The 69,838-nt window shown below is 38.9% G+C and overlaps 1 protein-coding gene across 1 annotated transcript; it reads left to right on the top strand.

Moving 5' to 3' along the window:
• The first annotated feature begins 16,953 nt into the window (after positions 1-16,953).
• LOC126188331 (uncharacterized) lies at positions 16,954-45,380 on the top strand. The gene is made up of 3 exons (XM_049929925.1): positions 16,954-17,097; positions 17,718-17,891; positions 43,812-45,380. Exons 1-3 carry the CDS (start codon positions 16,954-16,956, stop codon positions 43,884-43,886), a joined length of 393 nt encoding a protein of 130 aa, XP_049785882.1. The 3' UTR covers positions 43,887-45,380.
• Positions 45,381-69,838: the final 24,458 nt, after the last annotated feature.

Raw genomic sequence — 69,838 nt, 5'->3', positions numbered from 1 at the left:
CGGTGTAACACTGTGCCAAGATGTGCTGGCCGTGCACCAAGGCATGTTTAGCCACAGGGTGATCCTCATTACCAACAAACACTGTCTGCCTGTGTCCATTCATGCGAATGGACAGTTTGTTGCTGGTCATTCCCACATAGAACGCTTCACAGTGTAGGCAGGTCAGTTGGTAAATCACTTGGGTGCTTTCACACGTGGCTCAGAACGCATCTCTGCCTACGTAGATCAACACCTTCAACCCATTACATGCAGTCTCCCATCCTTCATCAAAGACGCCAACCACTTTCTCGAACGCCTGGAATCCCTACCCAGTCTGTTACCCCTGGAAACCATCCTTGTAACCATCGATGCCACTTCCTTGTACACAAATATTCTGCATGCCCAGGGCCTCGCTGTGTTGGAGCACTTCCTTTCACGCCGATCACCTGCCACCCTACCTAAAACCTCTATCCTCATTACCTTAGCCAGCTTCATCCTCACCCACAACTTCTTCACTTTCGAAGGCCAGACATACCAACAATTAAAGGGAACAGCCATGGGCACCAGGATGGCCCCCTCGTACACCAACCTATTCATGGGTCGCTTAGAGGAAGCCTTCTTGGTTACCCAGGCCTGCCAACCCAAAGTTTGGTACAGATTTATTGATGACATTTTCATGATCTGGACTCACAGTGAAGAAGAACTCCAGAATTTCCTCTCCAACCTCAACTCCTTTGGTTCCATCAGATTCACCTGTCCTACTCTAAATCCCATGCCACTTTCCTTGACGTTGACCTCCACCTCTCCAATGGCCAGCTTCACACGTCCGTCCACATCAAACCCACCAACAAGCAACGGTACCTCCATTATGACAGCTGCCACCCATTCCACATCAAACGGTCCCTTCCCTACAGCCTAGGTCTTCGTGGCAAACGAATCTGCTCCAGTCCGGAATCCTTGAACCATTACACCAACAACCTGAAAACAGCTTTTGCATCCCATAACTACCCTCCCGACCCGTATAGAAGCAAATAACCAGAGCCACTTCCTCATCTCTTCAAACCCGGAACCTTCCACAGAAGAACCCCAAAAGTGCCCCACTTGTGACAGGATACTTTCTGGGACTGGATCAGATTCTGAATGTGGCTCTCCAACAGGGATACGACTTCCTCAAATCCTGCCCTGAAATGAGATCCATCCTTCATGAAATCCTCCCCACTCCACCAAGAGTGTCTTTCCGCCGTCCACCTAACCTTCGTAACCTCTTAGTTCATCCCTATGAAATCCCCAAACCACCTTCCCTACCCTCTGGCTCCTACCCTTGTAACCGCCCCCGGTGTAAAACCTGTCCCATGCACCCTCCCACCACCACCTACTCCAGTACTGTAACTCGGAAGGTGTACACGATCAAAGGCAGAGCCATGTGTGAAAGCACCCACGTGCTTTTAACTTAGAGGGAAAAAAGGACAGGTAAACACTCGCACACACACACACATCCATCTGCATATACACAGACACAAGCAGACATTTGTAAAGGCAAAGAGTTTGGGCAGAGATGTCAGTCAAGGCGGAAGTACAGAGGCAAAGATGATGTTGAAAGACAGGTGAGGTATGAGCGGCGGCAAATTGAAATTAGCGGAGATTTAGGGCTGGCGGATAGTGAAAAGAGAGGATATGCTGAAGGGCAAGTTCCCATCACCAGAGTTCTGACAGGTTGGTGTTAGTGGGAAGTATCCAGATAACCCGGGCGGTGTAACACTGTGCCAAGATGTGCTGGCCGTGCACCAAGGCATGTTTAGCCACAGGGTGATCCTCATTACCAACAAACACTGTCTGCCTGTGTCCATTCATGCGAATGGACAGTTTGTTGCTGGTCATTCCCACATAGAACGCTTCACAGTGTAGGCAGGTCAGTTGGTAAATGGATATGGTATATGCGGATGGATATGTGTGTGTGTGTGCGAGTGTATACCTGTCCTTTTTCCCCCTAAGGTAAGTCTTTCCGCTCCCGGGATTGGAATGACTCCTTACCCTCTCCCTTAAAACCCAAATCCTTTCGTCTTTCCCTCTCCTTCCCTCTTTCCTGATGAGGCAACCGTTGGTTGCGAAAGCTTGAATTTTGTGTGTATGTTTGTGTTTGTTTGTGTGTCTATCGACCTGCCAGCGCTTTTGTTTGGTAAGTCTCATCATCTTTCTTTTTAGATATATTTTTCCCACATGGAATGTTTCCCTCTATATATAGACTCTTTGCCTCTGTATATGTCTGCTTGTGTCTGTATATGTATGGATGGATATGTGTGTGTGTGTGCGAGTGTATACCCGTCCTTTTTTCCCCCTAAGGTAAGTCTTTCCCCCCCGGGATTGGGATGACTCCTTACCCTCTCCCTTAAAACCCAAATCCTTTCGTCTTTCCCTCTCCTTCCCTCTTTCCTGATGAGGCAACCGTTGGTTGCGAAAGCTAGAATTTTGTGTGTATGTTTGTGTTTGTTTGTGTGTCTATCGACGTGCCAGCGCTTACGTTTGGTAAGCCAAATCATCTTTGTTTTTAGATATATTTTTTCCCACGTGGAATGTTTCCTTCTTATATATATATATATATATATAAACAAAGATGATGTGACTTACCAAATGAAAGCGCTGGCACGTCGATAGATACACAAACATACACACAAAATTCTAGCTTTCGCAACCAGCGGTTGCTTCGTCAGGAAAGAGGGAAGGAGAGGGAAAGATGAAAGGATGTGGGTTTTAAGGGAGAGGGTAAGGAGTCATTCCAATCCCGGGAGCGGAAAGACTTACCTTAGGGGGAAAAAAGGACTCGTATACACTCGCGCACACACACACATATCCATCCACACATATACAGACACAAGCAGACATATACAGAGGCAAAGAGTTTGGGCAGAGATGTCAGTCTATATATAGAAGTTCTGCACAATTTCAGTGCAGTAATGTGTTCATTGTAAATAAGTGTGTGTGTGTGTGTGTGTGTGTGTGTGTGTGTGTGTGTGTGTGTGTAAGTACAATCTAACTTCTGTACCAGTTCAATGCAGTAATGTGTTCATTGTAAATAAGTTTTTAGTAGTTGTATTACATGTTTATTACCTTATAAATAAATAAAAAACTTTTTTTATTTTAAATTCGGTGCATTAGTATTTGTAAAATGATTCTTTCATATAGCGTTCATTAAAAAATGATGACCATGCCACTTGGGACCTGTGGAATGGTACATTAGCTTATTCATTTGAGTTGTAAATATTTGTCATGTATTGTTGTTTTTCTGAAATGTTCTACATCTTGGAGGACCTCCTCACTATGGATCAATTGGAATGAAAGTAAATCTAATCTAATCTAAACTACCCTTTCTCTGGCTGGTACTCTAGATAAGGCATCAACCACAATATTTTCTTTCCCTTTTACATGCCTCACTTCTAAATCAAATTACTGGAGATATAAAGTCCACCTAGTAAATCTGGCATGTTTTATTCTGCACTTCTAAAGGTAACTCAGACATTTATGATCAGTGTATACTACTGTTTTGTGTTCCCATAAATAATGTTCAAACTCATCAAATCAAAAAATGATCACTAAAGCTCCCAGTTCTGATATGTAATAAGTCTTTTCTTGTGAATGCAGTGTTCAACTAGCATAAACAATTGTTCTGCATTCAGTTCCTATCTCAGTAGGTACCAACTGAAAAATTTCTGCCCCCAGACCACATAGACTTGCTCCATAGTCATACAAAATGTCAGTGAAAAAGTAGTGTGTTATAGCAATTTACTGTTAACCAATTCTCTTTTCAAACTTAGAAACACCTCTTCACATTACTCCATCCAGTTACAATACTACATTCTTTTTCAATAAATTGCCAAGACATGGATGATTAAATGATAATAAACTGAATATAGCCTTAAGATCTTTTTTGTTTCCAGGAGGTGGAAAACCAGCAATAGCAGCCAACTTTTCTGCATCAGATTGTATGCCTTCCTCATTGATTTTGTGATCCAAAAGTGAAATTTCCTTCTTTATATATTCAGATTCACTTAACTTCAGTTTCACACCTCCTCTATAAATAGCCTTCAGTACTCCATTCAAAATTTTACAATGCTTAAACCACTCTGAACTAGCAACTAAAACATTGTGTACATATTTGGTCACTTCATTTATCAATATTTCACCTACCACCATGTCAGTTGCTCTGATAAAAACACACAGAGATAAATTCAGCCCAAATGGCAATGCGCAGTACTGGTAACACTTACCTTCATGTAGAATAGCTGTACATAGCCTAGATACCTTGGGCAAGCTTTTATTCTGGGTCTATCACTTTCTTCTGCTTCCTTTTTGGAGAATGAGACAACATATCATATCTTAAAAAAATAGTTCATGATCTTTAAACTTTAATTTACATTCAGAATCTTTACTAAGCCTGGTCCATCTGCCAAGCGTACCTTCTCTTCTTCAGTAACTTGACCAGTGGATAAAACTCTCACTGGAAAATCTAATTTATTTACCTCACAGTTGTCTATGTTTTCCAAAAAGACACTTCATACCAACTCCCTCACACTTAAAGCTAAACTTACCACTAGAAAAGTCAATATTTACACACCGTTTACTTAAGAAATTAGTCCCGGATATGACATCAGTGCTGAAATTTTCTATCACTAAGAAATTGCATTCTAACTTGTAACCTACCCCCTTCTTCCTAATTCCATCTATTGTCCAGATTAGTTTTCTATGAAGGTTTGAGAGGAGCAAAAATTACAATAAACTTTCTAGTTTACTTAGCTTGTCATGTAGAGTTGGCTTCAGTTCATCTTGTCTAGGGGTCTGATTCTTGAAGCTGAAGATGTCACATTTTAGGTCCTCATGGTTGGGCTGACCTAAATAAATTTCAAGATTGTTTTTGCAAAATTTGTGTTTTTACATTAATGTATTTTTTCAGATTTCGGTATGTCATACAGTCTTCTGATTTTTCACATTAGCAAAGCTGAAATTACATTGTTCACACAAAATACAAAAATACGTCCTATCACATCAGAGGCATGTTTACAGCTCTTACACTTTGCGGACATAACTATATTTCAGAGGGTTTACAATTTTTCTTATCAGATGAATTTCTACTAGTTTCTGTTACATTATTACTTTCGATTATTATTCTATAAATGAATCCAGAAATAAACATACTTAACAGTACCGAATTGTGTGATTAATGATGGAAATTTTAAGTGTGCCAAATAATTCGTAATTTCAACTGTTTTTAAATAATAATAATAATAATAACTTTAATTGTACATTCAGAAATAATACTTATCGAATATAACATCCAAAATAAAGTAATTCATTTTCATAAATTTTTGCTTGAAATATAACATACCATGTATAAAACTATATGAATTTTTTTCAGAAAAGTGACTGAGATAATGATGACCTGTCCAAAATGACCCACCTTAATCAGTTCCAGTGCAGATTGCTGAGATATCACTCCATCAGTGGTAATCTGTCCTTGTTTGAAGGCAGTTATGCAGCAGGTTTTCCTATACAGACATCTCGTAATACACATCTTTTTCAATCTAAAAAACGCCTGCAGAACCATTGAAAGAACTGTATGGTGTGAACTGAATGCAAGAGGTCTCACTGCCTCATGCATGCATGCTGCACATGTTTGTGACACTTGCAGCAGAATACTACAACAAACCCACTTTGTTATGTATTAATATTGTGTACGCCAACAAGTCACCAAACAAAATATTTAAGTGTGGCACAGAACACAGTTCATATTTACATTAAATGTCACAGCCCACATGCAGTACAGTCTTGCAGTAATCCATCAGGTAAAAGTACACCCCAATAATTTCCTTAGCTCAGCCACTAATGAAATTTATCACACCAAACAAGCTTGATCATATACACAGACAGTCCAAGCCTCCTATCAACCACAACACAGTCAAAATATTCATTAACTTGAGTTTCAGAAAGCACTATCAGTGTTTAAATATCAAAATTACCGAGTTTTTGTGGATACTGACACATGTATTTTTTCAAACAACATAGCTATTGAGTGTGCAATTACCAGAAACATTCTTGACATAGTGTTACATGCTTGTTAGTTTAAGTGCAACTGGGTAGAGACTGCTGATTTTGAGCAATGTCTGACTATTTAGAGACTTGTCAATACACAAGTAGCTGTTTCAGAAATGCCACAATCTTGTGAAAAATGGCTAGGTTAATTTTTTTTATTCAGAATGAGGCGTAACTGTTGATAAAATTTTGGTCTACAAAAGATATGGTAGTGTAGGAATTTAGAAAAGTTTGCAGAATCACTTTATGCATTCACACTGGGAATACCATATTTTTGAGTACAAGCACCATACTGAAACTTATTGAAAATTACACTAAAGTCTTAGATAATGAATGAGTCAATTAATGAAGTGAGCATAATCTCCTGTAAACACAGCTAGGAGATATATAAAGGTTAGGTCTGACCCTGATCCACTCTCCTCCACCAGAGGACACAGTCCCACACTCATCACAGACTCTTAATATTGTTGGACAACCCAATTAAAGGGGCTTCTAGGGATATCCTCCCAACATTTTTGTAGTTCTTCCTGTCTTGTTGCTCTTTCATTTATAGATCTGGTGAAGTCCTCTTGGATGGGTTTGAGCAGAGGATAATGTGTCCAGGGGAACATCCGCTGAGCTATCACAATTGTTACTGCTATTAGTAGCTTATTTTGGCATGGTTAGGATATGTGTGTAGGCATCTGTATACAGTTTTGTAAATTTTGATCATCTCCTGATGCTGTAATAGCTACACAATAATTTCAGATGACCAATAAGTAGTGGGAATAGCAGATATTGTGTACACAACTATCCACACCACACTCCAAACCATAAAGGATTCAACACAAAGACAAATGAATTAAGATGCTCAGTGTGGTGTATTTTGCGCTTTGAAGTATCTCTTATTATGTTGACTGGAAGGCTAAGTTCATGATAGGGCCTACATATGGCATACTGTTTAGTCTGTTACCTTACATAATTATTTTTTGAGGTGGAGCATTGTAAGTACATAAAGTATTCATAATATTGTTACATTCTGTCCTGGATTTTCCCTTGTTGGATAGTTATAATACTGTACAAGAGATCAAAACTGTTTGATGACTTTTCCTTAATGGAATAAAGCTTCCTTTTGTCTTCTCTCTCTTGTCTATGCAGATTGTTTAATAAAAGTGTATTGAACTTTAGGTTTAGAGTCTATTCTCTGTCATCACTTTTGCATCAATTCTTAAAACATCAAGTAAAACACTGGTACTTCCTTTACATGTACTTTCTTTACAAGTATGTAGAAATATTTCCCCTTTGTACAGTATTCACCAACACTTCTGGCTTATTAAGTTATTTTTCCATGAGGTATATATATGGCAGAGAAATGCTCATCTTTAGTCTGAAATAACAATTACCAACTTTTATTAAAATAACATATGAGGCTAAACATTAACAACAACTGAAACTATTGCACACTTAATGGTCATTTTCAGGGACTCCATCATGGTTCATGGACATTGGCCTGTGGACACATTATTGCTGTTCAGATGCTAGTTTTGCACAATACACTGTCATGCTGCATCACTGGGGAAACTCAAGAAAATTACAAATTTACCAGTTTCTGCTTGTAAAGTTAAAGTTGCGTAGGACCTCATTTCATTTCATATAATTTATTATCATCCGTTTCATCATTTACATTATACAGTAATTGTCATAGTTCTGTCTGGAATATGCACAGCAGAATATTACAGGTTTATATCAAACACATAAAATTAACATTATATAATATGTTGATAATTAAAACTTTTAATTAATGGGTTGTTCTTTTACATGCTCTTTTAACATGTACCATATGTGATGAATTTATATATATTTAGTACAATTTGGTAAACACATACTACAGATAATTTAGAGTTAAAAGAGTATAAACCAGACATAGAACTGAAAATGAGAACAACATGATATTGATCAGTTAGTGATTTAGGGATTCTACATCTACATCTACATCTACATCCATACTCTGTAAGCCACCTGACGGTGTGTGGCGGAGGGTACCCTGAGTACCTCTATCGGTTCTCCCTTCTGTTCCAGTCTCGTATTGTTCGTGGAAAGAAGGATTGTCTGTATGCTTCTGTGTGGGCTCTAATCTCTCTGATTTTATCCTCATGGTCTCTTCGCGAGATAGACGTAGGAGGGAGCAATATACTGCTGGACTCTTCGGTGAAGGTATGTTCTCGAAACTTCAATAAAAGCCCGTACCGAGCTACTGAGCGTCTCTCCTGCAGAGTCTTCCACTGGAGTTTATCTATCATCTCCGTAACGCTTTTGCGATTACTAAATGATCCTGTAACGAAGCGCGCTGTTCTCCATTGGATCTTCTCTATCTCTTCTATCAACCCTATCTGCTACGGATCCTACACCACTGAGCAGTATTCAAGCAATGGGCGAACGAGTGTACCTACTTCCTTTGTTTTCGGGTTGCATTTCCTTAGGATTCTTCCAATGAATCTCAGTCTGGCATCTGCTTTACTGACGATCAATTTTATATGATCATTCCATTTTAAATCACTCCTAATGCATACTCCCAGATAATTTATGGAATTAACTGCTTCCAGTTGCTGACCTGCTATTTTGTAGCGAAATGATAAGGGATCTATCTTTCTATGTATTCGCAGCACATTACACTTCAAAATATTCCTATATGCTATAAAAACATTTATTTATCAGATACTTATTAATTCTGCCTTAAATTTTCCTTCATCTTCTGTTCCCCTGATGCAGATGGGCAGAGCATTATAAAGCTTTATCTCATAGTGGCTGACTTGTTTTAGAGTTTCTGTTTTCCTGTTCTTTCTACATGCAGATTCTCACAGATGCATGTATTGTAGTCATGAAGATCTGAATTTACAAGTAAACTACTCAAGTGTGTTCTTGTATGCAGTGTGCTTTTTAATATGTACAAAGATGGTACTGTAAGTATGTTTAGCTGCATTAACAAAGGCTTGCAGTGTGTCTGTGGAGAGCTGTGTCTAATAATTCTAATGCCAATTTTCTTTCATTTAAAAACTTCTCTGAAGCGACATTTAGTTGCACCCCAGAATGTTATTCCATAGGATATAATAGAATCGAAAATGCCATATACATTAATCTTGTACACTCTGCACTGCAAACTCTAGAAATTATTCTCAGTGCAAAACATGCTGAATTGAGTTTTTGGATATGTACGTGACATAGTCTTTCCAGCTCAAGTGCTGATCAATGTATATGCCCAAAAATTTTGTAGACCAGACTTTCTCCATTTCGTGGTCACTGAATGATAAATGGTGATCATCCTTCTCATTTACTTTATCGTACTGTATATAATTTGTTTTATTTAAATTAAGTGTTAACTTATTAGCATAAAACCACTGTAGCACACTCTTCAGAACTTTTTCAGCTGTAGTGAATAAGGATTTGCTGTCATCACTTAAAATTATGCTTCTTTCATCTGAAAATAACAATTTTTGATGATCTGTTGGGCCTTTCAAAGGAATAATAGGGGGCCAAGAACACTACCCTGAGGGACACTTACCTCTACTTTCTTAGCATCAGATACCCACTTTATCTTTTGGTTATTCTAAGATGATGCGAGTTCCACAACCTGGATTTTATCTTGGAGATAGGATACAAACCATTTCCTTCCAGTTCCTCTGATGCCTATTGCCTCCAGTTTGTCAAGGAGAATTTTATTTTTATTTATTGTATTTATTTGGCATCCGTGTCATCATACAAATGATATTAGACTTGCCCTACATAGAAACTAACAATATAGAATATACAAAATGAAAATGTCTATAACAAATGACAGCAAACTTAGAGTTTCTTTTCACATAAATGGTTTATAGTTATTTGTTTCCCAGTAACAATATATAACTAGTACTGTAGATGGTAAAGTATAATAAATGCTGAAATAAACGAAGACAGAAAATTGTGGAGGTTAGTTTGTAAAGTCACTTTCTTGGTCTTCAAGATACTCATTTATTGAGTAGCAACATTTATCAATTAAAAATTTTCTAAGTTCCAATTTAAAATTTGTATTGTCCTTTAAATCTTTAATGCACTGAGGCAGTGCATTATAGAGCTTAAAGCCCATGTGGCTCACATGCTTCTGAGTTCGTGTTCTTCATACTTGTTCTATGTGGAGATCATTCTTGCTCCTTGTGTTATAGTTGTGACAGTCTGCATTTGTGTGGACATTGCTTAGGTTAGCTTTGGTTAACAATAGACATTTAAAAATATAGACTTGCAGTGGTTATTGACTGCAAGAGTTGACCGCCTCATCTTTGAGAATGAACTTCTTTGAAAACTGTTGATCTCAGTGTGTTCCGAACTCTGTATTTGAGTGGATGTGTCTGTACTGACATGATCAAAATAAAGTTAATTCATTATAAATGAGTGAATACTTAATGTTGGGTTTGATATTACCATACGTAACACCTCGATCCCCATACTGGTGACCCCAACACTCACAAACGCCACTTATGATGCCATATATGTGTACTGGAACATTGCCATGAACAACCAATGCAGCAACCCTTTGTCCAATTTCTACATCCATCGACTTCGCATTGTGCCGCATCTGGATTCAGTGTACAGGAAGTGTTATTAGTGTGTAAATTCCCGACTCTTGTGTGAATTGTGCTTTTTGGTAACTTTCACCACCTTCTCACACATCGACAATGCGACCGAGGCGCACATGTCGTCCGTCGAAACCCGCTCAATGCATCGGTAATTTCACTTACGGAGAGTTCAGTGCTCCTTCGCCAATTAATTAAGACAATTTTGACTTGCTTTTGTGTAATGCATTAACTTTGTGCAGTGCTTCGATACGAGACAATCGTGCCAAACAATGGACTGCAACGAACGGGGACTATGTTGCAATTCCCAGTTCGCACGAGCTCCGAACTACAGCTAAACCACATGCCTGGTCGAATTTTCAGGAATGATTTCATCAAGGACATCCTACCGATAAATGACAATGCACCAATTACACTGACGACAATGCCGGCTGTTTCTCAGTGCAACACTGGATGTGCCACACCTCCCTCTACACAGCACCTGAGACGCACCGACTCTGCTCGACCGCTACCAACAGTGACATCACGGCCGCCGCCTGCTGGCTCACTGACCTCGACCCAGTCAAAACAAACAGCTGCACAACATATGACCCCGCCATGGCTACAGCACCCGCATCTTGTCAACAACTCACTGACACTCTGCACGCTTACTGCCTGGCCGTTCACTACTGGATCGTGCAAGCAACTTCTTCACCCACGATTTCAGCCATATCAATGCTTCATATGGCAGTGAATGTGTTCTCACTCCGCCTCTGCAGAGTACTGAGTTTCACATTTGCGATCGCACACACGATCCCTCCTACTCGAGCTGGTACGTCAATACTGTGCCGTAGATCTTGCTTGTATGCCAGGTTACCCTTTGATAGAGACAGAGTCTGATTTTGGCCCCATCTTACCCAGTGATACAAAGCAGACTGCTTCATGACATACATTTTTGCCTGAACAACTGCAACAACTACGTGAGCAAATTGTGATATACAACTTGTTGGTACAAGATCAGTTACACATACTGCAGCTGACACCGACCGAGCACGACATGCAACGAGATGCTCCTGTCATTGTTCTGCCTCCAATTGCTGATGATCCTTTGCTGTTACTACCAGCTACAACTAATACCCTGATGATCACGCTACATGGATCTATGTCTGAGATGTTACAACTGTCATCATCACGCCACCTCAAGTGGAAATTCTACATTACTGATGTGATACAAGCAACTTATTTACGCTGCTGCCACGTTTCCTCATTAGTTCCAGACACTTCATTTCTGTACCACAACATAACCAGCCACATTTCAGTGCCTCTTGCATTACCGCCCTCTACACTACCTCCACAATGTACGACTAACACATCTGCTGTTTCTGCTTCGACGAGTGAGCATCTTTCCGCTCCGACACATGACTAAGCAGCAGTTTCGTGCGAGCAGCTTGCAGGCTTACGACTCGACCGCAGCACACAGCACACACACAGCTCCAGTTCCGTCGAACTGTGTCACCTCTCCACCACGGACCAGTTGTTCCTCCGCCGATTCGACTTCTTCATGTTCACATTACGTCTCATCGCCTTCCTGCTCCGACCACAGATTCGACGACCACGTCCGCCTTCCACCACCTCTTGCTGTTGCCATGCCTCATGGAGAGGGCTCACAGCCACGCCCCCCCACCTTTGATCATGACTGTTTCGCACATCAAAACACTGACACTGTCAACTCCACTTGGAACATCCTGCCATCTACCGCTGTAACACACTCACTGCCCACAGACTCTGAGGTGATGCTTCCATCTACACCGAAGTCATCCGCCGCCAAGGTCAGTCATGTGCAGCTTGCTGTTTTTTCCCCTGCTGTGACATCAAGTGCCTCTATAACTCCGTCATTACCGCGAGTGTTGCTCATCAGGCATCTCTTACACAACTTGTTAAGCCACAGCATGCTTGCTCCTTTATGTCATATGGCCAATAACAAACTGTTACTGGACACGTTGCACTTACCATGGCACTTGCTGGCAAATACTTTGGCAATACATCGCATTGCATCTTCGACGCACTCCGCGCCTTTAATCGGATCAAAACCCCGCAGCGCCGCATGGACTCAGCATGACGATGTTCTCTCCACTGCCTTCTGCTCCCACTGTGCCATCAGCAGCATGGCACGGTCAACCTGTGGATGCCTTCCGCGCCTCCTTACCTCCACTGGTCGTGCCAACCAAGTCCGATTGTGCCTCGCACTAGCACCTGCCACAGCACGATCGGTCACGCGCACCTGTGCCATCAGCCGGCCGGGTGCACACACACCTCTCATCATCCTTATCATGCTCTGCACTACTGGTGGGGGCCCTGTGGTGGTTATTGACTGCAAGAGTCAACCGACTCATCTTTGAGAATGAACTTCTTTGAAAACTGTTGATATCAGTGTGTTCAGGACTCTGTATTCGAGCAGATGTGTTTGTACCGATATGATCAAAATAAAGTTAATTCATTATAAATGAGTATATACTTAATTTTGGGTTCGATATTACCATATGTAACATCCTGATCCCCATAGACTGATGGCAGAGTAAGTATCTGCTGTGAACTTGTGTCGTACTGTGGGTAATTATTCGAACAGCCCATTTTTGTAAAATAAAAATGTCTTTCAAATTAGATTTTGAGCTGGCCCAGAACACTATTCCAAATTAGGAAACAGAATCAAAGTTTCCAAAGTATGCCATTCTGATTCCTTCTGTAGGGCAAATATTTGCAATAACTCTCAGTGCAAAGCAGGCTGAGTTAAGTCTGTGTGTAAGAAGTTTTACATGGTGTTTCCAATTCATAGCTTCATCTATATGCATTCCTAACACTTTTGCAAAATGCACTCTCATCCAGTTCTAGATTAATGTCTTCATCCTGAAGCATTTTACTGAACTCTATGTAATTTGTTTTCTTTGCATTGAGTGTAAGTTTATTTGCACTGAACCAAATCTCAATACTTTTTAGTGTTTTGAAGATCCACTGTATCAAAGGCCTTGAAAATATCTAGGTTGATTCCTACCACACATTTGTTATTGTCCAAATTTCTAATAATTTCTTCCATATAGGCCTGTATAGCTGTTTATGTGCAGTGACCTGTATGAAAACCATGTTGATTACAATTTAGAAGGTTGAATGTTTCAAGGTAGCTTATGAGTCTAATTTTCATCAGTTTTTCAAAAATTTTTGATAACGATGGAAGGAGGGATATAGGTCTATAGTTTTCTATCTTATGTGTACCCCCATTTTTGAATAATGGTTTAACCATAGAAATTTTCAGCCTTAGAGGGAACACACCTTCATTGAATGATAAATTGGCAATATTTACCAGTGGTTCCAAGATTTATGAGGAAATTTTTTTTATTATTGTCACTGGCACTTCATCCAGTCCTGCAGACATTTTGGGTTTCACACTGTTAATTACTTTCAATGTTTCATATTTATTAGTGGGACTTACTATCATGCTACTGACTACTATTGGTGCTGTTGTTTTCTCTTCTTTGGTAAAGCTCTTGCTTAATTTATTAGGTACACTCAGAAAGTAGTTGTTAATGTAATTGGGCAAGACTTCATTCATTATTTCAATGTTATCACTAGATTTAAGTACAATATCCTGGTCTTTAGAGCTTTTTCCTATTTCTCTTTTATCAATTTCCGATGTGGTCCTTGATTTATTGTCTGACTTCCTTATTAGTCTATCGTTATTTATTACTTTTTCTGGATTAATTACCCTTCTATACACCTTTTTGTAATTACTAAGATATTTTTTTTAATTAAGCTCATTATTAGTTTCCATTTCAGAGTTTAGTCTTTTCCTAGTCTTGGAAGAGTTTTTAATGCCAGATGTGATCAAAGAATTTGTGTGTCTATGGCTAGATGAGTTGATTGTAACTAATCTTTTTGGGAAGCACATTTCAAAATTTGTCATGAAAAGAAAGGAGAAAACATTGTATGCAGCATCTGTATGGGTTTGTGGCAATACTTGTGCCGAAGATTGGTTAATCAGTGAGATACCAAATTGGTTGCAGTTTTCGGGAGAGAAAATTCTCTTATACATATGATGTACTGTTTTTGTATGTATTGGAACTGTGAGCATTTTAATAATAAGTGCATTATGATCAGATATTCCTATCTCAATATTCAAAACTTCTGCATCTGGGCTTTCTATATTTGAAAATATATTATCTATATGACTTTTTGAAGTGTTTGTTACCCTTGTAGGACTGTTTATATGAGAATATAGGTTGAAACTGTGTAGAATATTGAGGAATTTAATTTTGAATGAACTATATACCAACATATTGACATTAAAGTCCCTACATACAATTATTGATGACTTCTCATCATGTAAGATGCTCAGCAGTTCTGCAACCTTATTAAAAAAAATCTGGTTCACCACATGGTGATCTATACACTGACATGACTGTTATTTTCCTATTTTTACATTCATTTGTACTTACGTTGCCTCAAAATGTTTTTCTATGCTCATGTGTTCAGCTTCAGGCCTGTTTTTCACTTTCATATCTGATTTTACATAAATGCAGACAACGCTATTCTTGGCTTCCTTCCTAGAAAAATGACCAACCAAGGTATATGTGGAAATATTAATGTTTTCTAATTCATAATTCTTCCACCAATGCTCTTGAATACAAATACAATCAACACAATATTCACTGTCCTCAATCTTGAGATCTAGAATTTTATTTTTGAGACATTGTATATTAGGGCTAAGTAATTTTAAGCTGTTGCAACTCGGTTGAGAGGAACTCTTACTTGCATTGTCTGGTATTAACAGTTTCTTTGTGTTGAGGCTGGGTACTGGGTGCCAAAGATCCCTTAGGGACACAGGTTTCCAGCATCTTGTCTTTCTTTCTTCTGGATGTGCTGCAACTTTTGTGCTGGAATTCCTGTTGTATCTGATTACTCGCTGGCCATAAGCACATTTCTTGCTAATGATGCTACTGTATAGTCTTTAGTTGCTTCTGATACTGTTGAAGCTGTTGTGGAGGCTTCATTTTCTTCAGCTACTTTTGTGGCAAGTGAAGATCCTACTGCTGGATGTGTTGCCGGTGAATCAGTTTCATTTTTATGTTGGAGAATTTCAGTGGTATGGCATGGCAATTCTTGTCTTCAACTCCTAACACTGCATTAAGTATTTCTCAACTAATGAATGCTTTTCTAAGTTGAAATAAACTTAGCCCATGCCTGCTAAAACGATTTCTTTCTTAAAATGTTACATTCACATATGTGGCAATCAGGAAACTATGGCATATTTTTTCATATTCTCTATTAGTAACAGCGATTTCCTTGTTGACACAAGATTTTTCCATCAGATTATGTCTTTGTGGTGTACTTGAAATATAGAAGTTCACATCTGTAATTTTCTGTAGTGTGCTTCTTAGCGCTCATGTGGCAAGTTTACCCTCATTTCTATAAATGTCATTAACACCCCCGATTATTAAATAGTTTCTTCCAGGCCCCTAACATGTTCACAGTTAATTAGAATTTCACTCAAGTGAGCCCCTGGTTTCTTTATTTCAATAATCTTGAACATAATTTGCATTTTACACATGATACAAGTTAAGCCCTTTCCATGACAGTCTGAGAGCATGTAAATATCTTCTTTGTTTTTCTTACTAGTGGTTGTCATGTTCTCATGATATGTAGGTTCCCAGCAGATTATAGTATCGGTATTTCCTTGCTTGTTGTTACAAGACTTCGTACTTGACTGGTTTTTATTCTCTGTGTTTGGTAAAAGTACGTTGTTTCTTTCACTATTTTCACATCTATTAGACTCATCACAGGTTAAAAGTTCAAAATTATTTGCTACTGGGAGACTGAAGTTGTTCTCATTACAGTTAACACGACGGAACTTTTTAGGCCATATGAAGTTATGGTTTTGCCCATTTACAACAATTTCATGACACTCTGAACTGACTTCTATGCAACCGGTCGGAAGAGCTTTTACATCTTTTTCAAATTTGTGTACACGGTTGCTGCAAACGTCAGCCATGTTCCAAGTTGTGACTTCTATCACTTTTTCAAGCTTCTGTAAATATAGTTTGGCTAACATAAGATCATATTGTAGTGGAAGCAGTCACACAGTCTTATCGATACTCCTTTTGTAAACACTTTAAAACAATATATCATGATAACTACAGTGCACAAGTCCTCAGGCACAAGTCATGTTTCTTTTTTCTAAAGTTTGTAAACATTGTCAATGGATCCATTTTTGTGACCATGGGTATAATTTAACACCATTTCTCTCCTTCTCTTGTAATTTTCTGCAGATACGTTGGTAAGTATGTCTGTATGCGGTACCGCCATCTTTGATCCACACTTGCAACAACAGCTGGTTTCTATCACTTATAAAACTAATGCAAAGGATTTGCACCTTTATGAGTCTGTGAAGAAGACAACAACATTTCTTGCAGAGGCCTGTTTAAATGTTTTTGAATTCTTACAGACATTTTCCATTACGTTACCTTTTTAATGGTGTTCTTCACTTATTTATAAAATGCTCCATGTTAGTTTCACAGCCAGAACACAAGTCAGAAAAATCATTTCTACGTATACATAGATTCATTATCTAGAATTGAAAGTGACATCTGTGTTCTTCTGTGAAGTTCTTCAACGATCTCTCATCTAACACAAACCAAGAAACTGAAAATTCTCTTAAATTAAAATAGAGCCATGTTTTATTAGCCATTCTTTATATAACTTATCTAATATCTACCTTTAAGAACTGAAGATTTTTGTTGGTTTTTGCAATCATTGTCAACTGTTAACAGATCTCTGTTCTTGAGTTTTACAGTAAATATTAATGTGAACATACGGGTGTCGAGTTAGCTTTAGCATTTTGATAAATATGGGAAAGCAGGAGGACTTTTAAAATATTTGCTTCCCTCTCAATTTTTCTGTGTCAAAGCTAACTAGAGTAAGAGAAATTGTCCAGTAGGATCATTATTTTTGATGAGATATATATATAAGAACCTGAACGAAGGAATCTCATACTGTTAACAAATGTGATTCACAACTAGTTTGTAATTTCTCTTACGTCTTTTACAGATTTTTTTCCCCCCTGTGCCACTTGGTATACAGTTATCAGCTATTGTGGAACTGAAATTACTTCACCATATTGGAGTACCATACATAATAGCAAAAATCGCACCAGTTCTGGATGATAATGGCTGGAACATGGCAGAGACCATTACTGTCGATTTTGGAGATAAAGGGAATGAGGTATGTTTACATTATGGCTACATATGAAAAATAATACCACCATATTGGATATACATGAAATGTATACACAGTTATGAAGAAGTTCAACCAACAGCTGCTGATGATGATGAAAATCTATGTTAGACAGGGACACAAATCCAGATTTCCCACTTATTGTGAGCAGTTGCCTTACCATTAAGCTATTTGAGCATGACTCGTCAGACGCAAACTTCAATATATCATCAACCAAGTGTCTACAACATGTCCCCACACATCAATTATGTGTATTCCCATACAGGCTAGACTTTTTTTTACTTGAAAATCACTTGCTCATTGTTGACAGATAAGTATGATATTAGAGTGCCTGTGTTATTCCGAATTATGATGCATCATTCATTTGGATGCACATTCATGTAGAAAGGAATAGGTACTGGAGCAACTACAGCCATTATGATATACATGAAATGTATTTGCAGTTGCAAATATGAAAAACCATTGGCTGTATAATGGAATAACAACAATGAAAATCTTTGCTGGACCGTGACTTGAACGCAGATTTCCCACCAATAACAAGCGGTCACCTTATCGTTAGGCTATCTGAGCACAACCCATGGTCAGACTCAGACTTCTGTATGTGATCAACCTGTAATCATACATCCATTACATACAGTTCCATGCAGGTGAGACACTTTTAACTTGAAATTTACCTGCTAAGTGTCAGTAGATAACTACAGTATTGCAGTGCCTGTGTCATTCTGAATTACTACGCAATGTTCCTTTGGACATGCATGCATATAATCACATTATTCAGTAAATGAATATTGTACACACATGTTAAGATCATCACGAAAGGAAAGAGACTCATGTAAAGAAAAATGTACAACAGATGTGCCAAGATATCGATTTCAGAATTCTCTTTGTGGTTGGTTGTCACTCTACAGGCAATCCATGAAACAGCTAAGAAAGTAATATAATTTATACATTTACACATATGACAGTCCCCCCATGAACCATGGACCTTGCCGCTGGTGGGGAGGCTTGCGTGTCTCAGCGATACAGATGGCCGTACCGTAGGTGCAACCACAACGGAGGGGTATCTGTTGAGAGGCCAGACAAACATGTGGTTCCTGAAGAGGGGCAGCAGCCTTTTCAGTAGTTGCAGGGGCAACAGTCTGGATGATTGACTGATCTGGCCTTGTAACATTAACCAAAACGGCCTTGCTGTGCTGGTACTGCGAACGGCTGAAAGCAAGGGGAAACTACAGCCGTAATTTTTCCCGAGGACGTGCAGCTCTACTGTATGATTAAATGATGATGGCGTCCTCTTGGGTAAAATATTCCGGAGGTAAAATAGTCCCCCATTTGGATCTCCGGGCGGGGACTACTCAGGAGGACGTCGTTATCAGGAGAAAGAAAACTGGCGTTCTACGGATCGGAGCGTGGAATGTCAGATCCCTTAATCGGGCAGGTAGGTTAGAAAATTTAAAAAGGGAAATGGATAGGTTAAAGTTAGATATAGTGGGAATTAGTGAAGTTCGGTGGCAGGAGGAACAAGACTTTTGGTCGGGTGATTACAGGGTTATAAATACAAAATCAAATAGGGGTAATGCAGGAGTAGGTTTAATAATGAATAAAAAAATAGGAGTGCGGGTTAGCTACTACAAACAGCATAGTGAATGCATTATTGTGGCCAAGATAGACACAAAGCCCATGCCTACTACAGTAGTACAAGTTTATATGCCAACTACCTCTGCAGATGATGAAGAAATAGATGAAATGTATGACGAGATAAAAGAAATTATTCAGGTAGTGAAAGGAGACGAAAATTTAATAGTCATGGGTGACTGGAATTCGTCAGTAGGAAAAGGGAGAGAAGGAAACATAGTAGGTGAATATGGATTGGGGGGAAGGAATGAAAGAGGAAGCCGCCTTGTAGAATTTTGCACAGAGCATAACTTAATCATAGCCAACACTTGGTTCAAGAATCATAAAAGAAGGTTGTATACCTGGAAGAATCCTGGAGATACTAGTAGGTATCAGATAGATTATATAATGGTAAGACAGAAATTTAGGAACCAGGTTTTAAATTGTAAGACATTTCCTGGGGCAGATGTGGATTCTGACCACAATCTATTGGTTATGAACTGCAGATTGAAACTGAAGAAACTGCAAAAAGGTGGGAATTTAAGGAGATGGGACCTGGATAAACTGACTAAACCAGAGGTTGTACAGAGTTTCAGGGAGAGCATAAGGGAACAACTGACAGGAATGGGGGAAAGAAATACAGTAGAAGAAGAATGGGTAGCTCTGTGGGATGAAGTAGTGAAGGCAGCAGAGGATCAAGTAGGTAAAAAGACGAGGGCTAATAGAAATCCTTGGGTAACAGAAGAAATATTGAATTTAATAGATGAAAGGAGAAAATACAAAAATGCAGTAAATGAAGCAGGCAAAAAGGAATACAGACGTCTCAAAAATGATATCGACAGGAAGTGCAAAATGGCTAAGCAGGGATGGCTAGAGGACAAATGTAAGGATGTAGAGGCTTGTCTCACTAGGGGTAAGATAGATACTGCCTACAGGAAAATTAAAGAGACCTTTGGAGAGAAGAGAACCACTTGTATGAATATCAAGAGCTCAGATGGCAACCCAGTTCTAAGCAAAGAAGGGAAGGCAGAATGGTGGAAGGAGCATATAGAGGGTTTTTACAAGGGCGATGTACTTGAGGACAATATTATGGAAATGGAAGAGGATGTAGATGAAGACGAAATGGGAGATAAGATACTGCGTGAAGAGTTTGACAGAGCACTGAAAGACCTGAGTCGAAACAAGGCCCCTGGAGTAGACAACATTCCATTTGAACTACTGATGGCCTCGGGAGAGCCAGTCATGACAAAACTCTACCATCTGGTGAGCACGATGTATGAGACAGGCGAAATACCCTCAGACTTCAAGAAGAATATAATAATTCCAATCCCAAAGAAAGCAGGTGTTGACAGATGTGAAAATTACCGAACTATCAGTTTAATAAGTCACAGCTGCAAAATAATAACGCGAATTCTTTACAGACGAATGGAAAAACTGGTAGAAGCCGACCTCGGGGAAGATCAGTTTGGATTCCGTAGAAATGTTAGAACACGTGAGGCAATACTGACCTTACGACTTATCTTAGAAGAAAGATTAAGGAAAGGCAAACCTACGTTTCTAGCATTTGTAGACTTAGAGAAAGCTTTTGACAATGTTGATTGGAATACTCTCTTTCAAATTCTGAAGGTGGCAGGGGTAAAATATAGGGAACGAAAGGCTATTTACAGTTTGTACGGAAACCAGATGGCAGTTATAAGAGTCGAGGGGCATGAAAGGGAAGCAGTGGTTAGGAAAGGAGTAAGACAGGGTTGTAGCCTCTCCCCAATGTTATTCAATCTGTATATTGAGCAAGCAGTAAAGGAAACAAAAGAAAAATTCGGAGTAGGTATTAAAATTCATGGAGAAGAAGTAAAAACTTTGAGGTTCGCCGATGACATTGTAATTCTGTCAGAGACAGCAAAGGACTTGGAAGAGCAGTTGAACGGAATGGACATTGTCTTGAAAGGAGGATATAAGATGAACATCAACAAAAGCAAAATGAGGATAATGGAATGTAGTCAAATTAAGTCAGGTGATGCTGAGGGAATTAGATTAGGAAATGTGACACTTAAAGTAGTAAAGGAGTTATGCTATTTAGGGAGTAAAATAACCGATGATGGTCGAAGTAGAGAGGATATAAAATGTAGACTGGCAATGGCAAGGAAAGTGTTGCTGAAGAAGAGAAATTTGTTAACATCGAGTATAGATTTAAGTGTGAGGAAGTCGTTTCTGAAAGTATTTGTATGGAGTGTAGCCATGTATGGAAGTGAAACATGGACGATAACTAGTTTGGACAAGAAGAGAATAGAAGCTTTCGAAATGTGGTGCTACAGAAGAATGCTGAAGATAAGGTGGGTAGATCACGTAACTAATGAGGAGGTATTGAATAGGATTGGGGAGAAGAGAAGTTTGTGGCACAACTTGACTAGAAGAAGGGATCGGTTGGTAGGACATGTTTTGAGGCATCAAGGGATCACAAATTTAGCATTGGAGGGCAGTGTGGAGGGTAAAAATCGTAGAGGGAGACCAAGAGATGAATACACTAAGCAGATTCAGAAGGATGTAAGTTGCAGTAGATACTGGGAGAGGAAGAAGCTTGCACAGGATAGAGTAGCATGGAGAGCTGCATCCAACCAGTCTCAGGACTGATGACCACAACAACAACACATCAACAACAACATATGACAGTAATTACAATACAAATTATACAGCTTCCTGAAGTGATCAGTTATGTGGAACAGTAATACCATGTATAGAAGAAAACTTTTTGAACTTCCCCTTACACAACACAGACTCAGTCTTTTTTCTTAAAATAACTTATTTTCAACTGCATTTTAAGGCAGGCAACCATAAATCAAATCTCAGTCTTTCACTGCAAACATAACATATAGGTACTGATAGTATCATGGATGTTCTTATGCAAGTTTTCATGATCAATTAACTGGTGTATCATTTCTCTGTGTTTACTCAAATACAAATCAACCAACTGTCAGTGCCTTCCCATAGCTAAAGTCACGTGCAATAAGCTATCAATATTTTCCCAACTTAGATCATTTATATTTAAATGTATCTTTTCTTTCCAAACAGTTCATATCTGTATAAGTTCTCATCCTTCCTACGACAGGACGTTTCAAGCAAAACATAATTTCTCTCTGCCCAATATGTAGCAAAGCAGTAGAGCATATCTCACCAAGAATGATCTCAGTGTATCATACAACAATCATGCAGTACGTGTATGTGTCAAATAACAGTTGCCTCAGTGTATATACTGAGATAAGAAGTCAAATATCAATTTCATTTATAAGTTAAGTAATTTAAATCAGTAGTGTTGATACCAGTTGAGCTAGCACACATTTTGAATATGGTATAATTGATAATTCTGAATTCAATAAATGATATACCTACACTTAAGTAAAACTTCTATGTATTCACACTGTAATGTTGACTTATACTTCATTTGTCAAGTAATGAAAAATCATTTCATAAACCTCCAGTTCAAGGTTGGAGTAGAATTACACCTTATGCAAGACACCTTTATAATTTTGTTCTTACCCAGGCATGTTTCAGCATTTTTTGTGCTATCTTCAGTGATATTATAGGTTTATTTTCCTTCTGCAAAATTGTTACCTTAAAAAAAGCTGTCCATACATATTATTTAAATTGCTAATATCAACAATCACTGCCCAATATGTAGCAAAGCAGTAGTGCATATCTCACCAAGAATGATCTCAATGTATCATACGGAGATCAAGCAGGATGTGTAAGTATATATGTGTCAAATAAAATTGTCCTCAGTGTATATACCCAGATAAGAAGTCAAATATCAATTTTACTTATAAGTTAAGTAATTAAAATCAGCAGTGTTGAATTTATAGCAGGAAATATATTGAATACTTACAGTACCTAATCAGCGAACAATCTTGGAGAGAAGTATATGATACCTCTATTACCAACGAAAAGATGGAAAATTTTTTGAACATTTTCAAGCATAACTTTGACATAGCTTTACCACAATGGAAAGTGATTTCCAAAAGCACAGATATATTCAAAAACTGGATTACATCAGGCGTTAGAGTATCTTGTAAAAAGGAAGCGGGAACCTTTTCTGCAGTAAAACACTCACAGCAGCCTAGAATTTAATAATTATTTCAAAAATACAAGTTAGTTTTGAAATAGGTCATTAAAGAGGCAAAAATTAAGGAAAATGACAAATGATTATGAAGTCATCCAATAAAACTAAGTCCATGTGGAAAGCTGTGCAGGATCTTATGGGGAAGAAGACATCTCACAAAAATATTATGATATCACATGGTGGCAAGAATGTCACTGACCCTATGGCAGTTACAAACAGTTTCAGTTCTTACTATGCAACTGTTGTTGGAAAATTAGTGAAGGAAAAATTTGGAAATCCACCTAATACAACATGGAAAGAACTTTCATCTATCAAAATAAATAATATATCCATGTTCCTCAGTCCAGAAAGCCGAACAGAGCTCCTAAATACCATTAATTCACTGGAGAGCAAGTATTCAACTGGTATTGATGATATTCCAGATTATATTATAAAGATAAAAGCAAGACAAATACTTTTGCCTTTATTGGACATATGCAATTCATCCTTATCACGTGGTGTCTTCCCTCAGCAACTGAAAATGGCAAAAGTAATACCCCTATATAAAAAAGGTGATCATCAAAGTATGGGTAACTATAGGCCTGTATCTCCTGTGTCTCTATTGTCAGGGTTTTCAAAAATCATTGAAACAGTGTTCCTTTCAAAACTAATTACATTCTTCAGCAAGAATAATATTATTTCTGGATGTCAACATGGCTTCAGACCACAGTGATCAATTGAAACAGCCACTTTCAATCTGATAAACCATATCTTAAATGCAGTGGACAACCACAGAAATTTCTCAGGTTTATTCTTGGACCTAACAAAAGCTTTTGATGTGATTGATCATTCTGTACTCCTGAGGAAGCTTGAATGGTATAGGGTATAGTATAAGAGGTGTGCCAAATCAGTGGATTAAATCACGTTTGGAATATCACTCTCAGGTAATTGAAATTAAGTACATGGAAGGAAATGAACTCCAAGTACACCTTTCACAACCATGTGGACTAAGTCATGGTGTTCTACAGGGCTATACTGAAGTACGGTATCATTTCCTGGGGAAATGTACACCAGGCCATAACAGTTTTCAGGAAACAAAAGGCAATTATAAGAATAATGAAATGAGTGAGCAGCAGAAAACCATGCAAACCTTTATTTAAAGATCTAAAGATTCTACCCCTTTCTTGCATTTATATACTGGAAGTAGTCATGCATGTCAAAAAAAGCATACTGAGAAAAGAAAACCTTTTTCCTCAAAACAAAAGTGTCCATGATTACAGTACCAGGTCAGACAGTGACATACATGTTAATCATTGTAACACCACATTATGCCAAAAAAATGTGTGTATCATGCAGGAACAAAACTTTACAACAGATTACCAAGATATATAAAATCTCTTCATGAACTACAGAGCTTTAAAATGCCTGTGACAACCTACCTTCTGAAAAACTGCTACTATTCAATCTTACAGTATCTTATGCAAGAAAAAATGTAATTTGTATCTTTAATTGTAGAAATAAGTTTATACAGTATTTCAAAAATTTGTAATTATTAACTGTATAGATCCAGTTTGTCATAAAAATTTTAATAATCTGTGTTTGATCTTTGAAAAACCAATAGCCAAAAAGGTTTTCTGTCCAATATCCTGTGTACAATATATGCACTGAAAAAGAGATTTATATGGACAAATAAATAAATAAATAAATATCAGTTGTGCTAGCACACATTTCAAACATGGTATAAATGATAATCCTGAATTAAATAAATGATATACCTAAACCTAAGTAAAACTTCTATGTATTCACACTGTAATCTTGAATTATACTTCATTTGTCAAGTAGTGAAAACTCATTTCATAAACCTCCAGTTCAAGGTTGGAGAGGAATTACACCTTATGCAAGACACATTTATAATTTTGTTCTTACCCAGGCATGTTTCAGCACTTTTTGTGCTATCCTCAGTGATATTATAGGTTTATTTTCCTTCTGCAAAATTGTTACAAGTTTACCTTAAAAAAGTTTTCCATACATATTATTGAAATTGCTAACATGAACAATTACAGTCAAATATTTTTTTGCTTTGGTTTTGCACAGCACAGAACTGAGAGATGTACCATTGAGTGGATGCTTTCTATGTTGCTTCTTTATTATATGTCTAAAGTCACTAACTGCATGGTAAAATAGAAAATAAAGTGGATGTATCCATTTATTTACATACCTCACAGGAAGTCATAGGATATTTATGCTAGTAGCTTTAGTTCTACTCTGCAATCTACAGCTTGTCATCTGCAAACAGGAAAATGTTATTTCATTTTTCTGTTTATTATGCATTTTCAACCAAGTATCACTATGTTGTTTAGAGTGTTTTTGATGTTGCAGCATTTTTACTTTTTTGTGTCAAGATAACTTTCTTATTTCTTTTAATTTTGTCATTACACATTCATTTCATATGATTTCCTTGCCAAGCATAGATTTTCTACTGCCATTATATCTTGTTGTGGCTGCATAGTGGTCATCTGTTTTATAGCATGTTTTTTGGGATGTGACACATGGATTTGAAGTGATGTTGATGGATTTTAAGAGTCGTTGATGTTTGTGGTGTTTAATTTATGTGTGTGTTTATAAAATAGGTGTTGTGTGTGTGGGGGTGGGGGGGGGGGGGGGTTGATGGTCAGGCACAGAAAGAGAAAAAGAGAGAGAGAGGAGGAGGGAGAAAGGGCATCAGGGAGCTGCAGATTGTGAATGGTGTGCAGTATGGAGTGAAAGGAACTTAATTTTAGAGAGGCTGATCATGTGCAGTTTTGGAATGGCTGTTCGGGGTGGGTATTTGGGTTGGATGTTATTCATATAGTTCTTCTGTTGCAGCAAAGAAGGTTTTATTGCACAGTAATGTGTATTCATTTAGTACTTTCTTTCCTTGGGCTATAAATTTTTGGATGTGATAGTTTTTTTCTATTGTTAATTTTTGATGTAGGCTGTTACTAGTTGTGGCTTCTTTATGGGTTATGGGGTAATTGGATTGGTTATGAATGATGGTGCTGGTGATCGCACGTTTCCTATAACTTGTGAAATCATGTTTGTTGTTTCTCTTATTATGGTGAGAGCTAAGAAATTGTTTTTATGTGTTTGTGTTTCTGTAGTGATCCGTGTTTCTGGGTAGATGATGTTTATGTCCTCATGAAGTTCTTTTATGCAAGATTGTGGTTCCTGCTCTAAGCAGATTATGTCACATGCATATCTGTACCAATATTTTATTTTGGCATGCTTTGGTTTTACTATTTTGTGAAAGATTTTCATTTTCTCTCTTCTTAATGAAAATATCAGCTAGAAGGCCACTGATTGAGGATCCCTTCTTGTTAAGAGTAAAGTTTGTTCTTGAATAGTGGCATATAGGGATGAGGCAGGCAAAACAATGTAATGGAATGGAAAGTGATTAGGAATTGCTGCTTGAATAATTGGAAAAAACTTAATTGGAAAGAAAAACTGAAAGAAATTGGAAGGTACACATATCCTGGATGAACTTCAACTGGCACTAATATCTACAGATCTTCAATGTCAGTACACTTTAGATCAACATTTATTATTTAAATTCATGTACTTCTTATCTCCATTGTGACTAGAGTTGATTATGAGAATGCTGTTACCAGATTGCCCCTCCGCTGTCACACAACTTCCTTTTGTCTGTTTTGATCCTCTTGATGCTGGATTCTTGTCATGGGTGAAATGATGAACAGATCAGGTATATATATTTATGTGTGTGTTTATAAAATAGGTGTTGTGTGTGTGTGTGGGGGGGGGGGGAGGGGGGGGGTCATACGTCCGCCCGCTATCACTTATAGAGACAAACACATGAAGATACAGAAATTGAGCAATTGAAGAACGTATCTCTACTCTTTGAACACACTATGTTTGCCATAAAATATATTCTATGTATAAAAAGAAAAGAATGAGAGGAAAAAAATTGTGATCCATTATGATTGCCCTCCACCGTGAACTGACCTCATACAGATGATGCATAGTGTATGAGCTTATTTCCCTTTTTGAGGGTGGATAACCCTGGCCAGTATGGGCATAGCCTTTATTTTCAGCCATTGGAGTTATCCTGTATGTTTATCAATTGGTACTGGCATGTCAGCTTCTTTTAACACATACATACACAAATTTTCTTTCATAACGAAGAGCTTATGAAACCGCATAGTCCCATCATTGTCGTTCAGTATCTGCACAGTGTTTGGCTTGTGAAGCATGTACGTGCTGCTTAATGTCTGTTACCATCCCATCTCACTATCAGATGGTTAATACAAAGCCAGAGTGTCAGTGTCATGTGTTCACAGCAGCTTCCACTGCACAGATTCGTGAAACTCATGTTCACTGGTGTGATCCTTTGTGAAATCTGCACTGCAGTGACAACTGGTTTCCATATCAGTGGCTCTCACTTATTCAGTAAGGACAGCTGTACATCCAAGATCCATTGACAAGAGAAGTTTCTTGCCACAGCGTTGTCAGGTACAGAAAATTCATGTTTTTATGGCATTGTTGAGCATAGAAAGTTCACGTTTTTATGATGTTGTCAAGCACAGAAAATTGAATTGAATTGAATTGAACTGAATTTTATTTGATTCTGTAAGATTACATTGTGTACAGTAAATGTACATGTAATATACGACATGAAAAAGTAGTAACATTCATTATCACTTATTTTTCTACCCCTTTAGCTTACATTTTTATATCATTGATAATGAATAACAATATACACAAATTTAATGGCATAAGTATTCTGCAACACTGTAAAACTCATTTTCAGTGAGATAGTCTTTACATTTCTTTGGAAAGACATTTTCAAGTACACTATCTTGCAGGTTTTTGGCAGACTTCTTAGTAGTCTGATACCAGAGTACTGGGGTCCTTTTTCTAGCATTGCCAGTTGGTGGGGTATGCTCCGTACTTCATTCTTCCTTCTTGTATTGTGGGTGTGTACACTAGCATTTGTAATCCAGTCCTCACTACCTTCTTTGATGCACACTGAGTTTCCCCACACAGTCACTCCATACTGTAAATATGGTTTTAAACATCCATGATAAACTGTACAGAGAATGTCCTTGTCTGAATACTGTGATAGCTGCATCATTAAGAATATGATAGAGCTCAGTTCCTACAGACATTATTAATATGTTTTTTTTTCTTCATTTCAGTTCATTATCCACAAGAATACCTAAGAATCTATCAGATTCTACTTCTTCCAGCCTTTTTCATGTTTGTATGACATTGTTGAGCACAGAAAATTCATGTTACATGAAATATTGACATCTTCAATTTATCACACACACACTCACATATAACACACAAACACACTTAACACTTTGCAGCCAGGTTTCACATGTTTTTGCACTTTGTTTCTGAGTGTTTTTCATACTGTTGCATTAAATAACGTGTCTGTAGTGTCCTTTCCACATACCATACACATAATATAAAAGAAAATACAAATACAATTACAAAATTCACTTATCCTACTCACTTGCTGACACGCTGTTATCATCACTTCTATACATTAGAGTCTGCTTGTCATTTTGCTTTAGTACATTTTGTTAAATTACAATTTCATTACATTGTTCAATTTCAATTATATGGGTACACTATTACTCTCATTTGGCTTTAGATTTTTTACATAACATTCATACAATAATAGACTCCGTTTTCCTTTATGGCATAAATTGACATACATTTCATTTAATCTGGAGTGACTTGTTATCAGGGCTTATTTGTCAGTTCCAAAGAATTAAAGAAGTAAACAAAAGTCGTTACAAGAGATACTATGCCCTGCTTAAATAGCTAAGCAAGGCCTTGCCTCTCTAGCATTCTCCAGGAAGGATTTACACACTACAGGGTTTAGGAAATTTCACAGAAAGGCATTTATGTGCTCAGTTACATCTTGTTGCTGGTCTTAACTGCGTTCACAAGAAGAAAGTAGTTTGTTGTTTATAAACACAACTCAAATCTGATGATACCAATCATATCAAATACTTACCGTATTTACTCGAATCTAAGCCGCACTTTTTTTCCGGTTTTCGTAATCCAAAAAACCGCCTGCGGCTTAGAATCGAGTGCAAAACAAGTGGAAGTTATGAAAAATGTTGGTACATGCCGCCACAACTAACTTCTGCCGTCGAATATATGTAGCGCTACGCATGCATGCTTTATAGGCACAAAGATAAATACTGGCTCCAAAACCTCTGCGTCAGTAAATAAATTTAAAAAAAAAAGTTGAAGACGAGCTTTTTTTCTCCGCCGCGAGTTTCGACCACTGCATTTTCATACATTATCCAAAGAAGTAAATACAAATTCCGTATTGTTCATCTTCGAATGTAGCACAATTTCAGTGTACTACGAAAATCTGACTGGCAAGACTGTTTGGGATGTTTGTCAATATGGCCAATTCTACGTTCTGAATTTTTTCCTATCTGTGAGAAGAGATGGTTGCTAATAGGAACCTGATGAAATTTGAATCACATACAGTATTCTCTTCTCCATAAGAATAATACCAATATAAACATTTTGCCATGTATGCTTTCGTGTTTGCTGCTATCTCATTTAAATCCTGTCTGCCAAATAAACTACAAAATTAGAGTAGAGTCTAGAGTGAGACAACAGCAAACGCGGAAGAATGTACGTATCGTGTCATGTTTATATTCGTATTATTCTTATGCCTAATAGTGATACAGTCAGAAATGAAGCACGGCAAGTGACTAGATTTTTAAATCTAAGATGACTCTAATCTCTGTGCAGAATTTGATGTAATAAAGAAGCAGCCGCAAAGCTTTTCAAACGGAGAAAAATTTCCGCCCAACTCTCGTTCAGAACATCTTCTATCATACGCAGTCTATTATTTGATTGTTGTTGATCATTATCAAAGAAAGCAGCAGTGTAAGTAACAAAAAATAGCAGTCTCTTGCCATTGTTTCGCTAATGAGACGATTCCTCTTTTTTTTTTTTTCTTTTCTCTCTCTTTTTTTTTTTTTTTTTTTTTTTTTTTTTTTAAATTGTACGCGGCAGTAGCGTGCACAAAAGCAAGCCATGCCGCGAGCCGCGACAGGCCATAAACACGCACTATCAGAATGCGACAAACAATGCATGACACAGTGCAGTAATGCATTTTCAGTTTAAGATTGACGCAAACACCTATAACAAAGAAAACGGCACTTATCGGATCAAAGCAAAATAAGCAATCGATTCAAACCAGACGAAGCATGTGAAAAAGGAAGGGCACCCGTATAAATACGGACAGAGCACCTGACGCATAGCAATAGCTACGTGGTAAAGCTTAACTGCTAAGCTTACGACTCGAACCAAACTACTGCAGCTGTATCGTCATTCATTCGGTCTAAATTGTGTCTCATATTACAATGGACAAACTTTGTTTCGATTTGGAGGTGCGGCCTACAACTTTTCTCTCCCCTTGAATTTCGAGTCTCAAATTTCAGGTGCGGCTTAGATTCGGGAAATTTTTTTTTCCTTTATTTCGAGTCTCATTTTTCAGGTGCGGCTTAGATTTGAGTGTGGCTTAGATTCGAGTAAATACGGTAGTCAGAATTTAATTGTGATGTTCATCATATAAAGGATAACCATTTCATGTGCCGAAGTTGTGATGAAGCAATTGGGGTATTTTTACATCACCTCTTGTTTTGCCATCTGCCTCATTAAATTTGTTTTTTCCCTTTTAACTAATTATCATTAATGTACTTGCATATAACCTTCATTTTATTAAAAGAGAAATGTTGGCCCTCGGTTTTAAAGAATATGGCACCAGATGTAATTTTGCGTTTAGTTTTATGTATGTAATTGATTTTATAATTCATTTTGACTATGCCTAGTTGGTAACTTTTGTTATAGAGTGAAATCAGCAATTGTTTTGTAACTTAAACTCTATTGTTACCTTATAAACAAATATAAATTCCATAATACTTATAAACATTTGGAGGAACAACTAATATTATTCATAAAGGGTCTATTTGGCTCTATTCGAAAACATCTTAGCAGAGCTAGCCTTTAATTACTTCCAAAATAATTAACAGTGTTGTCAAAAGTGTTGTTTGCATAACAGTATCTGTTAATTTCATCATTTAAACAAATAATTCAGCATAACTCTTGTAACAGAAGAAACTGTTAAAAAGAAACAATTTTTTGATGTATTCAGTTAATTGAATGAGTTAAGTTTCAATTGCAATTTCTGTAAATTAAACATCAAACAATGTATAGTTTCAGTGCCTTTTATTGTGAAAATATATAAGGGCCCAAATTTTGGTCACAAGGCAGTCAGTCCATGGCCGAGTTTCAGACAAGAAACATATGTTAGTTACAACAACAACAATGCATCCATTTAACTGTGAAATAAATGTAATAGGCTGTGTGCTAAAACAATGACAGTGTCTGTTCAATACATACTGTATTTTGTGGAAATAACTATGTGGTTAGGTTTTTACTGCTTGTAGATGTTCAACAGTAAACTATTGTAGCAGTATGTTGATGTTTGCTTGCAACCTATTAATGCGACTTACCAAATGTTAAACAATAGTGCACTGACAATATAACTGTGTATTATTGAGGGGTTCTGAACAGTGAAAGTAAAGAAATGTGAAATGAAAATGTGCACCTGTCAGCTATATCATTTAAAGTAGTCAGTGTTGAACTTCCACTCCTCATTATTCAACCAGTATTACAACACAATACGTCGACAGTGAGGATGATCAATGGAGAAGTAAAGCATGTGAATGTCACAAGGATACGTGACTTGAGATGGAAGTCATTAAAGCAAAGATGTTTTTTGGTGCGGCGAGATCTATTTACGAAATTTCAGTCACCAACTTTCTCTTCCAAATGCAAAAATATTTTGTTGAGCCCAACCTACATAGGTAGGAATGATCATCAAAATAAAATAAGAGAAATCAGAGCTCAAACAGAAAGGTTTAGGTGTTCGTTTCTCCCGCATGCTGTTCGGGAGTGGAATGGTAGAGATAGTATGATTGTGGTTGGATGAACCCTCTGCCGAGCACTTAAATGTGAATTGCAGAGTAATCATGTAGATGTAGATGTAGATGTAGAAAGACAGCTGTTATCATGCCGCTTTGTTTGTTCCAATACAACTTCATGCCGTCTGATAAACGCAGTACAAACATGGCAATGTTTCATTGACTCAATCTTACGATAGTTTGAGTTTTGATTTGCATATCTGGATGACATACTCATTTTCAGCAACTCGGCTGCAGAACACGAAAATCATTTATCCAAGGTCCTCCAGACCTTGAACTCAAACAGCATTGAGGTCAACAAGGACAAATTCCAATTGCGCCAGTCCTCTGTCACATTTTTGGGTTACACCATCTCCACAGACGGAATACAGCCTCCCAAATCCCGCGTGCAGGACATCACATCACTGCCACCTCCAGCTACTTACAAAGAACTCCAACGTCTCTTGGGTACAATAAGTTACTACTGTCAGGATCTGTCTTCTGCCGCTGCCGTGCAGGCCCCGCTGACAGACTCACTGTCGGGTAAACAGACTTCAGGCTTTAAACCAGTTCGCTGGACTGAACCTATACTGGAGGCCTTCAAGGCTCTAAAAACTTCCTTAGCTCACACTGTGACACTCGCCCATCCCGACCCGTTGACCAAGTTGTTCATCAGAATGGACAACAGCGACATTGTGGTGGGGGCAGTGCTACAGCAACGCAAAGATGACATGGTTTCTCCCCTTGATTTACTCTCTAAAAAACTGTCTACAGCTCATTAGAAGTATTCCACTTTTTATAGGGAATTTTTGGCGGTCTATGCAGCCGTCAAATACCTTCGCCCCACCATCAAAGGCCGCTCTTTCTTCATCCTCACAGATCACAAACCATGAGCAGATGCTTTTTGCAACCCTTCCGAGGACCCAACCCCTCGGTGTTTCTGCCACTTTGATTTTGTCTCTCAATTCACAACAGACATTTGCTACATCAAAGGCGCAGAAAACATCCCCACTGATTTTTCTCATGGATCAATACTGTCTCATGCATCATCGACTTATCCAACCTCTCCAGGCCTCTGACGAGGAATCTTAAGCTCTCCTCGCAGATCCTCAAATACCTCTCGTGTTTACCAAAGCCAGATTCTCTGGAGTTTTGGTGGAGGTGTGGTGTGATTCTTCTACTGGCACCATGTGGCCATTGCTCCCACCCACATTGCGCTGGCAGGCCTTCGACGCCTTGCATATCCTCGCTCACCCCGGTGTCCATGCCACCACATGGCTTGTATCCAAGCATTTCATTTGGAAAAATATTAAATGAAACTGTCAGACCTGAGAACACAGCTGCATCTGCTGTCAATGCAACAAAATCAACCCTCACACCTCCCCTCCACTAGGCAAGTTTGACATACCCCAAGGAAGATTTCGTCATGTACAAATCAACCTTATCATTCCACTACCACCTTCAAAGGGGCCACAGGTATATTCTCTCACAATCGACCCCATGTCTCACTGGGTGGATGCTTTTCCCTTACCCAACATCACCGCTGAAGCCATGGGCAAAGGTTTCGTCTCCTCATGGATTGCCAGGTTCAGTTGCCTGACCACCATCAACACTGACCAAGGTTGGCAGTTTGAGTCTGCCCTGTTCACCATTTTACGTAACATCTGCGGCACAAAAAAAATTCATACAACAGCCTACCACCAGCAAAGCAACAGGTTAGTTGAACAGTGGCACCACACTCTCAAAACTGCCCTCAGGTGCCTCTGGTCCGAGGGGCTTATATGGGTGTTACTTGGTATCCGGTAACCTTTAAACCAAAGTTACAGGGAACCATCTCTGAATTCATTTTCAGGGAGAACCCAGCCCTACCAGGGGAGTTTATTCTGCCTCAGGCGTCTGAGCATTTTGCCCCTCCACAGATTTCATTAGTCACATGCGCACTCACTTCAAACATGCATGGCTACACCCCCGTACCCGCCATTCCACACCAGACACTTACATGCCAACTGCACTCAACACTTGCTCCGTTGTTATGCTCAGGGATGATTCTGTTAGACAACCCCTACAATCACCATACCTCAACACATTTAAATAACTCCAGTGAGGCGAGACAATTTCAACATTATGGTTAAAGATCGCCCTCAAACTGTTTCATTGCACAGGCTCAAACCTTCTTTCATTGACTCCAACACCCATCTGACTTCTCAGTCAGACCCTCCTGACAACTTCTCCACTGTGGAGCCAGAAAATGCTGTGTCTCATCCCCTGGCACTGTTTTCTCCAACCCATGATTTGTCGTCACCATTCACAGGTTTTCCAGGCACGTTGCTATTCACCACTTGTGCGTGTTTAACCACCACTTCACCATCTGTGGAGACTCGTTCTCCCACATTCAATCTGTGCTCCAATGTGCCACCACACCACATGGATGACGTGTCAATCGTCACCTTTGATGTCCACGTGCTTGTGCTCCTAACAGTCACCACAACCTCGCCATTCAACGGGCAGGTAAATGTCAGTGAGGTGGATAGGCTGTCCCTCCCCCGCGAGTGCGACCCGTCAAAAATCCACGCATTCATCTCGTCGGATGGCTCAATCTGCATATGGGCCAGACACACCTGCACCACGCCACAGGCCGTTCCACATGCCTGCTCTTGGGCTGGTCGACGCATCATCCGCCGCCGCTGGTTTACCGTCTGTGTGGTGGAGCTGCCACCAATCACTCCGCCTCCACACTCTGCCCTCTGCCTCAACTGAGATGGAAAATCCCTTTGTGCGCCTGCTGACTCGCATGACTACTACTAACATCAATGCCCACATGAACTCTTCTCAAGCCTCACCTGTGGTACTCTGTACGTGGGGGCGGGGGGGGGGGATGCTATGGTGCGTGTCAATAGGTCGTATCGACCATCATTAACACCGTCTTTCGACTCTTGATTGCTCTGCTGAGCCTCCATGTTAGTTTTTAGTTCTGTTCTGTATCACGAGCTGCAAACACATATATGACGTATTGCGAAATATATCTCTATGTGGAATTTAATGGGGATAGTTATTGCATTCAACTGATTATCGTATCCCGTTCCCATATATGTTCTCAATGTACTTTCATCCACTGGAGACATGTATGATCTCTACTGACTGTACTCTGTTTTCTAGATATGAACAAAACCATTTGAGAACCACTCCCCTTACTCCTAGTGCCTCTAACTTATGCGACAGCTTATGGTGGTCATCTGTATCAAATGCCTTAGACAGGTCTAGGAAAAGGCAAGTTACAGAGCTGTTCTAATCTAGTGCTTCTAAAACTGTTTTTGTAAATTGTGCTATTGCAGATTCTGTACCTCTACCAGGCCTGAAACCATGCTGGCCATTGCAAAGGAGGTTGAATTTATTTAGATAGCTCATAAGCCTGTTTTTCATTATTGTTTCTATCACTTTGGAAAAGTATGACAATAGGGCTTTGGTCTGTAGTTCTCAACATTTTATACATAACCTTTCTTATGAACTGTTAAAATTTTGGCATGCTTCAGATAGTCATGAAAGCAACCAGCTGTGAAGGATTCATTTATGATTTCTGTTAGTGGAGCTTTGATACCATTTGTGCATTTTTTCAGGACACACATTGGGATTTCATCTAAATCTGCTGAGTTTTTGTTCTTTAATTGCCTTACAACATTGCATACTTCCTCCTCAGTAGTTGGAAGAAATACCATTGAGATTGCTATATGTTTCTGTTATTAGTTGATTAGCACTTTTTGGAAAATTTTTCTGGAACTTCATTGCAATGCAGCTAAAGTAGGTATTCACATAATCTGCTAATTCTATTGCGTTACTTTCTAAGTTTTCCTTGTTCCTGATTTGTGTGTTTGTCCCTCTCTGCTTCACAGTTCCTGTTTCTTGTTTCGATACAGCCCATGTAGCTTTACTTTTATTACTGGCTAAATTTACGAACCTATCATTGACTTTTTTTTGTAGTATCCTCTGGTAGATCCTTTTGTAGTTTCTGCAGCAGTGCAAAAAAACTGGATCGCTGTTGTCCTTTTTAATGGAGTTGTTTACAAGCTCCAGACCACCACCACCACCTACCACTCAAAGAGCAATGGCCTAGCGGAGGATTGGCACTGTACCCTTAAGGCAGTATTCATGTTTCATGAGACTTTCACACAAAATTTAATGAGAAATCCCGGTCTGCGCTTGCTCAAGTGAGGTTAAGGGCAGACCTATGGGATCTGGGCGGAGTCACATCTATCCCCCAGGGACATTAACTATCTGTGTTAACAGACGGAGTGACGACCATCAGGTCCCTAGTTGTTTTCGGTGTTTCTTCAAACTTAGGTTTCCTGCACCAGATTCCCTTCAATTCTTAAACTATTTTGTAACTTATTGCTGAATTCTTAAACTATCCTAAAATTTTGAAAACAAATATGACTACAAGATTAGCACCAATTTAAGAGAATCACAGATGAACAGTGATCTCCAGACATGAAATAAGATGAATAGAATATAGTACTAGTATCAAGGTAATATCAGTGTACTATTCAAACAAAGTAAGATCGAGACGTTGGAAACTGAATGAAGTACTTTATGTGTGTGTGAAATATAGTGTAACGTGAATGAATAAACAGCTATATAATTGTAGTGTATAATTTTCTATTTTTATAGAAAATTTTATACCTTTTGCGAGATGTATTATGAAGGGGAGGGGGTTTGTATCACTTTTGAAAGGGGTGGGTAGTGTAGGTAAAAGCATAACTAACACTAATCACCCACCACACCTTCCAAATGACACATGCAGATGAGTGTGACTGGTTCTTCGCAATTTGCTGTTCCATAGGGGATGCTAAGATTTTTCTTTAGGGTCTTCAAAGGTGAAGGTGAGAATCATACCTCCTCCGGCTTCTCACTCAAGTACCGGCAAAGCAGGGATCCTGGGGAAGGGATGTGGGAAGGGTTTCCTGTCTTTGGGGCTATCATCTTTCACTTCTTCAATCTTAGAAACTGTCTCTACTTTTTCCTTTCTTACTTTACTATTGATTACATATCTATCTTTCTCTCTTTCCATATGCATATGCTTCTATTGCTGAAGTATTTTTCAATTTCTGTAGTTCATCATAACCTTCATCTTATTTTACATAAATCAGCCAAAGAATCAGGATACATAAACACACTTAAGCCTACACACAACATAACATGAAGACACAAGCAGGGAAAGTACAAATTTAAATGTTGTGAGAACCGTCCAGTGTTGTAGGGGGAATGTATGTGCACATAGAGAAATATGCACACATTGTTGATTGCAGTGACGGTTCCACATCACATATATGTAAGTACTGATGTTTAAGAACCGTTATGATTATTGTTCTTATTGGTGACAGTTCTGCATCATTAATTTTGTTGATCTCAAATATATATTTACATGTGTCGTGCTTGTCCTTTGAGAAAAGGCATAGTATCTACTGTTGTTGTTGTTGTGGTCTTGAGTCCAGAGACTGGTTTGAAGCAACTCTCCATGCTACTCTATCTTGTGCAAGCTTCTTCATTTCCCAGTACCTACTGCAACCTACATCATCCTTCTGAATCTGTTTAGTGTATTCATCTCTTGGTCTCCCTCTACGATTTTTACCCTCCATGCTGCCCTCCAATACTAAATTGGTGATCCCTTGATGCCTCAGAACATATCCTACCAACCAATCCCTCCTCCTAGTCAATTTGTGCCACAAACTTCTCTTCTCCCCAATCCTACTCAATACCTCCTCATTAGTTATATGATCTACTCATCTAATCTTCAGCATTCTTCTGTAGCACCACATTTTTAAAATTTCTATTCTCTTCTTGTCCAAATTAGATATCGTCCGTGTTTCACTTCCATACATGGCTACGCTCCATACAAATACCTTCAGAAATGACTTCCTCACACTACAATCAATACTCGATGTTAACAAATTTCTCTTCTTCAGAAACGCTTCCCTTGCCATTGCCAGTCTACATTTTATATACTCTCTATTTCGACCATCATCAGTTATTTTGCTCCCCAAATAGCAAAACTCCTTTACTACTTTAAGTGTCTCATTTCCTAATTTAATTCCCTCAGCATCACCCGACTTAATTTGACTACATTCCATTATCCTCATTTTGCTTTTGTTGATGATCATCTTATATCCTCCTTTCAAGACACTGTCCATACCGTTCAACTGCTCTTCTAAGTCCTTTGCTGTCTCTGACAGAATTACAATGTCATTGGCAAACCTCAACATTTTTATTTCTTCTCCATGGATTTTAATACCTACTCCAAATTTTTCTTTTGTTTCCTTTACTGGTTGCTCAATATACAGACTGAATAGCATCGGGGAGAGGCTACAACCCTGTCTCACTCCCTTCCCAACAACTGCTTCCCTTTTATGTCCCTCAACTCTTATAACTGCGATCTGGTTTCTGTACAAATTGTAAATAGCCTTTTGCTCCCTGTATTTTACCCCTGCCACCTTCAGAATTTGAAAGAGAGTATTCCAGTCAACATTGTCAAAAGCTTTCTCTAAGTGTACAAATGCTAGAAATGTAGGTTTGCCTTTTGTTAATCTAGCTTCTAAGATAAGTCGTAGGGTCAGTACTGCCTCACATTTTCCAATATTTCTATGAAATCCATACTAATCTTCCCCGAGGTCGGCTTCTACCAATTTTTCCATTCGTCTGTAAGGAATTCGCGTTAGTATTTTGCATCTGTGACTTATTAAACTGATTGTTCAGTAATTTTCACATATTTCAGCACTTGCTTTCTTTGGGATTGGAATTATTATATTTTTCTTGAAGTCTGAGGGTATTTGGCCTGTCCCATACACCTTGCTCACCAGATGGTAGAGTTTTGTCAGGACTGGCTCTCCCAAGGCCGTCAGTAGTTCTAATGGAATGTTGTCTACTCCTGGGGCCTTGTTTCGACTCAGGTCTTTCAGTAATCTGTCAAACTCTCCATGCTGTGTCGTATCTCCCATTCCATCTTCATCTACATCCTCTTCCATTTCCATAATGTTGTTCTCAAGTACATCACCGTTGTATAGACCTTCTATATACTCCTTCAACCTTTCAGCTATCCCTTCTTTGCTTAGAACTGGGTTTCCATCTGAGCTCTTGATATTCATACAAGTGGTTCTCTTTTCTCCAAAGGTCTCTTTAATTTTCCTGTAGGCAGTATCTATCTTACCCCTAGTGAGATAAGCCTCTACATCCAAAAATTGTCCTCAAGCCATCTCTGCTTAGCCATTTTGGACTTCCTGTCGATATCATTTTTGAGACGTTTGTATTCCTTTTTGCCTGCTTCATTTACTGCATTTTTATATTTTCTCCTTTCATCAATTAAATTCAATATTTCATCTGTTACCCAAGGATTTCTACTAGCCCTCGTTTTTTTACCTACATGATCCTCTGCCGCCTTCACTACTTCATCCCACAGAGCTACCCATTCTTCTTCTACTGTATTTCTTTCCCCCAATCCTGTCAGTTGTTCCCTTATGCTCTCCCTGAAACTCTGTACAACCTCTGGTTTAGTCAGTTTATCCAGGTCCCATCTCCTTAAATTCCCACCTTTTTGCAGTTTCTTCAGTTTTAATCTACAGCTCATAGCCAATAGATTGTGGTCAGAGTCCACATCTGCCCCTGTAAATGTCTTACAATTTAAAACCTGGTTCCTAAATCTCTGTCTTACCATTATATAATCTATCTGATACCTTTTAGTATCTCCAGGGTTCTTCCATGTATACAACCTTCTTTTATGATTCTTGAACCAAGTGTTAGCTATGATCAAGTAGCGCTCTCTGCAAAATTCTACCAGGCGGCTTCCTCTTTCATTTCTTAGCCCCAATCCATATTCACCTACTACGTTTCCTTCTCGCTCTTTTCCTACTACCGAATTCCAGTCACCCATGACTATTAAATTTTCATCTCCCTTCACTATCTGAATAATTTCTTTTATCTCATCATACATTTCTTCAATTTCTTCATCATCTGCAGAGCTAGTTGGCATATAAACTTGTACTACTGTAGTAGGAGTGTGCTTCGTGTCTATCTTGGCCACAATAATGCGTTCACTATACTGTTTGTAGTAGCTTACCCACACTTCTATCTTTTTATTCATTATTAATCTGACTTCTGCATTACCCCCATCTGATTTTGTATTTAGAACCCTGTATTCGCGTGACCAAAAGTCTTGTTCCTCCTGCCAGTGAACTTCACTAATTCCTACACTATCTAACTTTAACCTATCCATTTTCCTTTTTAAATTTTCTACCGTATTTACTTTAATCTAAGCTGCACTCGAATCTAAGCCGCACCTGAAAAATGAGACTCGAAATAAAGGAAAAAAAAATTTCTCGAATCTAAGCCGCACCGGAAATTTGAGACTCGAAATTCAAGGGGAGAGTAAAGTTTTAGGCCGCACCTCCAAATCGAAACAAAGTTGGTCCATTGTAATATGAGACACAATTTAGGTCGAATGAATGACGATACAGCTACATTAGTTTGGTTCGAGTCATAAGCTTAGCAGTTAAGCTTTACCAGGTAGCCATTGCTACGCGTCAGGCGCTCCGTCCATATTTATACAGGTACCATTCCTTTTCCACATGCTTTGTCTGGTTTGAATCGATTGCTTATTTTGCTTTGATCTGATAAGTGCTGTTTTCTTTGTTACAGGTGTTTGCGTCACTCTAAGCTGAAAATGCATTACTGTACTGTGTCACGCATTGTTTGTCGCATTCTGATAGTGCGTGTTTACGGCCTGTCGCTGCTCGCGGCATGGCTTGCTTTTGTGCGCGCTACCGCCGCTTACAATTAAAAAAAAAGAGAGAGTAATTGTCTCATTAGCGAAACAATGGCAAGAGACTGCTATTTGTTGTTACTTACACTGTTGCTTTCTTTGATAATGATCAACAAGAACCAAATAATAGACTGCGTATGATAGAATATGTTCTGAACGAGAGTTAGGCGAAAATGTTTCTCCGTTTGAAAATCTTTGCGGCCGCTTCTTTAGTGCATCAAATTCTGCACAGAAATTAGTCATCTTAGAATTAAAAATCTAGTCAGTTGCCATGCTTCATTTCTGACAGGATCACTATTAGGCATAAGAATAATACGAATATAAACATGACACGATACGCATATTCTTCCACGTTTGCTGTTGTCTCACTCTAGTTTTGTAGTTTATTAGGCAGGCATGATTTAAATGAGATAGCAGCAAACACGAAAGAATACATGACAAAATGTTGATATTCGTATTATTCTTATGGTGAAGAGAATACTGCATGTGATTCACATTTCATCAGGTTCCTATTAGCAACCATATCTTCTCACAGGTAGGAAAAAATTGAGAAATTTCGTAGTACATCGAAATTCTGCTACATTCGAAAATGAAGAATACGGAATTTGTATTTACTTTGTTGGATAATGTATGAAAGTGCAGTGGTCGAAACTTGGGGCGGAGAAAAAAAAGCTCGTCTTCCACCTTTTTTTCTTTCATTTCTCTTTTTTTTTAAATTTATTTACTGACGCGGAGGTTTTGGCGCCGTGCCTGTGTTGCGCTACATATATTCGACGGCAGAAGTTAGTTGTGGCGGCACCTACCAACATTTTTCAGAACTTCCACTTGCTTTGCACTCGATTCTAAGCCGCAGGCGACTTTTTGGATTACAAAAACCGGAAAAAGAGTGCGGCTTAGATTCGAGTAAATACGGTAACCTACCTGCTCGATTAAGGGATCTCACATTCCACACTCCGATCCGTAGAACACCAGTTTTCTTTCTCCTGATAACGACGTCCTCCTGAGTAGTGCCTGCCCAGAGATCCGAATGGGGGACTATTTTACCTCTGGAATATTTTACCCAAGAGGACACCAACATCATTTAACCATACAGTGAAGCTGCATGCCCTCAGGAAAAATTACGGCTGTAGTTTCCCTTGCTTTCAGCTGTCCGGAGTACCAGCACAGCAAGACCATTTTGGTTAATGTTACAAGGCCAGATCAGTCAATCATCCAGACTGTTGCCCCTGCAACTACTGAAAAGGCTGCTGCCCCTCTTCAGGAACCACACGTTTGTCTGGCCTCTCAACAGATACCCCTCTGTTGTGGTTGTACGTACGGTACGGCTATCTGTATCACTGAGGCACGCAAGCCTCCCCAGCAATGGCAAGGTCCATGGTACTTGGGAGTTGGTAAATACAGGCTGACATAGTATCTACTATGTGTGGCATTATATCTGTTTATATAGTAAAAGTGAGGAGTGAAAGAGGACTCTAGGGTATAAAATGAAGTATTAGAAAGTGGAATATGAGTGTAAAGTAGATTTGTAATTTTACCAGAGGATATTTAAGTATAGTAGACATAAAAGTGTATTATGCTAGGGCAATGAACTAGGAGGCCAACTCAAGGAGGATTTTCAGGGTGCACTCGACATTTAGTGGGTGAGAAAAAGGTCGGATAGGCAGACCTATGAAAGGCTGACCTATACTGCATGGACAGGGGCTCCAAGAAGGGGATCTTCCTGTACTACAGGAAGATAGGAATAACAAAGAGGCGTACCTACCAAAATGGAAGGAGACAGGGTACTCGTAGGATCAACCCATGTAAGATATAGGTACTGTTCCTAAAGGGAAAGAGGGCAGTATCATGACAGAAGTCACACATTTGAAGGAAATAGTCGGGTAAGTTTGAATTCTATGAGTCAATAGCCTTATTGAGTTTCAGGTTTACAAATATCCAAGAAGGGAACACTTTTATTGTACCCAGAGTTCCTCCAGATTACAATAAGTAATGAATAAGTCCATACCTGGGAAAAGTAGTATGGAAAATAAGAACATAGCTGTAGAGTAATCATGAGTTGTGCACAACTGTAATTTAAGAATGGAAGAGAAATAGAAAACAGAGTTAACTCCAACATGGATGGAAAGGGTCATGCATTATAATTGTGGTAAAATATGCACGGTTATTAGTAGAAAAAGAGGTATTATTAAAAGATAAAGAATTATCTTGTGTAGTTGTACATAATGAATATGTATAAAAAAGCACATGTTTGAGCTAAGGGGAGGGATATGAAGTGCCTCAAGAATTTCGGTGTAAATTCTAAAGACACTTGGCTTTCCACTGTCTCAAATACACGATATTGTAAGTATGAGGGTGAGATAGTGGAGAAGTGTCTGCCTCACCACAAGTTTCTATGTGTGCAGGTAGATGTCTATCTGGAGAATACAGCAATAGTGATGGTCGATCAGTGTGGACAAATGTTTGCAGCGCGAGCCTAAGAAGCTGTATGTCCAGTACAAGAAGCAAGCATGCTCTGTTCCTTGGCAGTGTAAGAACTGTATTGTTGTGAACAAATGTATTGAACAAAAGACTCTTACATTTTCTAATGATACATCTTTCCCCAAAATTCGTACAAAATGTCTGATACCACCTCCTTTTTACATGCATCTGGATAGTTATCGGACAATCAGTAATACCTAAGGTCTTGTATGTTTGTCTTTATGTATATCAAATATACCATTCTGTCCTATTTGATAAAAAACTTGATATTTATTGCAAAGGCATAAGGAATGTTCTAGATCATGCATTGTCATAATTATCTGTGGATGGTTGTCATTGATAAAAATATGTGCATATTATAAAATTAAGTAAGTAAACAAGAAATTGAAGTAATAAGTCCTTACCAATTAATAAGTAGAGACTGGAGAGATTTTAGCACGAAAAAGCAATGCTTCTAACTAACAAAATGGTAATCTAAAAATCCAGTAATAGAAAACATCTTTATCTTGAGAATCAGCTTGAAAGTTATTACCAAGTCATGTAATTTCATTCGTTATTTATTTTTATGCCTTCCTCAGCAATTAATAGTCTTTGCAAATACATTTATACTTAACTTTCCAATTGTTTACATCTCACAGTTTTTCAATTTCAGAATTTCAGGCCTTATTTGTAACTTTCTTGTATGCAGTCGGATAAAGCACAAGATTTGTAATGTGATTGAATATTAGGAACCAAATCCAAACTGTAATTAATTATGTAACTATAATTATATGAGAGACATTATTGTAATTAAAGATGAGAATGATTTTCTTATGGAAAACTAAATATATTGCTATAAAAGAGTGTTTTTCAAATATTGTCTTTTATACCTTATTTGGCTGTAACATCAGTTTCTTTACATTTTGTAAATTTTAATTTTAACATTGAAATTGTACAAATTTAATAATGGACTATTTTGGAAGCTATTGTTATAATTCTATATAAAGAAATGCAGTGATGCTGCGACATGTCAGTTTTGAAGTTACTTTTGGAAGTCAAAGAGATCATTGAAGTCTGTCTGTGTTTTGTTTAGATGACGAATGTGAAGTTCAGATGTCAATTAATGTGAATAAATTTTGTTAAGCATGAAAATTTCGCATTCATTCATCAATGGACCAGGCAGAAAAAACTTAAGTTATGCAACATTCAACATGAATCTTAACAGTTTGACTTTTGGGTATTGGATGTGCAAGAAGCAAGATCTGATTTTATAGTGGTTATTAAACCAAACCCATTATAATTGTATCTGTTAGTTTCTAAAGGTCCATGGCAGGCTTGACTCATGAGAGTTAAATGCTTGTGTGAATCTTGTAAAGTTGTTTTATTGTGGAGATGAAAATACAACAGAGTTGAAAAAAAGTATCCTGAAAGTACAGAATCATTTCAAGAGCAGAAAAGAAATTCCTTTAACCAGCTAGCGTCTTTAGAGAAGAAGAGTTTGTCAAGATTGACACAGCCGTCTGACCTGAGAAGAAGATTGGCTGCACACAAAATGTGAGTCAACTGCAGAGACGTGTGAGTCTTGCACCCCAGTACCACACTTCTCTCCTGTCATCCGAAGACCATTAGAACCTTGATAGCCTCTCCATTGAGATTCAAGAGGTCACTGTCTTTGTTTTCTCTGTCCTTTCACCTACACAACACAATGTGTCAACAATTCAGTTATGGCTATTGAACTCCTCTGAGCTCTCCCCAGATGCTGAGAAAATTCTCAGGTGATGGAGCCCTCTCTATTGTAATCCCTCTCCTCTATTGAAATTCCTCTCTGCAAGTATCTCATGGACCACCCTCTGGCCAACAAACCTCCCCACTCCCATTTGAGATGGCTCCTTCAACCACTGAAGTTGCTTCAAGATTTTGTTGTAGACACCATCTCTGGTCCACTTTCTTCCCCAGGTTCCATGCTACATGGGAATGGGGGCTTATCCACAAAAACAGTAGCTTTGAGTTTTGACCTGCAGACTCTTTGCTCGGTACTTTGACATCTTTGTCTTTGCTCAGATTTCTCTCAAGTTTGTACTTTGTTTATGTGTTCTACAGTACTGTTACAAAGTTGAAATATCCAGTAAACATGCACTCTGAAATGCATACTGTAATCTGCCCCTCCCTTCTTATTTTTGCTACTGACGACTATGGTAAAGTCGAAAAGACAAGATTTGAAAGCAGTAAGATTTACAACAAACTTTTTACTTTTCTTTTCTTGCACAGTTGGTGAAAGTTTTTTATGTCCAGGGGTCTGATTCTTGAAGCTGAAATTCTCAAAGTTTAGGTTCTCATGGTTCAAATGACCTAAATAAATTTATCTAAATAATTATGAAGAACGTCATTGCAGAATTTTAGTTTTTACAATAATTTATTGTCTCACATTTTACTATGTCACACTGTCTTTTGAATTTTCACATTAACAAAACTGAAATTACATTGTTTGTCCAAAATACAAAAATATGTCCGATCACATCCGAGGGTAATAACAACATACCAAAGGACTTACAATTTTTCTTGACAAATGAATTTCTATTAGTTTAGCTTGTTATTTTCTAAATGAATCCAGAAATAAACATAATAAATAGTAGTAGATTACATAATTAATAATAGAAATTTTTATTGTGCCAAATAGTTCATAATTTTCAAGTGTTTCTAAAAAAATAATTTTAACTGTACATTCAGAGCTAGTAAATATTGATTGTATCAATGAAAATAAAGTAATTCCTTTTCATAAATTTTAGCTTGAAATATAAGATACTGTGTGTAAAATTATATGAAAGTTTTCAGAAAAACAGTTGAGATTATATTGACCCGTCCAAAATTTGAAAAATACTTCTAGTATCAACTACTACTGTTGAGGAAAAGTAAGGCTAGAGGAGGATGTCCCTTTACAATATCTCCCTCACATAATATGAAAACAATGTTTTTACAATATTTTGTGGCCTTCTATAACGTTTCCCAAACAGTATACAAAATTATGCCAAAAGATAGAATACAGTTGTATAGAAGTATCTGATACATAACATTGTACAGAAAGTATAAAAAAAAAGTCTACTGTACAAATCATAATTTATGCATATATCAGGACATCACATTCAGATTTTTAAATCTGTGGAACATTCTATCACAAGACAAATGACGCAAAGTTAACACTATAACATTACATCATTAAATTGTAGAAATAAGTGCAGAGGCAATGTAAAGTACTACAATTACAAATTGCAAGTTTACATCTATAAATTATATCTCCAAAAGCATCAAAAGAGAAGAAAAAAATTCAGAGCCTATGTGTACGATGAGTGATCCAACTCAAAAAACTCATAGCGATGGGTACAGACCAGAAGTGTATACTCAATCATGAGTAGGAGTTTAGCACAAAATCAATCAGCCAGATAAACCAGAGCATGTAAGGATATGCTGCCTCATGAAAGGAGAAAATAATGAAAAAATATTATGGCCTAAGCTTATGATGTGGGAACCGAACCATGAATCCAAACCACACTGCGTACTCACCAGCAGAAATGTTTTGACACAACAAAATGAATAAAGTCCATAATCATATATCAATAAGTTCAATCATATGTAAAGAATAATTATAGAAAGCATCTAGCCTCAATCAGTAGTTGTGCTCTCTCCTTGAGTAGACACACACACACACACACACACACACACACACACACACACACACAGTTGCGACTACCAGGAATACCCAAAACAGAGTTAAGCATGAGTTAGCACACAACCCAAGTTCAAACGAGATACAATAATGTGGTACTCAGGACAAATACATATAATCAGAGTCATAAATAGCTTTGAATGATGACATAATGGAGTAGCTTGAGGACCTAAATCAGTGTGTGAAATCAGAAATGTATATGTCTCGTTATAAAGTCTACACTTGTAAATGTCTTCTACATTATTTGCTAATTATGCATACAAACTAACCTATGTACATAGAAGCCTAGAAGATTTATTTACAATTGATAAAAAAAATACATACTGAGTGATGAGGTTCATAGAATGCACTCTTGAACTTTTTAAATTTTCACATTACAAATCATCAGTCATAGAACATCAACCTTTCACAGCATAATTTAAAGTTACATAATGCATTGGTAAGTTAATCCCCTTACTGGAAAAATATATATTTATGTGTAATAACAGTGCTCATAGCAGTGATGACTTTTCTAAACAAATAGTTCCATGAATTTTTCATATAGGATAATTTCTTGGCTAGCAATGTTGGTTACCAATGTGATTCACAACTCTTATGTAATTGACAGATGCTTGAGTACATTACCCACATTTATGATCTCTTGTAAGTCGACTAGACCAACAAGAGTGCAGCCATAGAGGAGTTGTGGGAGTGGATCAACCCACATCTTTCAGTTTCCTCTCTAGATTTCTCATCACACACTCCAATGGATAGTTTCCTGTTTAACTTTCATATCAAATCCTGAACCATTGTTTTGCATACTAAGTATGCTGTTCAATAGTGCCCTCACATACATCACATGGCACATGTTTTGCCTATTTATATTGAAAAAATAAGTATACAGGGTTTACACCAGAATGGATTAAAAAGTGTTAACAGATGAAAATACACAGATATACCAAGATACTACTCCTGTTTATAGTGCATATGAATGAAAAGAGTCTTCACTGAATTTACCACAATACCCATGACTTTACCCAAAAGAGTTCATGACAAATTTAATTATTCTCTGCGGAGTACATAGGAAAAACAACAATATTTAACACTGATAGTATTCTAAGATAAGAAAATTTACTAATAGACATTTAAGCATGGCACTGTCCCATTACAAAATTGTAAAATGATCTACACATTTATTCTCATGGTACATACAAAGTGCATTCAAGTTCTAAGGCCTCCGATTTTTTTTCTAATTAACTACTCACCCAAAATTGATGAAACAGGCATTACTTCTCGACACAATCACCCTGGAGACGTACACATTTTTCACAACACTAACACCATGATTCCATGACAGCGGCGAAGGCTTCTTTAGGAGTCTGTTTTGACCACTAGAAAATCGCTGAGGCAATAGCAACACGGCTGATGAATGTGCGGCCACGGAGGGTGTCTTTCATTGTTGGAAAAAGCCAAAAGCCAGGTCAGGTGAGTAGGGAGCATGAAGAGTCACTTCAAAGTTGTTATCACGAAGAAACTGTTGCGTAACATTAGCTCGATGTGCGGGTGCATTGTCTTGGTGAAACAGCACACGCGCAGCCCTTCCCGGACGTTTTTGTTGCAGTGCAGGAAGGAATTTGTTCTTCAAAACATTTTCATAGGATGCACCTGTTACCGTAGTGCCCTTTGGAATGCAATGGGTAAGGATTACGCCCTCGCTGTCCCAGAACATGGACACCATCATTTTTACAGCACTGGCGGTTACCCGAAATTTTTTTGGTGGCAGTGAATCTGTGTGCTTCCATTGAGCTGACTGGCGCTTTGTTTCTGGATTGAAAAATGGCATCCACATCTCATCCATCGTCACAACCGATGAAAAGAAAGTCCCATTCATGCTGTCATTGCGCGTCAACATTGCTTGGCAACATGCCACACGGGCAGCCATGTGGTAGTCCATCAGCATTCGTCGCACCCACCTGGATGACACTTTTCGCATTTTCAGGTCGTCATGCAGGATTGTGTGCACAGAACCCACAGAAATGCCAACTCTGGAGGTGATCTGTTCAACAGTCATTCAGTGATCCCCCAAAACAATTCTCTCAACTTTCTCGATCATGTCGTCAGACCGGCTTGTGCGAGCCCGAAAATGTTTCGGTTTGTTGTCACATGATGTTCTGCCTTCATTAAACTGTCGCACTCATGAACGCACTTTCGACACATCCATAACTCCATCACCACATGTCTCCTTCAACTGTCAATAAATTTCAATTGGTTTCACATCACGCAAATTCAGAAAACGAATGATTGCACGCTGTTCAAGTAAGGAAAACGTCGCCATTTTAAGTATTTAAAACAGTCCCCATTCTCGCTGCTGGTGGTAAAATTCCAGCTGCCGTACGGTGCTGCCATCTCTGGGACATATTGACAATGAACACGGCCTCATTTTAAAACAATGCGCCTGTTTCTATCTCTTTCCAGTCTGGAGAAAAAAAATCGGAGGCCTTAGGACTTGAATGCACCTCGTATGTACAAATTCTAAAGCACAAATCTAATTTACCCTTCTCTGGTTGCCACCCCTCCTTCCACAATGACTTCCACCTGTTTAGATTCTGTCAATCCTTAGACCTCACCAACATAGTCCTGTAAAACCATATCAACGAAGCCCAATCCTCCTTGCAGTATCTTCTCTCCATCCACTAAATTCTCCTGCTATGTAATCCCAAATTCCTGGAACCCATAACACACATTGAAACTCTTGCCCTGCAGGAACTTGAGCAACACGCACAACGCCACCTCAAAAAGCTCTCCATCCTGCTCACTTCCTACTCCCGCCGCGGAGTATCACTGTCCACCACTTCTGCAACAACCTCCAAACCTCCCCCACACTCCCTCATAGCTGACAAACCCTGCCTCGCATACCTTCTACACTTACCCCACCCACCAAAACTCCCTCCCACCACCACACAGAACTCAAAACCTAAACAGACCCTCAACACAGTCATGAACCTTTCCTCCAGAAGCCTTAGTCCCACAGAAATATCAGTCCTTTCCAAAGACCTCACCTTTTACCCCACTCCCAAATTCAACCATGCAGGACTAGTTAAAGACCTTCTCTCCTTCTCCCAGTCCCTACAGTGGAAACACATTTTTGCCACCAACCCAACCAATCAGACTCAACCAAAGACCAATATTGAACCTTGCCTTCACTCCTCCATCCAACCGTGATACACCTCCACTGCCTCCAAACCACCCCCTGTTAACATTCCAAAATTTCTTATCCCCGAATCTTGCCTCACCATCATTCCTCAAATCCCTCAACGTGCATTCTAACCTTACATCCATAGAAAGAACCACAGTCCACCATCTAAGAACTGATCCCGATCTTATAATCCTACCTGCGGACAAAGGCTCCACCACCGTAGTTTTGAACTGCAAGGATTACATGGGAGAAAGACTCAGTCAGCTGTCAGATACCTCCACCTACAAATCATGCCACAGTGATCCCATTCCAGCAATCCAGCTGGATAACCAGTTACTACTTAGGCCCATCCCAGAACCTCTCCCCAGAGTCCATGTCTCTGCTTACCGCTCCCCACTCTCCCACTTTCTACATGCTTCCTAAAGTCCATAAACCAAACCACACAGGATGCTCCACTGTGGCCAGTTACTGTGCCCCCACTGAGAGAATCTCTGCTCTCATGGATAAACACCTTCAACCTATTACCTGGAACCTATCCTCCTATATAAAAGATACCAACCACTTCCTCGACCAACTCTCGACAGTTCCTTTCCCTTTACCACACATTGCCCTGCTCGTCACTAACATTGCTAATGCCCATGGCCTTACTGCTATCGAAAATTACCTTTCCAGATGCCCTATGGATTCCAAACCAACAACCTCCTTCCTAGTCTCCATGACCAACTGTATCCTCACCCACAATTCCTTCTCCTTTGAAGGCATTACCTACAAACAAATCCACAGTATGGCTATGGGCACCCGCCTGGCACCATCCTATGGTAACCTATTCATGGGCCATCTAGAGGAATCTTTCCTAAAAACCCAGAATCGTAAACGCCTCACCTGGTTTAGATTCATTGATGACATCTTTGCTATCTGGATTGAAGGTGAGGACACCTTATTCACATTCCTCCAGAACCTCAACAACTTCACCTGGTCCTACTCAACCCAACAAGCCACCTTCCTAGAAGTCGACCTCCACCTCAGAGATGGCTACATCAGTACCTCCATCCATATGAAACCTACTAACCACCACGAGGATAATGGAATGTAGTCGAAATAAATTGGGTGATGCTGAGGGAATTAGATAAGGAAATGAGACACTTAAAGTAGTAAAGGAGTTTTGCTATTTGGGAAGCAAAATAACTGAAGATGGTCGAAGTAGAGGGGATATAAAATGTAGACTGGCAATGGCAAGGAAAGCGTTTCTGAAGAAGAAAAATTTGTTAACATCGAGTATAGATTTAAATGTCAGTCTGAAAGTATTTGTATGGAGTATAGCCACGTATGGAAGTGAAACATGAACGATAAATGTTTTAGACAAGAAGAGAATAGAAGCTTTTGAAATGTGGTGCTACAGAAGAATGCTGAAGATTAGATGGGTAGATCACATAACTAATGAGGAGGTATTGAATAGAATTGTGGAGAAGAGGAGTTTGTGGCAAAACTTGACTAGAAGAAGGATCGGTTGGTAGGACATGTTGTGAGTCATCGAGGGATCACCAATTTAGTATTGGAGGGTAGCATGGAGGGTAAAAATAGTAGAGGGAGACCAAGAGATGAATACACTAAGCAGATTCAGAAGGATGTAGGGTGCTGGGAGATGAAGAAGCTTGCACAGGATAGAGTAGCATTGAGAGCTGCATCAAACCAGTCTCAGGACTGAAGACCACAACAACAACAACAACAGCCACCAGCAAAACCTCCACTTTGACAGCTGCCATCCATTTCATACCAAGAAGTCCCTTCTGTATAGCCTAGCCACCCATGGTCATCGCATGTGTAGTGACGAGCAGTCTCTCTCTAAATATACTGAGGGTCTCACTGAAGCCTTCACTGACCGTAATTATCCTCCCATCCTTGTACAAAAACAAATCTCCTGTGCCTTATCTTTCCAGTCCCCCACCACCTCCCATAGTCCCACAGTTTGGCCACAGAGGGGAATTCCTCTCATAACTCAGTACCAGATGGGACTGGAGCAACTGAATTACATTCTCTGCCAGGGTTTCAATTACCTCTCGTCATGCCCTCAAATGAGAAATGTCCTATCCACTATCCGTCCCACCCCTCCTACTGTGGTATTCCGTCATCCACCAAACCTACACAATATACTCATCCATCCTTACACATGCCCTTCTCCCAATCCCTTACCTCATGTCTCATACCCTTGTAATAGACCTAGATGCAAGATCTGCCCCATACATCCTCCTACTGGGTCACTTAACATCACCTACCTGTGAAACCAGTCATGTGATTTACAAGCTATGCTGCAACCACTGTGCTGCATTCTATGTAGGCATGAAAACAAACAAGCTGTCTGTCCACATGAACGGCCACCGACAAACTGTGGCCAAAAAACAAGTGGACCACCCGGTAGCTGAAGATACTGCCAAATATGATACCCCTCATCTCAATGACTGCTTCACAGCCTGTGCCATATAGATCCTTCCCACCAACACCAGATTTTCTGAATTGCGCAGGTGGGAACTTTCCCTGCAATACATCCTACATTCCCATAACCCCCTGGCCTCAACCTTCGTTAGCCACTGTCCTCACCCATCCAGCCCCCTCCCTGTTCCCATTCCAGCACTACACAGCTGTTATTTCACCACCACACCCAGTCTTTTAATTTATTTTTATTTTTATTTCTTTCCTTTCTGCTACTTACCCCCTCCCCAATCCACACTTTCTCACCACCCTCTGTTTAAACCTCAACACTTCACTGTCTGCCACACCCACCATACTATCCCTTCCCCTCCCCACCCCAGCCTCCTCCTTACACCTACTCAGTCACCACTCCCATAATGCACTGGTGCTGCTGCTCGCACTGTAGTTTTGGCTCTCTGAGACTGGAGACGTGTGTGCAAGTTGCACGTGCATGTGTGTGTGTGTGTGTGTGTGTGTGTGTGTGTGTCTACTGCTGACAAAGGCTTTAATGGCCAAAAGCTATGATGGTGTGAATCTTTTTATTGTGCCTATCATGACTCAGCATCTCCACTATATGGTGAGTAACAACTTTCCTTTTCTGGTATTGGTAGAAAGCATAATTATATAGTTATATGAACCTTCAAATATATTGTGGCATAGATTTAAATTCAGTCAATAGATAAGACAGAACTTTAGAAATCACATCATCTTACATACTACATTCCTGAAAATAGAGAAAGGAAAGGAAACCAACAAAATTACATACTTATGGATAATGTCTATATGATTTTAGTTCAGTGGTACTGCATAATCCAAACAACTTTGGGATACACAAGTCTGTATGCATTAGTATGTGGATTTTAAAGAATTTCAAATTGTGCTATATAAATATCAAAAAAATTCTGTATCTTAGATGTCAACTCTTTAAATTTCTCTTTGGCTTTCACTGACACAAGGTTTCCTACCACAAACAAAAATCCAGCTTTACCATCATGTCTCTGCTTTCTCCTATCCCCCTGTTTTTTCACCATCTCCGTGATGCACTCTTCTCTCTCTTGAGGTGACAGAATTTTACATGGAGGAAACTCAACATTCTCAGAAATCAAGTTAGTTGGTCTGTGATTAAACATGATTTCAGATGGTGAAAAACCTGTTGAAGAATGTTGTAAGCTGTTCATAATATCCTCAAAATCACTGACATAATCTATTCAACTGGTATGATTCTTACTAAAATATGTTCTAAACAGTCTTCCAATTTCTCTCATATATCTTTCTGCAGGGTTATTTGATAGATGGTACACCAAGGTTAGAATATGCCTTGTTTTTGTGTGATCAACAAAATCTTTCCAAACTTATGCTGTTAATGAGAACTGTGGTCAGATAAAATTGTTTTAGGAATAACCACCTGATGATAATATGTGTTTTCAATTTTAGGGATGGTTGGCTTACTGATAGCTTTCTTAAGAGGAAACAGGTTTTTGAACTCCAAAAATACATCAACTATCACAAAAACATAACAAAATCCACCCTCAGACCTATGAAAAAGTCCATAAATTCCACAGATACAATATCTAGTTTACTATTAGGCAGTATGTTTTGCATTTGTCCTCTACTTGTTTGGTTACTTAGCTTCACACTTTGACATCTGTCACATCTGTCAATCTTCTTCTTTCATCTCCTTCCTATGCTATAAAAGTAGATGTTCTCCTGAATCTTTGTGTGCATTTGGTTGATACACAATGCCCAAAATTCTCATGTGTATAAGTAATTAAAGTATCAGCACATTGTTCAAGTCAAAATAGTTAGCAATCATCTGAGTCTGTCTTATGTCTCCTGAATAAAATACCCTTGTGTACCATTTAATATTGTTCAGTCTTTTCTCCTGCTTTCTTACCCAACATGCTCTTAACCAATTTCCAATTTTGATCATGATTTTGATTCTTGCACATGTCTTTTCACATTTTCAAGTTCTCTTTTTCCTCTTTTACACCTTTCAATTACATAATTTTAAACTCTTTCTCTCCTTCTCTAAAGTTGTTAGATAATTCACTCCCTAAAGGTAGCCTAGATGAAGCATCAGCAACTACATTGTCTGTGCCCTTAAAGTATCTGATTTCATAATTGAACTGCTGTAAAAACAAGGCCCAAGAATAATTCTGTTGTGGTACAGCTTACACACCTAGATTTAACATAATGCTTTGTACAGACGATGACTTTGTGACATAGTAAAGAATTTTTAAATTTGTTGAACACACTATATACAGCCAAAAGTTCTTCCTCAGGTACTATGTATGTCTTTTCATGTTTCTGCAATACTCTACTAGCAAATATTAGGACATCCAAAATCTGAATCATCTTCTCTGTTGTGAGACACATAATGCAAAACATCAATTTCAGTTTCATAGAATCCTACAGTCACATTGTCTTCACAGGCTTTTATCAACTTTTTACAGCTTATCATAGCATTACTTTGGTTACTTATGTTGTCAGGTAATAATTTAACACAATGAATAGATTCCATGAGACTTCTGTAACAAGAAGCTACAGAAGGAACACATAACACATTACTGTTGAAGGAGATATCTAGGTGGTAAGGTCATGAACACGGTTCTCTCTTCTAATCATCAATACTTTTATTACACGACAAACATACAGGTCGGAGACTGGGCAGGAACTGAGGTCCTGGAAGTATACAAAACAAAGATCAACTCGAAGACATAATACACATATGATGTTCTGGTCTATCGATCCGTGGATCGATGCCACATAGCCGCCCCCCCTCTCCCCCACCCTTGCAGTATGGAGTACGAACCCGAAGGCTGAGGGGCGGCAGGGGGCAGGAGGGGCGGTGGTTGTCGAGAGTTTAAGTGGGTTACAGTGAGTTCTTCTGCGTCTAATGGCACGGGCCATGTGGGTTGTCAGTGGTTGTAGTCGTTGGCCGGTGCGGGAGTGCTGGTGTGGAAGGGTGTCGTCGGCAGGGAACCTAATGATCACCTTTCCACTTGGCCTAACGTAAGCACGTAGGTTGCCACATGTAGCACTTCGAGAGATTTTGAAATGCTTCAACGAGTCACATGAATTGTCACACGCAAGCAGCACTAATGCGATATCACCACTAACGACGACAGATAAACACAAATGTCATTAGGATGAACGTGGGTAGAGAGCTCATAAGTGGCGCCTGCTAACGGAGAGGTATGCTGAGCTAGTGTGGTGGGGAAACTGTAGCACGGTGAGGGCAGTGCGCTGCGAGTAGAGGAGTGAGTGTCAGATGGTGAGGTCTGAGTGGGCGTGGCAGGAACCTGCGGGCTGCACAGGTTAGAAGAGCGGCGTGGTGTGCTGCTGCATGAAGAGGAACTGTTATATTAGAGCCCTGGGAGCTGGGGCCTCCACTATGGGAGCCAGGAGGCAGAAAACCTCAGAATGAGTGTGGACTTGTTGATGGGGCCGGTGGAGGCATGAGTTTACTCGAATCATAAGCAGAGGAAGAAGTCCGAGGTTGGCCAGAGAGTGTTCTCTCTTCAACGGTGGGTGAGGTAGGGGAAAACTCGATGTGAGCAGGTTTAACCCTGTTGAGGGAGACAGTAGTTACTAAGCCCTTAATTACGATGTCCATTGTGTTACTGGTTCGTTTGACAACTCTGTATGGGCCTGTGTAAGGGGGCTGTAATGGGGCTTTTACAGTGTTGTTGCGAAGGAACACAAATTCGCAAGTGTCAAGTGCCTTGGGAACATATGCGGAGGCCAAAGGGCATGAACCAGTACCAGAAAAGGCTGAAAGGTGTTGTAACAGCTGTATTTTCAATATCCTCTGGTGCCATCGGAATTCGATGATAGGTCCTCCTACAGTCCACTACCGAGAAATATCTGGCACCTACAAGAGCATGGTTAAAATCCGCAATGTTAGGAACCGGCTACTTGTCTATGATAGTATGAGAGTTCAACTTAGTATAGTCACCAACCATATGCCAGGTGCCATTGCTTTCTGTGAAAAAGTGGATAGGTGAGGCCCAGCAACTGGCAGATGGTTCGATGATGCCGGCTGTTAAGAGATCGTCTATTTGTTTGCGAGCCACTTTCATGAGTTCTTGCTTGAGACGGCCTGGTTGGCAAGCAAAATTTGTGGGCGGTGCCATCTGCAACCACGGAAACGTGCGACGCGGTCCACGAAACAACTATCTGTGGTATACTGTGCACGGCTGCCGCTAGGCTGGGTTGTGGCGTGGACGGCAAAAGTTTGCATAAGTGCCAACTGTTGGGCGGCTGGGAGTGACAAACAAGTGAGCTACGCAAAACAAGGTTGGTACACTGCTTATTAGTAACCGAAGGTGCCACTGTCGAGCTTGATGGTGGTAGTGGGCGTGAATGAACAGCTGATGGCGGTAAATCAAAAACATTAACCTGCGCCTGGGAAGTTAGCTGCCCAACCGAGGAGGGGGATGAATGTGCTTTTGAATTAACACAGTTAGAGCTGGCAGGAGCACGGACAATGTACAGTTTATGTGGCACACGGTCACAAATGCACTCAAGCGCGGTAACACTGTAGCGGGATTGACTAATCTTGTGTGTTGCTGAGGAGTCGTCTGCTGCAAGCTGCTGCCGTGCCAAAGATAACTCATTACTTAAGTTGTTGAGGCGACGGTGTAGCTCAAGTTGTTCCAAGCACAGGTGTGTAGACTCGACACGCTCTGTGAACCACTTATTCTTGATGAGGTCAGGCCACAGTTTGTGGTGTCGTAGAAAGTCGATGCCCAAAATGGGATTGTCAATGTCAGCCAACAGGAAGGACCACTTCAGTTTGCACTCAGGGGAGAGGGACAATGAATATGAAGTAGAACCTAGGCACGACAAACTAGATTAGTTTACAGCACATATGACAGTTTTGTGTAGTTGGATCGTTTCGGTAGCAAGACGAGATGGAAATAGGGAAACACCTGTGCCCATATCGATGAGAAAGTTTGTGCCAGAGTTCAAGTCGCAGACGTAGACTTGTCCATTCAAAGCATTAGTGTTGGACACAGAATGGAGCATGGGATGGTGCCTGTTGTTTACATCACAGGAGGTGGCGCCGCTGCCTACCTGCAGTTGAAGTTTGGGTAGGAGCACGGTGGTTTGCAATTGCATGCTTGTTCCCCGAATTTTGCATGGAAGAAACAGTATTTATGGGCGGACGTCTGCTCCTGCGAGTGGTCAGATGGCGGCAGCCCAGAATCTTCCACAGAGTTAGATGTGCTGAAATTGTGCCGACGTGAAGGTGCCGGGAGTGCAGTGAGCTTGACAGATTTAGATTTAGTGGGGCGCCCTGTTTGTGGTTGGAAACTGGCATAGCTGCCAGACTGCTGGGCACAGCGTTCACGTAGTAGAGCAGAGTAAGCTCGGTCGGTGGTGCGCAAGCGTTCGCTATTTGGTCTATCTTCGTAAGCAGAGATGGCCATTTGGACAGACAGAGGCAGCTTTTTCATCCTTTCTCAGTAAGTGTGGTGTCTGGCATGTTGGATTCACTGACAAGAAGTCATAGGCATCGCCACTGCTGGGATGGAGATCTGTCGCCTAGGCATTCTTCATAGATGAGCTGTCAAACATTTTCTCTTCTTGTCTTGGAGACACATTTCAGTATTGCTTGTTTAGCCGTAGTGTACTTCTCGTTCTGAGGAGGTGACTTAACCAGGTCATAAATAAGTCAACATGGTCGTGGAGGTGGTTCATGAGGCATGCGAAATGGGCATTGTCATCAAGTGCGCAGACACTGAAAGTTTGCTCGACCAGGTTGAACCAGAATTCCAGGTGGGCAGGTTTGAATGCCGGAAGTTTGGGTAGATTCGATGAACTGGCGGTCAAAGAATGTGGGCAGCACGCAGGAGTAGGCAAGTCAAAGTTAACTCTGCGTCGTGAGGGCAGTAGAGAGGAAGCAGACATGCCGGTTGTGTTCATAGTAGCTGGAGGGGAAGCAAAATCCATTAGCAGGAAGCCCGGCGTGGAGCGAAGTGGGACCGGTTGTTGCGCGGAAGGTCAAAGTGGTCACAGCGGTTGCTCGACAGGTTGTTATGCGACTGGTCCTCCACATCTGCAGCGAAATTGTCCATCACAGAGTCACTAATGAGCTTGGTGGAACCTGACACACTCAAATTACTCCACTGATGAACACTTGGAGTAACAGGCTGGCAAATGTCATTCACATAGTGTGCAACCGGTGCGGGGTGATACACACATGGAGCTTGCACATTCAAAAAGGTGTCCTGTTGTGGCACATTATGAAAATTATGCTCCCCACTATTTATAGTATTTGCATTAAAGTTTGGTATCAGTGTGTAGTGGTTTCTTGTACTGCTGTGTGATGAAAACTGAAGCACTTCAGGGCTAACAAAGCTGGAGTCAGAGACCGCTGGCATCATGTTGAAAACCATTGCACCTGACGAGGTCCCTGGGTTCTCGAGGCTATAGGACTGCAGAAATTCACATCCGGCACTGACTACAGCTGGCATACTTGAATTTAGTTGCTGTTGCTGGTGTAAACCGGGCGGCGGCGGCGGCGTGTTGTAGAAGGCCATTGCGAAGCGGACAAAGGTCCATGCGGAACACGGAAGCTGGCGCGGTAGTCACTTTGTACTCGGTTCGATGGATTATTCGAACTTCAGGTTCACCACTGAAGGAGATATCAAGGTGGTAAGGTAATGACCATGGTTCTCTCTTCTAATCATCAACACTTTTATTACACAACAAATTTACAGGTCGAAGACTAGGCAGGAACTGAGGTCCCGGAAGTATACAACACAAAGATCAACTCGAAGACGTAATACACGTATGATGTTCTGGCCTATCGATCTGTGGGTTGATGCCACACTGTCAAAATTACACTTCCTGCCTAGATCCTCTTTAACTTCATTCCACAATTTGGGTGTTACAAATTCTGACTAACCACAGCCACCTCATTCCAGAATGCACATTTATCTATATTATCATCAATCTGGTCCAAAACATATTTCAAAAACTTTTCACCTTTATTCTCCAGGCTCACAGATACCTCACCTATACTGTTTGGATCATTACTCTGCATAACATTAATGAAAAACTGTTATCACTGGACTGGTATTCCATGACCCTCATTTAAAACATCACATACATCACTTACCTTATCTGTATTGTCAATATCATTCACACATAACTCTGACATTTCATTATTATTAAACTCCACAAATAGCAAATACTCATCATCGTCATATTCCTCCAAAATTACTTCATCAACAGCATCACTAACAATACAAGATTCATCATTGTCAAAATCACTTACCTCGCCTACATTCATTTGCAATAAGCCACCAAGACTTACCAACCTCAGTTATTTTATAGCTCTCATTCGCATCTACATAAAAAATACCACCTAGCTCAGATAAAATATAGTCATCTCCTGATTTACCTACATCAGTAATGGTGTTTCCTGACCAAGAGAATAAATCATTAGTATACACTACATCAAAATTCCCACTACTCTCACATTCTGGTTTGTGATTAGCACTTACACCACCATAATTAAAGGTAGTATCCCACAACTTCTGATCTAAATATAAATAAGAAATCTGATATTCCTTCTGTTCAATTTCAGATTCATGTGCCACATAATTAACACTGTTATTACTGTCCAAGTGTAACTTGGGGTTCTGTGCTTGTTATGTTTCTTCACCCCAAAACTGTGGACCTTCATTGAGTTGAACTGCCGTTTCATCAGAAGTTAGTTCTGTGATTGTTTCTTCTATTAAAATGCCCATGGCTATCCCAATTATCCCTATCCTGCTGATGTTCAAACTTTCTCTCTCTGTTGACACTTTGATCCTGACAGAAGTTACCATTATCTCTGTTTCTGTACTACTCCCATTGATATTTCTGTCATTGCGATTATTATGGTACATACTTTATTCTACTGCCCTATACAGCCTGTCAACTTATCTTAAAACTATTCAACAATTGTCAGTTCCATGTATTAAATCCCACTGCAGTCTTTCAGGTAATCTCGTTTTAAGTGTATCAGTCAAGGTCATTTCATCAAATTTTTTGCCAAGGTGTGCTAGTTTTTTAAGTTGGTGCTTACAAAACTCTTTCAAAGTGCATTCCATATTCGTATAATTAGGACATATAACCCTACTGCTACTATTGTAATTTAGTATGCTTTTGCCTAAATAACAGAAAACCCAATCTCTATGTTCACACATACAACCCTCTTACTAAATTTAGTTTAGTTTCCAAATAAAATACACTATAGGAGGATAGTTCTTTTAATACAAAAAGCTAATCAATAGAGTTATGCTTCCTACAGACTTTGACCATGTGTTATGTCTAATGGAAAAGTAAATCAGACTATTCAATTCTTTTCCTAAGATCTTACCCAGCAGTTAGAAAGAAATTCAGTATGAATAGTATTATACTGAAGCTAGGAAAACTCAGTTCCAAGTTCATATAGTGGTTTAAAATATGTACTAACAGTAGCCAGCCGATTCAGGCAATGAAACAGTGAAGTATTGAAAAAATGGAAATAGGAATTTTTCCTACTTTCTTGCTACTGTTTAAGTAGCTTCTTCAACTAAATATTACTCAACATAAACTATGATGGTGCAGACACTGGGATTTGTTTTTGACTACTGCGCCTTATGCATTTTGCAGTGGTGTTGTGGTGTGGTCATGTTTTTCATAAAGGGGGCTTGCACCCCTTGTAGTTTTGCATGGCACTATCACAGCACAGGCCTACATTGATGTTTTAAGCACCTTATTGCTTCCGCTGTTAAAGAGCAATTCGTGGGTGGCGGCTACATCTTTCAACACGATCAAACACCTTATCGTAATGCACAGCCTGTGGCAGAATGGTTGCACGACAATAACATCCCTGTAATGGGCTGGCCTGCACAGAGTCCTGACATGAATCCTATAGAACATCTTTGGGTTGTTTTGGGATGCCAACTTCGTACCAGGCCTCACCAACTGACATCGATACCTCCCCTCAGTGCAGCACTCTGTGGAGAATGGGCTGTCATACCCCAAGAAACCTTCCAGCACATTATTAAACATATGCATGCAAGAGTGGAAGTTGTCATCAAGGCCAAGGATGGGCCAGCGCCATATTGAATCCCAACATTACTGATGGAGGGTGCCACAAACTTGTAAGTCATTTTTGGCCAGGTGGCCAGATACTTTTGGTCACATAGTGTATGATACTGCATGATGAATTTGACAGAAAACAGAAATCCCTTAGTTGAAACAAGGTCCTGGAAGTAGACAACATTCCATTAGAATTAATGATAGCCTTGGGAGAGTCACCAGTGACAAAACTCTACCATCTAGTGAGCAAGATGTACAAAACAGGCGGAATACCATCACACATCAAGAAGAAGATTGTAATTCCAATCCCAAAGAAAGCAGGTGTTGACAGGTGTGAAGATTACCAAACTACCAGTTTAATAAGTCATGGCTGCAAAATACTAATCCGAATTCTTTACAGACAAATGCAAAAACTGGTAGTTGCCTACCTTGGGGAGGATCAGTTTGGATTCTGTAGAAATGTTGGAACATGTGAGGCAATACTGACTCTCCTACTTATCTTAGAAGATAGATTAAGGAAAGGCAAACCTATATTTCTAGCATTTGCAGGCCTAGAGAAAGACTTGAACAATGTTACTGGAAAACTGTCTTTAGAATTCTGAAGGTGGCAGTGGTCACATACAGGGAGCAAAAGAATATTTACAACTTGTACAGAAACTAGATGGCAGTTATAAGAGTTTCAGGGCATGAAAGGGAAGCAGTAGTTGGAAAGGTAGTGAGACAGGATTGCAGCCTATCCCTGATGTTATTCAACATGTATATTGAGCAAGCAGTAAAGGAAACAAAAGTAAAATTTGGAGAAGGAATTAAAATCCATGGAGAGGAAATAAAAACTTTGCAGTTTGCTGATGACATTGTAATTCTATCACAGACAGTAAAGGACCTGGAAGAGCAGTTGAACAGAATGGACAGTGTCTTGAGAGGAGGATTTGAGATGAACATCAACAAAAGCAAAATGAGGTTAATGGAATGAAGCCGAATTAAATCAGGTGATCTGAGGGAATTAGATTAGGAAATGAGTCACTTATAGTAGTAGATGACTTTTGCTATTTGGGGAACAAAATGACTGATGATGGTTTAAGTAGAGAGGATATAAAATATAGACTGGCAATGGCAAGGAAAGTGTTTCCGAAGAAGAGGAATTTGTTAACATCAAGTATAGATTTAAGTGTCAGAAAGTCATTTCTGAAAGTATTTGTATGGAGTATAGCCATGTATGGAAGTGAAACATGGACGATAAATAATTTTGAAGTATATGTATGGAGTGTAGGCAGGTATGGAAATGAAACTTGGACGATAAGTAATTTTGACTAGATGAGGATAAAAGCTTTTGAAATGTGGTGCTACAGAAAAATGGTGAAGATCAGATGGGTAGACAAAGTAAGTAATGAGGCGGTACTGAATAGAATTGGGGAGAAGAGGAATTTGTGGCACAACTTGACTAGAAGAAGAGATTGGTTAGTATAGACATGTTCTGAGGCATTAAAGGATCGCCAATTTAATATTGGAAGGCAGTATGAAAGGTAAAAATCATTGAGGGAGATCAAGAGACAAATAAAAAAAGCAGATTCAGAAGGATGTGGATTACGTGGAGATGAAGAAGCTTGCGCAGGATAGAGTAGCATGTAGGGCTGCAACAAACAAGTCTCTGGAATGAAGACCACAGCAACAATAACAAATTACACTGTTTGTCCAAAATACTAAAATAAGGCTGATCACATCCGAGGCATGCTTACTACTATATAACTCTGTGGTAGTAATAGTATTCCAAAGGGTTTACAATTTTTCTTGACAAATGAATTTCTATTAGTTTAGATTATTATTTTATAAATGAATCCAGAAATAAACATAATAAACAATACTAGATTGCATAATTAATAATAGAAATTTCTAGTGTGCCAAATAGTTTGTAATTTTCAGATGTTTCTAAAACAAAATTTTAACTGTACTTTCAGAGCTACTACATATCAATTGTAACAACGAAAATAAAGTAAGTCCTTTTCATAAATTTAGTTTGAAATACAACATATTGTGTATAAAATTATATGAATTTTTTAAATGAATAGTTGAGATGATATTGATTGACCTGTCCAAAATTTGAAAAATATTTCTGATATCGACAACTACTGTTGAGGAAAAGTAATGCTACAGGAGGATGTCCCTGTACAATACCTTAAGAGGTATGAGCATTTGTTCAATAGAAGAGATGTGTTTCTAGTGAAGATGAGCAAGTGCTCATAGCAATTAAAGTATGGATTTTAGAGCACATTTTAATGGATACATTTTCTTGCTTCTGTTTATACAAACTACTCTAAAAACACAAAGAGCAAAGAGCTTGCAGTACAAAAAAAGTTTTTCACAGCCTTGAAGATAGCAAGTGCTCATAGCTTCTAAGGTATGCATTTTACTGCCCAATGTTTATAAGAATTTTATTTCTTCATTTGGTAAGTCACCTGTCCAAAAAGATTGTAAAGAGAATTTTGTTTTATCCTGTAGGTCAAGGTAACTAGTTGATTTGAAAGTTACCAATGTATGTGAGTAAATATTATACTACCAAGTGAAGATAAATGGCACCTATTTACTTAGACTGAGGAAGCTGCAGTTTTTTTCAAAGTGTTGCCTTCTCTGCTCTTTTACTAGGTCACATGTAGATGATACGAATGAAAAGTATAATGACAAATTTATCGTTACGTAATGCACAGAATAATTTTTTAAGGGCTTCTTCCATTTCTTAATGTATACATTATGTATTTTTCCCAAGAGCATTCAGATTTACTGTATGGTTAAATGATGATGGCGTCCTCTTGGGTAAAATATTCCGGAGGTAAAATAGTCCCCCATTCGGATCTCCGGTCAGGGACTACTCAAGAGGACCTCATATTCAGGAGAAAGAAAACTGGCGTTCTACAGATCGGAGCATGGAATGTCAGATCCCTTAATCGGGCAGGTAGGTTAGAAATTTAAAAAGGGAAATGGATAGGTTGAAGTTAGATACAGTGGGAATTAGTGAAGTTCAGTGGCAGGAGGAACAAGACTTTAGGTCAGGTGAATAAAGGGTTATAAATACAAAATCAAATAGAGGTAATGCAGAGGTAGGTTTAATAATGAATAAAAAAATGGGAGTGTGGGTAAACTACTACCAACAGCATAGTGAATGCATTATTGTGATCAAGATGGACATGAAGCCCATGCCTACTACAGTAGTACAAGTTTATATGCCAACTAGCTCTGCAGATGATGAAGAAAATTATGAAATGTATGATGAGATAAAAGAAATTATTCAGGTAGTGAAGGGAGACGAAAATTTAATAGTCATGGGTGACTGGAATTTGAGAGTAGGAAAATGGAGAGAAGGAAACATAGTGGCTGAATATGGATTGGGGGAAAGAAATGAAAGAGGAATCCGTTTGGTAGAATTTTGCACAGAGCATAACTTAATCATAGCTAACACTTGGTTCAAGAATCATAAAAGAAGGTTGTATACATGGACGAATCCTGGAGATACTAAAAGGTATCAGATAGATTATATAATGGTAATACAGAGATTTAGGAACCAGGTTTTAAATTGTAAGACATTTCCAGGGGCAGATGTGAACTCTGATCACATTCTATTGGTTATGAACTGTAGATTAAAACTGAAGAACTGCAAAAAGGTGGGAATTTAAGGAGATGGGACCTGGATAAACTGACTAAACCAGAGGTTGTACAGAGTTTCAGGGAGAGCATAAGGGAAGAATTGACAGGAATGGGGGATAGAAATACAGTAGAAGAAGAATGGGTAGCTTTGAGGGATGAAGTAGTGAAGGCAGCAGAGGATCAAGTAGGTAAAAAGATGAGGGCTAGTAGAAATCCTTGGGTGACAGAAGAAATATTGAATTTAATTGATGAAAGGAGAAAATATAGAAATGCAGTAAATGAAGTAGGCAAAAAGGAATACAAACGTCCCAAAAATGAGATCAACAGGAAGTGCAAAATGGCTAAGCAGGGATGGCTAGAGGACAAATGTAAGGATGTAAAGGCTTATCTCACAAGGGGTAAGGTAGATATTGCCTACAGGAAAATTAAAGAGACCTTTAGAGAAAAGAGTGCCACTTTTATGAATATCAAGAGCTCAGATGGAAACCCAGTTCTAAGTAAAGAAGCGAAAGTTGAAAGTTGGAAGGAGTATATAGAGGGTCTATACAAGGGCGATGTACTTGAGGACAATATTATGGAAATGGAAGAGGATGTAGATGAAGATGAAATGGGAGATACGATACTGCGTGAAGAGTTTGACAGAGCACTGAAAGACCTGAGTTGAAACAAGGCCCCTGGAGTAGACAACATTCCATTGGAACTACTGACGGCCTTGGGAGACCCAGTCCTGACAAAACTCTACCATCTGGTGAGCAAGATGTATGAGACAGGCGAAATACCCTCAGACTTCAAGAAGAATATAATAATTCCAATCCCAAAGAAAGCAGGTGTTGACAGATGTGAAAATTACTGAACTATCAGTTTAATAAATCACAGCTGCAAAATACTAACGCGAATTCCTTACAGATGAATGGAAAAATTTGTAGAAGCTGACCTCGGGGAAGATTAGTATGGATTTCGTAGAAATATTGGAACACATGAGGCAATACTGACCCTACGACTTATCTTAGAAGCTAGATTAAGGAAAGGCAAACCTACATTTCTAGCATTTGTAGACTTAGAGAAAGCTTTTGACAATATTGACTGGAATACTCTCTTTCAAATTCTAAAGGTGGCAGGGGTAAAATACAGGGAGTGAAAGGCTATTTAGAATTTGTACAGAAACCAGATGGCAGTTATAAAAGTCGAGGGGCATGAAAGAGAAGTAGCAGTTGGGAAGGGAGTGAGACAGGGTTGTAGCCTCTCCCCAATGTTATTCAATCTGTATATTGAGCAGGCAATAAAGGAAACAAAAGAAAAATTCGAAGTAGGTATTAAAGTCCACGGAGAAGAATTAAAAACGTTGAGGTTCACTGATGACATTGTAATTCTGTCAGAGACAGCAAAGGACTTGGAAGAGCAGTTGAACGGAATGGATAGTGTCTTGAAGGGAGGATATAAGATGATCATCAACAAAAGCAAAACAAGCATAATGGAATGTAGTCAAATTAAGTTGGGTGATGTTGAGGGAATTAGATTAAGAAATGAGACACTTAAAGTAATAAAGGAGTTTTTTTATTTGGGGAGCAAAATAACTGATGATGGTCAAAGTAGAGAGGATATAAAATGTAGACCGGCAATGGCAAGGAAAGCGTTTCTGGAGAAGAGAAATTTGTTAACATCGAGTATAGACTTAAGGGTCAGGAAGTCGTTTCTAAAAGTATTTGTATGGAGTGTAGCCATGTATGGAAGTGAAAGATGGACAATAAATAGTTTGGACAAGAAGAGAATAGAATCTTTCGAAATGTGGTGCTACAGAAGAATGCTGAAGGTTAGATGGGTAGATCACATAACTAATGAGGAGGTACTGAATAGAATTGGGGAGAAGAGGAGTTTGTCACACAACATGACAAGAAGTAGGGACCGGTTGGTAGGACATGTTCTGAGGCATCAAGGGATCACAAATGTAGCATTGGAGGGCAGCGTGAAGGGTAAAAATTGTAGACGGAGACCAAGAGATGAATACATTAAGCAGATTCAGAAGAATGTAGGTTGCAGTAAGTACGGGGAGATGAAGAATCTTATACAGGATAGAGTAGCATGGAGAGCTGCATCAAACCAGTCTCAGGACTGAAGACAACAACAACAACAATAACATGTATGAATAAGCTGAAACCCAGCAATAAATCAGCATATCAATTCCTTATGTTAAAATAGTAAATTCTCTTGAATTTTTCATCCATGATTAAAATAATTGTAGGTATTTTTAAACAGTCATTTCAGTGTACTCTATCAATATTTTCTACAGATTTTATTTAACAAATCTGTAGCCACAAGCACTTGGCAATTAAGTAGAAACTAGTTCTTCCAAGAAATTGAACATTAATACTGAATTTTATAATTTTTAGTCCCAGTACTCACTGTTGGAATGTTTACTTTCAGGTTGAAATTGAGAAAGGAGCGGGATACATTTGGCCTACTGTATCATTTAGAAGTGAAAAACCTGTTTCACTGAAGACAGTCATAACATTTCAAGACGAGTTTGAAATTAGGACTCACCTGTGGGTAGTTGCAACTGCTGATAACTGCATCCTTACAACACATGCCTTTTTGAAAGGGTACTGCATTAATCCTGGTTTCATTGAAAGTGTTAGTCTAAAAAATAATCCAATTAAGGTAAGAAACTAGAGAGATTTTCACAGAGATACCTTTTATTGTTCAAGACAATACTTTAATTGAAAAGGAGATTGAAGCATTATGATAATAATTTTATATTTGTTTTATACATCTCCAAACAACATGTTTGTCAAAACATTTCAAATGCCTGCATTTTCAAAAAATAAATCAAAAAATTTGTATCTCCCACTTGAGTACTATTCTAATCAGCCCTAAACTATCAGTTCAAACAATATGAATGTCGTAAAATTATGAAAATTTTAAGTTTGACAGTAACATTTCTTCAGCTGATTAACCAGACAGATAAATATTAATCAGTAAATGTTACAAGATGCTCCTGTAGAATATGTTCCAGATCTAATTGTTACATTACTTTGAAAAAAAAAAAAAGCAAATATTCATCCAGACTATTTTATAAAATTCATGGCTCAGCTCTTTGACTTTAAATATATAGGAGCATCACTCTTCTTGTTTCCCATGTTTTACATATTACCAAAACAATGTTAGTTTGTTCAAGCAGATTCCTATTAGTATATTTTCCACTTCATGATGACTGTGCATCTACTTCTTATTATTGGCGTAACAGACTCGATATAAAACTCACTTTCAAAATAATTACTTGCTTCATAACTAATGAATTTGTATTTTTCCACAAAAATGAGACTTCACAATGGCCGACACTTACATTACACATAGTTTACATCACTTTCAATAGGCAAGATAAAATTTCACTTCATCTTACATTAAAGGCACGTCCCAGTACTTACTTCCCACATTGGCTCACCACTACAATTCTGCAAAATCTTCCTACACTCCATGAAATGAAATTATCACCACTCATTAAAGCAAAGGGTCAGTGATGTGTTTTTTACACCTATGTTAACCTATGTAAAGGAATTGATATTAAGGACATAAACTATCTTTATAGAAACAAAACAATTATTTATTCTTAAAAGTAATTTTATAATGAATTTTGGTGATTCAGTAACGCTAAATTACATAAATATCTGCCAGTTACTGATGAGACAAACATATTGTATGTTGTAGGATAATCAACATTCTTAAAAGTCAACCAATGAAAGAAATGGAATTCGAAAATTACATAAAAATGAAATAGCGAAAGAAATTTCAAATCCGTATCTCCGATGAACACGATAATCCAAAAAGCTCCTTACAAGTGCATAAGATATGCAATTCTTGGGAAAATGAAGATGACAAAAAATAAATAAATGGAA

This window comes from Schistocerca cancellata, chromosome 5 (assembly GCF_023864275.1).
Source record: "Schistocerca cancellata isolate TAMUIC-IGC-003103 chromosome 5, iqSchCanc2.1, whole genome shotgun sequence".
NCBI classification, from domain to species: Eukaryota; Metazoa; Arthropoda; class Insecta; order Orthoptera; family Acrididae; genus Schistocerca; species Schistocerca cancellata.
This window is presented reverse-complemented; position numbering and strand designations above follow the sequence as displayed.

Coding starts and splice junctions, on each gene's coding strand:
- LOC126188331 (XM_049929925.1), top strand. CDS start 16,954: ATGTCTGTATGCGGTACCGCCATCTTTGATCCACACTTGCAACAACAG. Junction 17,098..17,717: donor TTGCAGAGGCCTGTTTAAAT/GTTTTTGAATTC, acceptor CGTCTTTTACAG/ATTTTTTTCCCCCCTGTGCC. Junction 17,892..43,811: donor TTGGAGATAAAGGGAATGAG/GTATGTTTACAT, acceptor CTATGTGTGCAG/GTAGATGTCTATCTGGAGAA.